Raw genomic sequence first — 65,758 nt, forward strand, 5'->3', positions numbered from 1 at the left:
CCATGTCCCACTCCACCCAGCCCTTCTACTGGGTGACACTCCTCTTGTGCCGTTTGATAATGTCATCCAATTTTTGACCATGTGTGGGTTACTAAGTTAGATGTAGATGTTAAGCATTGCTCCGCTTTTATCCAATATCACCGAACTCCTCACGTAAATATCTCATCGTGGATCACCTCTTCGCTCACACTTTTAGATAGCTTTTAACTGCCATACTCACTTGTTATCGTCATTCTCCTCTCTCTCCTATCCTGGTCCATCTCATCGCTCATACCTGTAGGTAGCTTTTAACTACCACACACACACTCTCTCTCACATCATCTCTCCCATAATCATCTCCTACACACTCACCATAGTTTTGGCGCTCTATGGCCTTTGTTACCTTTGTGCCATTAATCCCATAATCTCTCTATCTATCTCTCTTTTCAGCCTGCAGTCACAATTCACCGAAAGGACGCGCCAGGCAGTCTACTGAAATGTACCCGGCTTGCGTACTAATTCCGGTACACAATTGATACGGTATAATATTGCAACAATTCTTAATAAGTACATCAAGAACGGTATCGATCTTGCGAATACATCATTTACAACTCTACGAGCCATGTTTGAATTCTGGTAACTTGCAATTTCTCTCGCGACTAATATTTTGTTACTATGCCTCGCATCAGAGTCATCTCTGTAACCTATATTACTGATTACTTTCGTTATGTTTATCTGGTTTTTGTTATGTCTATTATTGTCAATTGACATTGAGCAGTGCTAGCGATTTATTTTGCGATTTGCTTTATTATAGTCAGTAATACAATTGTTACGATGCTGATGCACGTTATTAAAGGGGTGTGCCCTCGTCAAGCTGCAGTATTGCCGCTTTTTGGCCGCCCCCAAACAACTGATGCAACATGTTGTGTAGTGTAACATGTAACGCTTGTGTAGTGTAACGCTGGTGCAGTCTTTGCAATTATATGTTTCTCTGTTTGCTCACCAGGCGACGGTGCTAGCGCTACTCCCAACTGAGCTCACAGAAGGCCGTATAACTGATTTCGTTGCTCAGTTCACTCCACCGTGGTTGAGCCATACGACTGCAGTTGACTCAACCATGGCCGAGAAAGCTAGTGTAACTTTAATTAATATTTTAAATTCAATTTAATCAATGGAATTCAAAATAATTTAATGAATATAAATAATTAACATTAATATCTGAACTAGAAACAACCGTCTTCGGACGCCATTGTCAACTCCTCTTTGTCAATGCTGGCTAACATTATAGAATTCACGTTACGTCGCTAACGGATCTTACGAAAATTCCGGGGCAGAGTCCTAAGTTTAGCAACCTTCAACGAAACCGGGCCAGACTGCGTCACCGTCGCCGGCATCCTCATTCCTAACATAGAGAACAAAAAAAAGAAAAAAAGAAGTCACCGCGTTCCACACGCTAGGAGCACGCGCTCAGACTTGCAAACATCAGTACAGCAACTGAAAAGATTGGTCAAAGTTCGCATAACGAATTTATCGTATTTTCACTGTGCGTTGGGCAAGCGCCAAAATATCGGACCACGGTCGGATCCCTCACATCTGGTGCAAGGCAAAGGCCCACGAGCTGTTGCTGAGTTCCTCTCCAGCACTGGACTAATGGACGAACTCTAATAGGACACCTTTCCATCATCTTTCTCATCCCTCCCACAAGCGCAATAGGGCAGTGTATAGGGTTGCCACGAGGCCCGTATTATACCGGCACGGCCGGTTATTTGCTCGCTGGGCCGGTTGCCGGTAGGAAGGTGATACCGGCAGCCTTGTGCCAGCATTTGTGGCTCAAGACCTTTCATAGGGTCTTCCCGGGACTTTCCCTTCGACATTCCAATAAAGCTTCAATAAATCTGGAGCACAGACCCAACTCCGCGCAGTCACCAGTTCTTTCCTTAGTTACTCATTATTATTATTATTATTATTACACACAGGAACACGTTTCCTCGTATTGTCTTGAGCTCTCTCTCTCTCTCTCGTTTTCTGTGCATGCTCTTCCACCCCTCGCCCACTTCCCTTTCCCGCGAGACTTTTCTTCTTTCCCTCTATTCCACCACCTCTCCCCCAGACGGTATTTTTCACTACGAAAGGTGGCAACCTTAGCAGTGTACCGCCGTAACGGCGGAGAATGACCCACCACATCATCATCATCCCATTTATGTGTGTGTGTGGGGGGGGGCAGTGCGCTCGTGCAATCTCCTCAGATTTTGTTGTTGCTGCTATATATGATGTGGTATCTGGTGCGATATCTGATATACCAATTCCCTTTCTCGTCAGCCAGGGATGGGCATAAATACATTTTTGAGTATTTAAATATAAATACAAAATACTTTGTTGACAGGGGTGTTTAAATACTCTTCATAAATAGTTTTCAACGTGAGTATTTAAATACAAAATATAAATACGGTATTTAAATACCGTAACTACTACCACAAATACTGTGAGGAAGATGTCATCTAAAATTACAGAAATAACGATAATCATAAGGACAAATCAGCAAGGAAGAATAGCATTTATTTGTTAGATTATCATGGCGATTTTAATATTAGAAATTTCTTGGAGACTGCTTCTTTCAGGCATCTTCTGTTCGGCCGTACAATCAGATTCGCAAAGGAGCATCTCCACAGGTGCCGACGAACAAATGCTTGTAATAAATTTGACGAAGATGCTTCGTAGAACAATGTAATCGGGTAGTCGTGACTGTTGTCCGCAACAACAGTGAAAAACTGTCCATCTAAGATGGTTTGTCGCATGCACATCCTATAGCGCAAACCCGGCATAATTGCGCCCCAAACTCGCCCTTCCTCCTGAAAGGTCAAATGCAGGGCAACTTTAAGATATGAGTCAGTATATTCTGTATTTAAGAGTATTTATAAAGTATTTACGAGAATAAATACCCGCAAATTTGTATTTAAATATAATTATAAATAAATTTTTCTAGTATGTATTTAAATACAAAATATAAATACGTGTATTTATATTTGATATAGTATTTTAATTACAATGTATTTAAATACTGCCCATCCCAGTATTTGGCGCACTAGGATCTCAGTTGTCGCTGCGCCATTAAACTTACAATCAAATAAAAAAAAAAAAGCCCATCCCTGCCGTCAGCCCTTTCCTCTCTTTCCATCATCTTTCCTACTCAGCTCGTGCTTCTCTTTCATGTTGCCTTTCTGGCACGTTGTTCTGCTGTCAGGCAAAACCGGCATCAGAGGACGTGTCCCCGAATTCTCAATCAGCTCGCGTGGCTCAGTTGTCAGCGTGCTGGCCATGTCACGTCGAGTCTGGGAGGTACCCAGGTTCGAATCCCGATGCCAGCTGTATGCTGCCTGGGGTTTTTCCTGGATTTTCCTCAGACGCTTTTCATACGCATAGGTCCCTTAGAAGTCGGCCCAGGACGTCAGTCGTGACGTTCCCCACCTCTGTAAGACTAACAACGGCGAGACCTTTCACCCCCCCCCCGAATTCTGGTCATTAGTTTGGTTGTCCCCCAATTGGAACACTGTCACGCTATTTGGTTGGGGAGAGGTTTGACTAGTCCGTACGGCCCGCAAGTTAAAAGAAGAAGACATGATGGAAGGAAGGATGCCATGAGGAGAACAACAACGAGCACTTTATTCCAAGATTATGAATGGGGAGTTTCATCGCCAGGGGCGACACCTACCCTATCGAAGTCCTGTGGTATCCAGAAAGGTGAAAAGCAGGTCCCCCAAGGTCGCCATTTTCCCATGTATTTGCTCCTATCCCGATGCGTGCAATGCCGGAAGCCGCCCTTAGATACCCCATTGTTACCAGACGTTGGCTTGCGTTTGATTGTAGCGCGCTAAAGATCCAGTTGAAGCACAAGCCAAGCCAGGCCAAGTCACCGAAGGAGAAATAGACGACTGCGCCTGCGGCGCTTGGTACGACAGGTACGCTATGTGATGCACGCAGCCGTGCACTAGATCCTTCCGATCGCTCAACACGTTTATAAACGGCACAAAAAAGTGAAACACGACACAGAAAGTTGTTATACGCGTTTTATTTGGACATATAAAGACTAGATTCATTCGCTGAAACAACAAAAACATTTTGCCGCTAAACTTAGCGCGCTGAAGTGATCCGGAACGGCAACAGTGGGGTATCTAGTGGCGGCCTTCTTCGTTGCACGCTTTTCCGAGGTGAGTTTGGGGGACCTGGTGAAAAGAGCTTTGAGGGCAGAACGTTGGTGGGCTGGATGTGGCCAGGGACCATGCAATTTTGTGAGAGAAAGGGGGGTGAGAGCTAGCTCGTTAAGGGATCCGGAGAGTACGGTTCGAGAAGATTGGTTGTGTGGGCAATGGAGAAGAATGTGCTCTAGATGTGCCATGTGCCTAGATGTGCCATGATGAGAGAATGGAATACAGTCAAGCGATTTCTTGCCACTCAGAGAGACGTTCCGTCTGGCTTTACAGCAGCGAAGGGCTTTGTGGCGTCTGAAAAAGTTAGCTTCACTAATTTTGCACAGAAAGGCTCCACCAAGGATTCAGCCTGTGTCCTTATGGAGGTCTAGGCGTCAACAGATCTGTCGGTATAGACGTCTCTCATCTGAGACGAGGGGAGGACACTCGGTATTGTACGCGGTATTGTATTGTTGGCTCTGGATCTAACTGGTATGTAATAAAGTCTCTGGGGCGGAGCTACAGTCAACCAATCAATGATCAGTCAAGGCTTAGCAGGGGCCGCTCAGTGTGAACTGGGCGGAGCCAAGCCAACTAATTAGCATAAAGGAGCGGATCTACGGTCAGCCATTCAAAGATCAGTTGGGCGCGGTGGCCAATCAACGTGAAGTGGGCGGGGCTAATGGCGGCCAATCAGATGGCTTTGGATTTGGCTTGTGTTGGATTACAAATGGATTGTGTTGGCTTAGAACTGGATTTTGTTGGCTTAGAATTGGATTAGAATCTGCCATCTTGGATTATAAAAAAGTGGTCGTTATAGCGCATGGTTCTTACGCCGCTCGGGTTCTTATGCCGTTCCAATATTATGCAGTCTATCTCTATACTACTGACCTGTCTCATCTGAGACGAGGGGAGGACACTCTCCGTCATTCCGGCTTTATTTAGCAAACAATGTGGTGCAAGTGCAGTTACAGTGCGGTCTGCTATAGGTTATAGGTGTACGATGTTCGTGGACATCTGTAGAGTATAGAGGAAAGAAAAAAACCCTGTCATTAGAAAAAGTGTGCCAAAACAAATATTGGAGCTTGCGAGTTGAACAACGACGGCATTTGGCATTAAAGTCACACGAATCAATCCACACAGAGACATGGCTATGCATTTTATTTCCCCGTGCACTAAACCAAACCAAAATGCATCACACGTTAAAACACGATATCAACCTGAGGGTCAATTTATTGGTGTTCTTGTTAGCTCGTATAATGACGGTGGTTGAGCCACAAAATTTGTGTCAAGGTGCAGATATAATAATTGGGCTAGTTCGCGAACTACCTTATATATTATTTGTCTCTGGGCTACGAAAGTCCATCATTGATGATGGTGTATCTAAACGCCTCCTGTATCTTTATGCCTGTCAAGTCAGCGGGCACCCCGTTCTGCGCGTATGTCCGCGTTAGTATGGGGGGCCTCCGTCAGGTAGCGCCAAGACCCTAGGATATGCATCACTGTGATACGATGCAGCAGCTGTGCACAAGCAGAATTTATCCTCGCTTTGCGGCAAGAAGCACTTCAATTCGAAAAAGTTCAAAAGCATACGAAGTGATTCTAAACACAATGGACCGATAGCAGACGACAGTTCTCGTAACCCTCGGGAACTAGCGCCACCGCTGAAAAAAAATAAATAAAAATAACAGAAAGAAAGAGAGAGAGCCGCGGGAGAGGAGGAGCAGGAAAGGGTGCTGCAGTACGGAGGGACCCGTCTTGCCAGGCATTACAGAAATATATAGGAGGCATTGTGTATCTAAAGCACATGAGTTCGAAACGTGCCAGGGAGTATGATAACTTTTTGGAGAGCTCCCGTAGCTGGATGCCGTTCCGAAGCCCTATATGTGCAAACCTCGACACAAAAAGCGAGAAATGCCATGGCGAGGATGATCGCCCACAGCACAAAAACTGCCTTAGAGTCATCGAGTGTGAAACTTTGAACACGAGGCGCTTCGTTTCGCCCCATGCAACGCTGCCAGTTGCCTGTGCTGTCCGCCATCCATTTGGAAACGAGACCACCTTCGAAAAGCCAACGGGCCCTGCGGATATTCAACCAAACTTTCTGACATGAACAGCTTTTATAGAAAGCGCAATGTGGTACTGGCATATACTACGCTGCTTATAGCGAAGGAAGCTTTCATTGACATTACCTGGTATCTATGGCCTCGTACATTCTTCTGGGAAGCTTCTTGGAATAGAGGAAAGCCAGACGCTCGGTAGAGATGTCTTCCCGAGCAATGTGGAAGCTTCCTCTGTGCTTCTTTCGACAATGGTCAGCCAAGGCACACTGTATGGACACCTTGTCGACCACGATGATGGCCCGTCGTTGCTCCACCTTCTGCAAGTTGCTTTCTCGGAACAGTTCCGTAGACAGTACGCTTCCATTTGTCTTGAGTATCATAAAGTACAGCTCTCGGTGGCGTCGCTCTGGGGAGTTCTATTGAGACAATGTTAGCCGAAAGGGGGATGTAACTGAGCTTAACACCACTCGCTCATTAAAGGAACATCTAGGGCACTTTGAACAATATATACTGATTTTTACTGGGTGATGTCGACATACTACCTTCAGAACTGCCGCGCAGAATATGCCATTTTCCGTGTATTCACGCGAGCACCATTCTCACGGAATTCTAGTTGAAGAAAAAGCGAAAACACTGCTCACAGAGCGGAAGTTGCCGTCCCGTGTTATGTTGACCATTCACACTGTGTGGAATAGCGGGAGTGGCGTACTGCGCATTTAGCAGACGACACTTATAGCAGACGACAGCGTCAGCGTGTTTTCCTGTCGTCTGCTACGGAATATCTTGTTGCTGTGAAGATTGCTGTGAAGCAGGATATTCCCCACGGTTAGGAGTGTACGTGAAGATACGACGTTGAACGCTCGCGCTCACGGGACAGCAGAAAGCTATGATGCTTTTCGCATCTTCCGCTTCTGGGAGAATGTCGCTCGTGTGGATACACGGTTTGCGAGGTGTGCATGTCCCGAGCAAATTAGAAACAGAGAAACGGGCACGCAGCGCGGCTGTGATGTCTCCAAGCTTTATCTAATGTGGCCGAATGCAAGGCCAGACTCCCCTTTTTTATGCACGGTTGTGCGTGCCCCCCCCCCCCCCCTTGGAGACTTCATTAGACATTGTCTCCATCGTAACTGCGTAGACTCGACACCGCCAATAGGGGACGGTTCCGCACCGGCATGAGGATTAAAGACAACTGTGCCGCGGACAGTACACCTAAAGTCAATAGACAGGGGTACAGACAGAGCATCGTATGCCTTTTCCGCGCCAGAGCCGACGTTCAGTGTCCGCGATTGGCCCGACCGTGTCACGTGGTTTCTCCTTCCAAGAACTCTCCGCCATGTTGAGTAACCAGTCCATCCAAAACCGGTTTCCTCGTTTGGGACTCGACTGCGCCTTGTTCTAAGCTGGAGAGGGAGGAGATTAGTGTCCCACTGATAAGCGACGCAGCCGCTCATGACTCAAGATGGTGGACGCGCTCGCCGGCGTGGCTAAGTGGCGCTGCTCTGCTTGGCTATTTAGGGACTCTAAGTACACCTAGGTGTACAAGTACACCTACTCGTACGCTAGACCTCATGTGCAAGAGCGAAATGTGTCGTTGTTGAGAGTCGCCAAACAAAACAACTTTTGCTAGGAATATTTGAAGGTCCACTGTGACAGTTGAGCCTATACGGGGAATCATTTTTGAGACATCTCGTCACCTTGATAACTGTTTCGAAGCGGGACCCTCCCCATGTGAGGATTTGATCCGGTGGGTCACGGATGACGTCATCCACTGAGTCCACCTGTGCTGGAGCTTTCTTGACCGCCACACAGGACTTGAGGAGACCCGCGAACGAGTTTGCGATGACGAGCACACCTAGGAACCAGGCTGCCAGGACGAGACGGCTCGAGACGGTTTTGTGTTTCCTGGGGATTTCTGGAGATGGCGAAAAGTCTCTCACAAAGGGATCAACGTGTGATTACCGATGTCTACATGGCAACGTGATGTACGTACGTTCGTAAAGTAGGCTGCACAAAAGGTCCCAGGCGTGCTTCTGAGAGGATGCAGCCAAGTTTTTCAGACCCGTCGTACAGATTGCAAGCGTGACGGCCAGGACCGGTATTGTACACATAACCAAAGCCCACACCTGGAAATGTTGGGTAATGTGTAATTCCAGAGTTCGAGGTGACACGTCACAAGCAAAACGTTACTGTAACTAAGTTCCTTTTTTTTTTGTATCTTGTAACTTAACTTGGTACTTTTGCGCTGCGGTAACTTGCAGAGCAACTCGTTTCTTTTTTTAGGTAACTTTGGCAAAGTAACTTAGGCTAAGTTCCAAGTTACTTTTAATTTGCTTTTCACTCACGTCCACTTATTTTCTAGTTTTCTCTCCGGTTCTTTCGTGGCACTTTATGCCACAGAACGTGTTATTCAATCAATGACGGTATTCCATTCAGGAAGTAAGAACCGCAGCCATTGAAATAAGGCTGAACCATGGTGCGCCCGCAGGGCGTAAGATTCAAAGCATTCAAATTGCCGGACATAAACGAAAATGATCTAAGCGTGTCGCACTCCTCCGCAGGCAACTCATCGTCTAATTCAACTGCATCACGCGTGCTGCACCTGTGTAGTGCTATTTTGTGTCCGAAGTAACTTGGAAATAACTCGTTCCTTTTTTTTTATGTAACTCAGTAACTGCGGGTTACATTTCAGGCTGAAGAACTTCATTACCAACTTAGTTACATTTTGCACACGGTAACTTAACTCGTACCGAGTTATTTTTGACGGGTGACTTCTCGATCAATGTGTAATTCATTTTGGCAACTCTAGCTAATTTGGCAACACTACTAGAACTTAGGTATACCGTTGGAGACACGGTGAGCTCAAATCGGGAGGTATTGTAGTGGCGCTAGTGGGTTGGGTTGCGGACACTGAAGACGATGCGCGAGAGCATGGCCTGGATCATTACTAGGTAACTAGGGACGAGACAATATATGTTCGAGCTTATGCCTCCAGTCAGCCAGAAGAATGGTCCAGGCCGTGCTCTCGCGCATCGTCTTCACTGTCCGCAACCCAACCCACTAGCGCCACTACAATATGTCAATACCTCGCGCTCCAATATTACCTCTGTCGCGCTTGAAAGTGGTGTTCCAATGTTGTATTTGTAGCACGACCTACTAGATTATAACGACCATGTTATAGGCACCCCTTCCCAGCGCCGCATTTGGAAGCTAGCGGTGGCGCTGCTGACCGTCCCGGTTATTGGTTCGTCAATTTCTGCGATACTTTGTAACTTCAGCTTACCTTAGTATTTTTGTGCAAGCGGTGAATGTCCCACGGGAGATGCTTTTCTTTTTTAAGTTGATTATCATCATCATTCAAGGCGTTCTCACAGGAGCTGTTGCTGTCGTCTGCTACGGTAGTCTTATATCCGCTTCTGCGCGTTCAATATTCAAATTTCCATTGTCCAATCATGGTGTAGATCTCTCTTGCCGATGAGTAGCGCCCCTAGTGGGTCGTGACGACGGGCTTCTAAATAGAAGTCGCCGATTATGACATGGTCGTTATAATCTAGTAGGTCGTGATTTGAAGGTGGATCAGGTGCAGCACGTGTTTACATTAATCCAAAGAAATATAGTCTTGCAATCAATGAAGATTTGAAATGCGATGCACCACGCATTTTATAGCGAATTCGGGTGATCATTTCGTAGCAACACGGCCGAGCACTCGGAAATTGCTAGGTCGGCGAACGAGCTCTGATCACGTGACCCTTGCCACCCCAACATGACTGCTAGGACTGTAGCTGTTTTAGTTACTTGGATAGAGGTGTCGCAGTCGCCCGTCTTCGAGTTCTGTCGTCTGCTAAACCACGTGATTTCAACGTGCGGGCCAATGAGGGCACTCGCCACCGTTGCAGTGCAAATTCCGAGCGCCCGGAAAGCGCCACGCGAACATGCGAGATTGCTTCATTCTGACCAAAGGAACATAACTGCTCGAGATCTGGCAAAAAAACAAAAAAAAATGCTATGAAATGTCCACCCGAATTCTCCATTAGGCAGTACACTCTAAAATCTGAACTTCACCGCATAGCACGCTGTGCGCCAACCATTGCCAAGAATGATAGGGTTATCGCTTATGATTCGAATAGAGATGCTGGCGTACGCGTCCTTGTGGCAATTTTCATACATCCAAATTGCCACAAAAAGACGTACGCCCACCATATCATTCGTGGCAATGGTTGGCGCATAGCGTGCTATGCGGTGAAGTTCTGTTTTCAGAGTGTAGGTTCTTTACCCTTGTCACATTTGTTTCATTTTTTTCGTAAATTTGAATAAAAGTTTCTCTCTTTTTTGCAGCTTTGGGAAATCGATCACTATTTGTGCGCATTTGCCGACGATATACGGGGAGAAATATTATTTCCAGACAATACCTTCCAGTCAAAGGTGAGGATGTAGCCGAAAACATTGGACCCGTCTTCGATCTGGGCTGCTCCCGACAAAATGGAAACGGGGGTTTCCAGCAGGGCGGAACCGAAGTTGATAAAGTGGCTCCTGTCGTACGTGTAGCACGACGACAAAAAAATCATGTCCACCTCCTACGGCGACGGGACAGATTATAAAACATGACATGCTCGGGTAAACACAAACAAAGGCCCCGTCACAACTCCCGGTGCCACGAAGACTTCCGGTCCTTCTGGTGGTGGTGATGGTGAAAGGGCTTGCCGTTGTCGGCCTCACGTATGTGGGCAACGTCACGACTGACGCCCTGGGGAAACGTGCGTCCTGCCCGACTTCTAGGGGAACTGTGCCGACATATGTCTGAAAGCGTCTGAGGAAAACCCAGGAAAAACCCCAGACAGCACAGCCGGCACCGGGATTCGAACCCGGGTACCTCCCAGTCTCGACGTGACATGGCTAGCACGCTAACCACTGAGCCACGGGAGCTGGTCCGGTCCTTCTGAGACTATAAGTGCGCTCGGGACCAGCCACCATTCAGAATGGATATCTTTCACTTTCCTGACTTGTTGAAAATGGGAGGCGTACGCCTCTTTGTGGCAATTTGAATTGCCATAAAAAGGCGTATATGGCCCTCTCTATCCTCAAATCAGAAGCTACAACTGCATCAATCAGCACAGTGGTTTGGCGCAGGGCGTGCTTGCGGCAAAACCGGATGTCGCATTGGCAACGAACCGGAAGCGGTGCAGAAAGGGCCGGAGAGCCTCGCGGATTACAAAAAAAAAGGTGGACTTACGTCTCTTTGTAGCATGCCAACCAGCCCCGTGTGGGTGCCGTTGGGAAGTCGTTCTCCCATGACGTCATCTGGAGGGTGGCGAAGCTGATACCTGTGAAGTCAAGTCACAATCATTCCATCTTTACATTCGCTTTTTCTTTGTTGTCCGCTAAACCTAAAGTTTTCGCGGAAGGCCTTCGTTCTACTCACCTGACAAGAGTGAAAATAATAATAATAATAATAATAATAATAACTAAAAAAAACAGACGGTTGCAAGAGATCATAAAACGGATACGTATTCAAGATGTCCTCGTTAAGTCATGCGGTGCACCGCATGACTTAACGAGGACATCTTGAAGACGTGCCATCACCCCCCCCCCCCTCATTTCTAAGAGTGTGTGCCTCAATATCGCTTCTACTGGTCAGCTGGTGTACTGGTTATTACATGCGATAAGTGAACTTGCGATATGTGATGAAGGAAAAAAAAAAGGGGGATAGGCGAACTCGCCGCTGCCGTCACAGCGGCGACATTGGAAATCTGCAACACCGTAAATATGGTCTCTCCACACAGTAAAAACAGAGCTTCATCGCATAGCACGCTGTGGGCCATCCAGTGCCACGAACATAGAAATCTTAAGGAGTATGCCAGAAGGAAACCTCCGAAACTGGGACGTATGAGCGAGGGGACCGCCATATTGAATCAGCTACTGTTGCCGCGGCGCATGCAAACAAAGGAATCCAGTAAGCATACACCAAACATGACGCCAAAAATGTTTTTGGAACAGTAACACACCGCCAGGACCCATGAAACCGTAAGATATATGAAAACACATACACACACACACACACACGAAGAAACAGACATGACACGGACGCCACATGGGGACGCCGTCTCCGCCGTTGCCTCAACCAGCCTTGACTACAAGCCTGGATAGGGGCGGACACTGACAAAATATGTAGCCGACGGAAGCAGAGGAGCAACCGAGCAAGTCTTGCAACAGTTTCTGGAACTGTGGTTGCTTTCACGGGCTGGGAATACACGACGTTTCCTCGGCTGATTCAATATGGCTACCTCCGAGCGCATACATTGAGCGAGGGAGGAGCCACGTTAAAGTTCTTTGCTCTCCTCCGATCCTCCTCCCCGGCTTTCCTCGTATGCACTCTTAAAAATGAACTTCACCGCATAGCACGCTCCTAGCCAACCATCATTTCGTTATCTGATCTGATTCGCTGAAAACGTGGGCGTACGCCTTTTTTGTGACAATTATGACCAGCATAAGTGTCACAAAAAAGGCGTACGCCTCCCGTTTTCAACAAATCAGGGCAGATAACAATATCATTGGAGATGATGGTTGGCTAGGAGGCGTGCTATGCGGTGAAACTCATTTGTAAGAGTGTGCTCTCTCCGTAAGATTTCTATGGCCACGAATGATAGGGTTATCTCTTCGTATACGAGGAGAGAAGGGGGGTACGCCCTTTTGTGGCAGTTTGGTTATATGGTAATTCTAACAAAAAGGCGAACGCCTCCCTCTCTCCTAGAATGAAAAGCGATAATCATATCGTTCGCCGCAGCGATGGGCGCACTACGTGCTACACGGTGAAGCTCTGTTTTTAGAGTGCGGATGCCACGAAGAGTACTGTTAAAACAGGACTTCACCACATAGCACGGTCCCAGCAATGATATCATTCTGAAAATGGGGGAGGCGCCTATCTGGGATACATTACGCTTGTCCCAGATAGGCTCCTCCCCCTGTTTTGAACCAATTAGGACACAGGATGATATTATTCGGTACATTGGTGGTTGGCTAAATGCGTGCCATGCAGTGAAGTTCTGTTTTAACAGCGCACGAATGATGGGGTTACCGCTCCTGATTCGGTGAGTGAGGGGCGTACGCCTTTTTGTAACAATTTGGATATATAATATAATTGCTTTTACCACCCTTTTACACCCTTTATCAGACGCTATACTGACATGGGTGGTAACTACACTGTTAAGACAAAACTTCACCACATAGCACGCTCCTAGCCAACCATCATTCCGAATGATATCATTCTCTGTCATGAATTGTTAAAAACAGGGAGGAGGCGCCTATCTGGGACAGATTATCTTGTCCCAGATAGACGCCTCCTCCCTGTTTTTAACAAATCAGGACACAGAATGATATCATTCGGAATGATGGCTGGCTAGGAGCGTGCTATGTGGTGAAATTCTGTTTTAACAGTGTATACCACCTTTTTTCACGCCCTTTTTTCTTAGAGTGTTGGTTGTCCTTTCAGCATTGAGTTTGTAAACCATTGCTTTGCCCTCATCGGGCGAAACTGAAAAAATCGGACCGGAAGCTTGAAGTTCCAGCAGGCGTAGCGCCGCCATTCAACTCGAAGGCAGCCCATTGGCGGCTCAGAGAATCCAGAGCGTATCATGTAATTCTTATAAATGATGGTGATGGTGGTGGTGGTGATGGTGAAATGAACTTCACCACATAGCACGCTGAAGGCCAACCACGATCTCGAATAATATCGTTATCTGATCGTTATCTGCCCTGATTTGTTGAAAACGGGTGGAGTACGCCTCTTTCTTCTTCTTTTTTTTGGGGGGGGGGAATGACCTTTGGCGTGCTATGTGGTGAAGTTCATTTTTAAGAGTGCGTGAAGTGAAGAAATTGGAAGGGAAACGAAGAGGGCGGTGGTATACAAGAGAAGCCTGTATGGGTGTACTACAGGGTCTGTGCAGTCGCTCTTGCACTGGGATTCGGGTATAGGGCACGGGCTGGGATTCGGTCACATAGCGGTGACAAGGTTTAGCGCGGGCACAGATATAGTCGGTATCGGCGAGAGCAGAATGTGGCGAGAGAAATAAATTATCTAAGGCTATACCGGGTGTTTCAGTTAAATCCCCGGGCTAAATAATTCGCGAACGGGTGCACCAATCCACGAACTTTCTTTTTTACAAGTATCTGTCCGATACCACCTACAAGCTGCACACCGTGTGAATGAGTGGGAGGCGCTCATTATTAAAATAAAACTGCAAATGAGTTTCGTCAAAAAGCGTATCTTCTAAAGCAGGGCGCTGTCGGCATTAAAATGGGTACTACCCCTTTTGAGACCCTCAATGGACACCTTTTAAAGAAAAATCTGCCATCGAAGCGGGTCATTTGTTGCAGTAATTAATTGGTTTCGGTTTACGTATTTTTGTCGCGGCTGGTCGCGGCGCAGCGCAAAAGGACGCTCTTTCACTCCCTTATCCATCAATAAATTACGTCCTTACATTAATGAATTACACCAATGAAGTACACCAATGAAATACGCCCTTTTGCGCTTCGCCGCGACCAGCCGCGACAAAAATACGTAAACCGAAACCAATTAATTACTGCAACAAATGACCCACTTCGGTGGCAGATTTTTCTCTAAAAGGTGTCCACTGAAGGTCCCAAAAGGGGTAGTACCCATTTTAATGCCGACAGCGCCCTGCTTTAGAAGTTACGCTTTTTTACGAAACTCATTTGCATTTTTATTTTAATAATGAGCGCCTCCCACTCATTCACACGGTGTGCAGCTTGTAGGTGGTATCGGACAGATACTTGTAAAAAAGAAAGTTCGTGGATTGGTGCACCCGTTCGCGAATTATTTAGCCCGGGGTTTTAACTGAAACACCCGGTATAGGGTAAACGTACGTGAACTCAGTGATGTACACATTTACTAGAGGTTGGAAGAATCTAGAATTTTCCTAATCCAAATCCAAGGAATGTTCTGCGAATCCATGAGTCTTACGAATCTGGAATCTTTCGAAAACCTTTCTCTAAAAAGAGCTTCAAACTTCGGGGGAAAGGCTTCTACTGAAAAGTGTTTTGAAGCAGAATATGATACATTTGTTTCAATGAAAAACGCAAAAGGAATGCTTCAGTTTTCGGAGAAAATATGCGATTGTGATTGTGAGTTTAATGGCGCAGCGACAACTCCGGATAACTATACCCATATAGTTCTTCTTAAACGTAATTTATGTAATGGGAGACTTCGGAAGGATTCGAAAAAAAGATTAGGTGAGCATCATACCGAACACAGACCGCTCCCTTGATACCGAATACGACGTTCGCATTCATTTTGTGCGAGTAATTAATTCGTAAATGATGACAATACCAAACCGAAACCAACATGCAACGCGCACAGCGGTTCGCCCGGAGCACAGGGGTGGCATCCAATGTATTGCTCCGTATAGACGAAAGCGTACTGGGGGAACAAAATGCATCCTGGACAGGTCCTGGTCGCACGTCACAGCAAACGTCAAGGCACACGTGACCTTAAAGATGGCGGCGCCCGTGATCGGCGGCCAAACCGTTTGTAAACAATGCGGTTGTTGTTTCTGGACGACGTTTTGAATGTTTTTCGATCACGGTAATTATTTTTATCCGATCATCCTGCAGTAAAACGCGCAGTTTTACACATAAAGCCTCGTATAAAGCCTCGTTGACAGCTTCCAAAGATGTGATGACGACCGCGCGTTAAGACTTGCCGAGCGGGTGCGATGTGCGGAAACTGAGGTGAAATGGGCTACCATGTTGCGGAAGAAGCACCGCATAGTTTACGCTGGCAAAATATGGTCATATTTTGGTGTTATGACGGTGAAAATATGTCGGTAAGCGGCAAAGCGACACGTAAACAAAGTCACATGGCCTCAAAATGACGTTTTCTATGACGTGCGACCACGACAAGATGGCAGTTCTGCCAAAAGCACCCGCTTGAGGGTAGTTACAACAATGGCGAGTTTGTGTCACCCCTGTGGCCCGGAGGAAGATACTGGGGCGTCACCCGGCATTGTCGTCTGCTACCCCCCTACGAAGCTTGCACCCTTCCATGCGGGATGACGTCAGCAGTGTTGCTTTCGGCGCCCTCTTGCTTCACAGAGGCGAAGCGCTTACTTCGTAATAATTCGTTCGAATAAAATCTGCGCACCTTGAGAACGCCGTATTTTCGTACGTATGTTCCTGACACCGCAAGGGTTACTGCTATGTCACAATCGTTGTGGTGATTTTGTTGCGGAGGCCCACTTTAGCATATTGTTCGTCGACTACAAGCAGTACATAAATCCTCGAGTCTGAATTATTTTCATAAAACTAAGCAACAACCGAACGCAAAACCGTATTACTTTTAAGCTTGTACTGCAACGGTTCCTATACCTGAAATCTTTCAGTTCAGAGCAACGTAAACAAACAAACAGGAAAACATCCGTCGGTCAATGAGGCTTTCGCGTCCTACAGCTGGCTAACCTTTCAGAGGCGTCCATCTTTCATTATCCGGAGCCGCCAATTTGAAAAAGAAACAAGTAAACATGGATTGGTGGATTCGAAAGATTCCGGATTCGCCGTTTTTGGGCGCTGGGATTCCGATTCCTTGAACCTCGAATCCCTGCTAATTCGGTTGGCACATCTTTCTTTGCCACATACATAACCCCTTTTGGAGAGTACAATTGCGCTCTGTGGGAGCGATAGCCAGAAACGTGTCCGCGTTATCTTTGATTCTCCTGCTGCTGTTGTCGTTGTTGATAAAAAGCATTGCTCTCCGGGGTGAGGAGGATCAACTGGGAGCGTTGCTGTCGGGCTTAAAAGAAGCAGCAACGCTCACGAAAGAGACATCGGGGGACGGTCGATGGGACTCGGCTGAAAGACGCGGCTGAGAGACACGGCGCTTCTGGGCTGGTGGCGGTAGCGTGGCTGTGCGCGGTATTGTATTGTTGGCTCTGGATCTAACTGGTATGTAATAAAATCTCTGGATTTCCTATGTCTGTTTGGAGTGTCGTTCCTCGGAGGCAGAACGAGGGGTCTTCCCCTGGGTGGGTTTCGACTGCCTGGTGATGGCAGTAGGATTCCCACAGCTCAAAGGGTGTCTCCCCACTCCCTCAAGGGAGTAGCATAACACCTTTCTCCCTACTAGAGAGTAAAATTACTCCCCAGGCAGGGAGAAGGTGTTATGCTACTCCCTTGAGGGAGTGAGGAGACACCCTTTTGAACGTAATTGTACTCTCCAAAAGGGTGTTATATATGTGGCAAGGAAATGAGTTAAAGTACACCCTTTTTTTAAAAGTGTACGTCACATTGTGACGTGACAGTGACGTGGCATGCTCGGAAGCTCCTCCCACTGATGGTCACTTTTCGTGCTAGCGGCATTGCAAGATGACAAACTGCGCTATTTTTCGATGCGACAAGCATAGTTTTCATACAAGAAAATGTGAGAACGACAATGACGAAACGCCTTTGGGATAAAAGAAGGGTACGGACGCGTCCGGATTTCAAAGACACTATTCAAAGGCTTGGTTTTCGAGCAAAGGCTAGATAAGCCCGGCAGCTGCGCCGAAAAAGTGACCACCACCATGGAGGCCGAACGGGTTCGCTTGACGTCATGTGAAAACACCCCATTATTTACACATTGGTGTTAAAACTCTCCATACCGCAGTCTCATGCTGGTTGCCATGGCCTCCAGCATCGCGCCAAAGGTTCCTCCGTACTGTTCTCTGCCGTTGACGATGTTCCTCGTGGAGTATGGAGCCCACTGCGTTCCAAATGGGTTACAAGTGTGTATGTGTGCATTACAGGTGTTACACATACACTCTAAAAACAGAACTTCACCGTATAGCACGCTGTGCTCCAACCATTGGCAAGAGTGATAGGCTTATCGCTTCTGATTCGAAGAGAGACCGGTGCGTACGCCTTTTTGTGGCAATTTTCATATATCCAAATTGCCACAAACAGGCGTACGCCCATCTCTCTCCGCGAACCAGAAGCGATACCCTTACCATTCGTGGTAAGGGTTGGCTCACAGCGTGCTATGCGGTGAAGTTCTGTTTTTAGAGTGTACGAGAGAATCATCCGGGAATCGAAGCTAAAAACAGAACTTCACCGCATAGCATGCTGTGCGCCAACCATTGCCTGCGAATGATAGGGTTATCGCTTTTGATTCGAGGAGAGAGGGAGGCGTACGCCTTTTTGTGGCAATTACCATTATATCCCAATTGCCACAAAAAGGCCCACCTCTCTCCTCGAATCAGAAGCGATAACCGTATCATTCGTGGCCGTGGTGGGCGGACTACGTGCTATGCGGTGAAGTTCTGTTTTTAGAGTGAACTCTAAAAACAGAAGTTCACCGCATAGCACGCTGTGCGCCAACCGTTGCCACGAATGATACGGCTATCGCCTCTGACTCAAAGACAGAAGGGAGCGTACGCCTTTTTGCGACAATTTAGATATATGTTAATTGCCACAAAAAGGCGTACGCCTCCCTGTCTCCTCGAATCAAAAGCGATAACCCTATCATTCGCGGCAATGGTTGTCGCACAGCATGCTATGCGGTGAAGTTCTGTTTTTAGAGTCTATAGGCAACAGAACAGGTTAAAAACGAGGTAAAACACCAGCCATATGTGTAACGTTTCGAAGCTTATTCAAGCTCATAGCTGCGCGCGATCATGATCGCGGCAGCCTTGTCAGTGCTTCGTGATCGCACTCATGATCGCGATCATCAGGCTTTGATAAGGCATTGCGATCGTGATTGCGCTGAGCTATGTTCAAGCTTCATCCTCAGACTGAAAATTCGTCACGTCGTCGTCAATGGCTTAAAAAATGCAGTGGCTTCGTCGGCGTAACAAGACACGCCTGATAGCATCAGCTTTTGCCTTCATAAATCTCTTGTTTCAGCCGCCACTTCTCTTACGGTTGATTCAACCTCCTCCTCCTCCTCCAAAACACCAACGAAAGAGGCTGCCGGTTTCGGAGAACGAATAGGAAAATGATGAGGTGACCTTGTTCGGCGTGAATAATAATAATAATAATGTTTTATTGGCGCCCACACTCTTAAAAATGAACTTCACCACATAGCACGCTCCTAGCCAACCATTATCTCGAATGATATCGTTATCTGCCCTGATTTGTTGAGAACGGGAGGCGTACGCTTTTTTTTGTGACACTTATGCTGTTCATAATTGTCACAAAAAGGCGTACGCCTTCCGTTTTCAACAAATCAGGGCAGATAACGACATCATTCGAGATCATGGTTGGCTAGGAGCGTGTTATGCGGTGAAGTTCATTTTTAAGAGTGCAAGAACGGTCGTGACGACCCTAATGTTGGCGCACACTAATACAATACAATGCACTACAAATACACTCTTAGAAATGAACTTCACCACATAGCACGCTCCTAGCTAACCATCATCCCGAATGACAACGTTCTCGCCCCTGATTTGTTGAAAACGGGAGGAGGAGCCTATTTTGTGCCATTATGCACGGCACAAAATAGGCTCCTCCTCCCGTTTTCAACAAATCTAGGGCGAGAACGTTGTCATTCGGGGTGATGATTGGCTAGGTGCGTGCTATGTGGCGAAGTTCGTTTTTAAGAGTGTAGACACTATATACAAATACAATAATACAATATGCACTAACAACAAGACACGGTCTATGCACTCACAAAAAAAAAAAACTGTACATGAAAAAAAAAGTACATGACTTGAATTGAAAACAAGAAAAGAGCACACGCACATTGTAATGTAAGAAACAAGTACAATCGCAAGTTAACAAAAGGGAAATTACGGAAGGGACAGTCATGTGCCCTGAACACTGCGCATATTACAACCTCTGCTTTCAGGGTGGAAAACAAAGGTCACCATTCCGATTCTCCCAGTTCTGCTATCTCCCAGTTCAAGCACTTTTGCTGTCCAAACACTTGCGTTTCCTGTTCTGTGTCGGGTGCCGAAAATGCGTGAGTGCTTCTCTCCCGGAGACCAGAACCATAGAAATCTTACGGAGAGAGGCCAGAAAGAAAGGGGGAGGAGGATCGGAGGAGGGCAAAGAACCTGTGCGGGGTGTATTCTGCAATACACGCCCAGATCACACTCGTATTACACCACTGCGAGGCTGATCCTCTCATATGTGGGTGTGAATTGGGTGCACATCTACATTGGTGCGTTAAGGGTGTACTAGGGGTGTAATAAGAGTGTGATGGTTAAAGGGTGTTTACCTTGTTCTAAAACGTTCAACAATGCACACTAAATCTTTTTACACCCTTTTTTGTGTAAATTCGATGCGACATATCGCACACCCTTTTGAGTGTAACAGCACTGCTGGCATTGCAGTTGGCAATATAATTGGCTTTAATAAATATATTACAACTTGTACTTTTTGTGTATGACTCTTCTTTGCATGTATACTATACGCGAATGTTATACGCCTGCGGACAACCCTCCGCACACGCACCGCCCGCCGCGCACGGAAAAAAAATCGCGAGTGAAGTCGGCCCAGGGGTCAATAAACGCAAAACGGCGATAAATCCTGAGACACGGAACAGAAAATGAGAGACAACACGGCACGTTCGAGAGAGACAACAACACTATAACGTGTCGTGTTGTCTCTTTTTATCGCCGTTTTACAATGATTAAATAGGGCTGGTAAAACCATAAAAACCATGTTATACAATGTACCAACTCGCCTGCACCCTTGCACTTCTACCGTATGAACGCGCCTACCATTCTCACGGCTTCTCCCTCCCTACACCCTAACCGTGTATTCACACGAGCGACATCCTCACGGAATATTCTAGCGGAAGAAAAAGCGAAAACACTGCCTGCAGAGACGAAGTTCCGTCCCGTTTTATGTTGAGCATTCACACGGTGCCGAATATCGCATTTAGCAGACGACACTTAGCAGGCAACACGACACCGTCAGCGCGTTTTCCTGTCGTCTGCTACGGAATATCTTATGACTGTGTAGCAGGATTATTCCCCACGGTTGCCAGCGCAAGTGAAGACACGACGTTGAGCGGTCGTGCTCACGTGACAGCAGAAAGCTATGACGCTTTTCGCATCTTCCGCTTCTGGAGGAATGTCGCTCGGGTGAATACACGGTAACAGTACTACTCCAGGGAGCAAATGTCGCGGCTAGGGGATTAAAGTGGGGAGTAACAGCAGCATAGAGGACAATGTACGCTTGATGCAGTTAATTCCCATTTTACTCCCTTTTTCCCCTTATGTAGGTGCAAGTACAAGTATGTATCAACTACAATTTTACGGATTTATTGTCTTCCATCACGAAACGAAATATACGTAACTTAAGTCCACAAGTAGTTCACGAAAAAGCAATGATGGCATGCAGCGGTTTAACCTGGGCCACGGAGTAAGAAGACTAGGAGATGAAACTTCACTCTCTCCTGCGACCAGAGAATGTACGAGGAGCGCGCGCTCGGCGGCCCGGCCCGCACTGCCATCTGTTACACGAGGACGCAGAATTTCCGAAGCATGCGGTCACGTGATACTGTCGCTTGTCAGGCGGCGTGACTAAAACACGTGAAAGCACGTGAATTAAACGCTAGGAAAGAAGAAGGAGATGAAACGCTTACGCGATCACCGTGCTCCTGTCGTCTGCTCAACAGAACCGAGAGGCAAAAGAATGAAATTGTTTTCCCGTTGGTTTCGCGAAACAAGAAGCGTTATGTAGTTGACAAGCATGATATTTATTGCCAAGACAAACATCGGTCACGTTCGTTAGTTTGTCATCATCCGTAGAGGCTGCTGTACGACTCGCGAAAAGCACTGTTTTCCCCCATAGCCTTCCATGTAAAAGCGCAAATGGAAGACAGTGCCGCCGTGCCATCTGTCGCGTGAAGTCAGCAACTGCCTTTTTTCTCTTCCCCAACGTGACAGTCTCTGGTCGCGCGCTGGCGCTTGCTTCTATGGGCAGTGTCATCTCCTAGTCTTCTTACTCCGTGACCTGGGCCCTCCTGATGAAAAGTTTCACTAACGTCAACTGTTTCGTCCATCACTACAGTGCCACTCTAAGAAAAGAAAATAGTAAAATGGGGAGTAATTGCAGTTTCTAGTCTCCGGGTTTCCGTCAGTACCGCTCAGCGCTGGATTCCATCATGGACTTAGTGTCCGCAGCACAGGAAGCAATGGTCCTGTGGGAAACGTAGGTGAAGTAATCCCAAAACGGTAGCGGAGAATGCTGTTTATTGCGTGGCCGTCAGAGCCAGACTCATTAGTCTCATGGCGGCCAAAACCGTCGAAGAATTTCAAAGCTCGCGCCTTGCGATGTGCTGCTGGTGGCGCATCAACTTCGTCTTCTGCTGCGTGTCGCTACAGGGCCCCCCTGCTGGAAACGACGAAGAGCGGTCTGCCCAGGTGACGCGCTTGGTGGAGCTGGTGGAAGCAGCGTCGACAGGCGATGGGCCGGGGAGCGACGAGGCGATAAGGTTAGGATTCTCCAAAAAAGCTGGTTTCAGCCTATCGACGCTGACCGTATCCTGCCTGCCGTTGATGGCTATACGGAAGGTCTTGTCCGATCTCTGAAGTACAGGATAAGGGCCGGAGTAGGGGGGGGGGGAAGAGATTTCTTGATGGCGTCGGAACGGAGGAAAACGTGGGTGGCGGTGGATAACTCCTCCGGAATGTAGGGCTGAGCTGAAGAGTTTGCACGCGTGGGAACTGGGCGGAGGCTATCGAAGGCATGCCGCAAGCGATCGAGCAGCACGGAAGGCTGGAGTTCTCGTTCTTGTGGGGTGAGGAACTCAGCGGGAAGGCGCAAGGGGCAGCCGTAGACGAGCTGGGCGGAGCTGCAGCTGAGGTCCTGTTTGTAGGCGGCACGGATGCCCAGAAGCACCAGTGGCAAAATGGCTGTCCAGTGAGAGCGGTGATCATGGGCCATCAAGGCGGCTTTCAGATGATGGTGGAGCCTTTCGACCAGGCCATTCGATGCAGGATGATATGATGTTGTTCTGATGCGAGATGTGCCAAGCAGGTTCGTGAAAGCCGTGAATAGCCTGCTTTCGAACTGCGGGCCCCTGTCAGTAGATATACGAGATGGCACTCCAAGACGGGAAATCCAGGTGGAAAGGAAAGTGGAGGCAATGGTCTCAGCTGTGGTGTCCCTGATAGGTGTTGCCTCAGGCCATCGGGTATACCGATCGACGATGGTTAGCAGGTACCGGAAACCGTCGGATGGAGGCAGGGGGCCGACAATGTCCATATGAAGAGAGTCGAAACGGGCGTCTGGCAGGGCAAACTTGCTGAGCGGGGTGATGGTATGCCGCTGTATTTTGCATCGCTGGCATGGAAGGCAGGCTCGGACCCATAAACGGATGTCTGCGTTCATTGAAGGCCAGACATAACGTTCCGCTATGAGCTTCTGAGACGCTCTGGCGCCAGGATGAGAGAGGTCGTGAAGGGCGGCAAAAACTGCGCGGCGGAGCTCTGATGGGACGAACGGTCTGGAACGGCCGGTAGAAGTGTCGCAGCAGAGGCTTAAACCCGTGCCTGGCAGGGGAAAATCTTCAAACTGGAGAGAGGTTGAATGGTTGGTGCGGAGCAGAGGAAGTTCTTTGTCTGCATTCTGCGCGACAGCTAGAGCTTCGGGAGAAATGGATGTTGACGGAGCAGACAGGGGAGCGATGCGGCTGCTTTTGAGTTTCTCGGGCGCTAGCCGTCGTGGTCGTGCGAATACGGGTGGTCCAGTAGTGCAGATATGATGGACCACATCATGAGCGACAGGCCTTGACCAATTCGGCGGCTGAGTGAGGGAAGGGAACTCCCTCAGGATGGAGGCATAAGGCGACGTCATGGCAGGAAAGGTAGAAGTGGAGGCCACGACGGGAGACGACGGGGCGCTCTTGACAAAGACTGAAAGGTTTGTTGTCGAGTCGAGAAGTCTCTTGTGTAGAAGGTTGACCGTGAGACCGAAGTGGTGCAAGAAATCTGCACCCAGGATCGCTTGACCGACGCCGGCAACTAAGAACAGCCAAGAGAAGCTTCGGCGCAGTCCGAGATTGAGGCGGAGGATCTGCTGTCGGAAGACTGGAATGGTGGTGCTGTTGACTGCGGTGAGATGAAACAGGGCCGGGCGGCGCCTATCAGATGGGGAAGCAGGCAGCACACTGACCTCGGCACCGGTATCGACCAAGAAACGCATCTTGGTCACACGGTCAGTAACGTAGAACAGGCGACTGATGGGAGACGCCGGGAGACTGCTGGTCGCCGTCAGTGCTCCCCTGCCGGGTTTCCCGACCAGCCGCAAGGCCGAGTGCACTTCTCCGCACGAGCTCCGAAACGATGGTGGTACCAACACCAAGGAACTGAGGAATCTTCGGAGCGCGGAGAAGACGAGCGGCGGCGGGTGCGAGAGGTCCGTCCTCGGAAGCGGCGGCGGTGCGGGGAATGTTGGCGGCGGGTTGTACGATCAGCAGAAAGAGCGTCGATGCACTCGCGGAGGTGGGAAATGTCGGCTGACAAGGAATCAAGGCGCGCGTGCACGGGGTCGTGGCGAGAACGGTCAGCATCGCAGCGGGGTGCCGAAGAGTCGAATGGGGGCTGCGAGAGTGACGCGACGCCTGGGCCGACCACCTCCATGATTTTGTCGGCTTGCTGAGCAAGATCGTGAATGGGGAGACTTGACGCTGCGGCCAGAATCATCTGGGCTTGCGGGGGAAGGCGTTGCAAAAACAGCTCCCGCAGCAAATGGGCGTCGAATGTCGGGGCACGATCGCCGAGCAAAGACTCCATGGACCGTAGCAGCTGGGACGGTCGGCGGTCACCGAGCTCCTCCGCATTGAGCAATTGCTGGAGCCGCTTACGCTCAGTGAGAGAGGTACGATCTAGGATGGCAGTCTTCAGGTTGGTGAACGGATTCTCGTGCGGCGGGGCTTGGAGCACGTCGGCAACCTCAATAGCAATTTCTGGCGGTAGCGCTGCAACAATGTGCCGGTACTTGGTGAGCTCTGGGGAAATGCCGGAGAGCTGAAATTGCGTCTCAGCTTGGATGAACCATATGCTGGGGTTCTTGTGCCAGAAGGGCGGCAAACGGACAGCGACGTAGTTCATCGTGGTAGGGTGCTGGCCAGATGCGGTGCTGGCCCCTGCGTCACCAAGCATGTTGAGGCTGACGGCGGCAGTTCGTTGTCCGGGTCACCAGTGTGGGAAACGTAGGTGAAGTAATCCCAAAACGGTAGCGGAGAATGCTGTTTATTGCGTGGCCGTCAGAGCCAGACTCATTAGTCTCATGGCGGCCAAAACCGTCGAAGAATTTCAAAGCTCGCGCCTTGCGATGTGCTGCTGGTGGCGCATCAACTTCGTCTTCTGCTGCGTGTCGCTACAGTCCGCAAAAGGATAATGGTGGCTGTATTCCTCGATGTGAAACGGGCGTATGATACCGTCAGTCGCATTTTCATCCTATATATGCTTCCTTGTGCTTCTTTTCCATTAATTAAGGGCCATGCGTTGGATCACGGATTTCCTTCGCGGTAGGTCCCTGTTTATCAGCACAACCGAGGGAGATACTACGCCTGTTCCATCAGACTACGGGGTGCCACAGGGAAGTGTGCTTAGCCCGCTTCTCTTCAACGTAGTTATGGCCGGTCTTAAGGACTTCATAGGGAGGGAAGTATATTTCTCTCTTTATGCTGACGACATCTGCATCTGGACTACCGGAAAATCTCGTCCCGCCATTCAGCGGCAACTGCAGTCAACCCTTAACTCCATACACCAATACCTGTTAACGGCAGGCTTAGATATCTCGTGGGAGAAGACAGACGTCATCGCCTTCACGCGAAGGAACATGCTTTCATATCGTCTTTCTGTGGCTGGACAGCAGCTCCAGTACTCCACCTCATGTAAGTTCTTGGGTGTAACGCTGGACTCTCAACTCTCGTGGAGAAGACATATAGCGGGCCTAGAGGCGAAACTCTCCAAAGGGATCGCCCTAATGCGACACATTGCTGGCCTTATGTGGGGCTGCGGTGCGCGATCTCTTTTAGCCATTCATCGAGCCTTGGTGCGTGGTCCGCTTCTATACAGCCTTCCAGTATTACACGGGATTTCGCCATCCTCCGAGTCTAAGCTTCAGTGTCTTTTGGCACGTAGCCTGCGTGTGTGTCTGGGCGTGCCAAGAACAACGGATACTTGTTTAGTCATGGCAGAAGCGAGAGACTCCGCTTGCTATCCAGCGCTTTAATGAGACGAGCCGTCACTATCTCCGTTTGTTGGCTCATCACCGGCGGCACCCTTTACTGCTGAAGCTTTCCCGTCGCAGGAATAACAAGTTCAGGTCCTGCATTGAACAGCTAAAGCCTGACCTGCCACGTTTTCAAGTTGAACCCCAGGCGCGTTCAACTCCACTTTGGACCCTCCCTCTGGTATCTGCTTCACTATGCGTTCCCGGGCTGCAGAGAAAGGATGCTGTCGCTGCAGGTGTGTCCAAGGCGCTCACACTGGATATGATGAGCGAGCTGTATGCAGGCTTTACTCCTGTTTTTACGGATGGATCGTCCACAAAAGCCAGCTCTGCATGCGCCTATATTATTCCGTCCGAAGACATAACCGGTATCTTCCGTCACTCGCATCTGACGTCGTCAACATGTGCTGAGCTACATGCTTTGCTCTTTGCCATGCGCAAGATCATGCAGTGTTCAGCTCGGCCATGGGTCTTCTACACAGACTCGAAAGCTGCTATCCAATGTCTGCCAACACTGGGCATTCGAGGTCCTCTCATGTCCATTGTTGCTGACGTGCTTGAAACTTACAAGGAGCTGCTGGACCTGGACCACTGCATAGTATTACAGTGGGTACCTGGTCATGTCGGCGTACGCGGCAATGAAGAGGCCGACCGGGCTGACCTGCGGGGTCATCATATAGCTTCAGCCCACTCTATCATCGCCTGCCCATGACTGTCGACCGCTTCGCTAAGGGGAGGGCCATGTAGCAGTGCAGCACCTTCATCCACATCGCTACTGGTGCGAGGCACCATCTCACGAGCACGATCATTAAAGCATCAGTTGGGCTCTCGCCACTAACCAAACAAATTGTCGTTCTTTAGAGCTCCATCATCAAGCAGCTGGGCCTCTGCTCTCCACATGGTCCCAAAGAATACCGGTGACTGGCGGCAATGCGGGGACTATAGAGCGCTTAATTCGGTTACCATCCCCGATCAGTATCTCATCCCTCATGTTCATGACTTCACGGCATTCATTCACGGCGCGACGATTTTCTCGAAGCTTGATTTGGTGCGCGCTTACCATCAGATACCCGTTGCGGAAGCCGACATCCCAAAAACAGCCATTACAACACCGTTTGGCTTGTTTGAGTTCCCACGGATGCCCTTCGGGCTACGGAATGCCGCCCAATCATTCCAGCGCTTCATAGATTCCGTCACCAGAGGTTTGCCATTTGTTTTCGCGTACATCGATGACATCCTAGTGGCCAGTCAATCCGAAGAGGAGCACATCATCCATCTGCATAAGCTTTTCTCTCGTCTCTCCGAGTACGGAATTATTATTAACGCCAGCAAGAGCGAATTTGGCGTCTCCTCTTTGGACTTTCTGTGTCATAGGATTTCTGCGGATGGCTTCGCACCACTCCCATCGAAAGTCAAGGCAATCGCCGAGTTTCCCCGGCCAACATCTCTAAGCCAGCTCCGCAAATTCCTGGGATTAGCGAATTTTTATCGCCGCTTCATCCCGCATTGCGCTCAGATCCTTCGCCCATTGGAGCAGTTCCTCACCGCCAAGTCTCAAGCGTCCCAACCATTGGCCTCGACTGCCGACGCCACCGCTGCATTCGACAGAATCAAGGAGGCTTTGGCAAACGCCACCCTCCTTGTCCATCCTCGCCCAGATGCCCCAACTTGCACGATGGTAGACGCTTCGGCTACTGCCGTGGGCGCCGTGCTCCAGCAGAAGATGTCTGACGACTCGGATGATTGGACTCCCATCGGTTTCTTTTCACGCAAATTGCGCCCTGCGGAAACACGCTACAGTACGTTTGGACGCGAATTGCTCGCCATATACCTCAGCGTTAAAGACTTCCGGTACCTTGTCGAAGGCCGTGTCTTCGCCATCTTCACGGATCATAAACCCTTCATCTATGCCTTCCGTTCGTCCGGTGCCAACTACACCACACGAGAGCAACGCCACCTTGCCTTTGTGTCGGAGTTCTCGACGGATATACGCCATCTCTCCGGCCTACAAAACTCCGTTGGCGACGCTCTCAGTCGCGTAGACATCGCCGCCGCTACCAGCTCTACCTTGTCACTCGACGTCATCGCCGATCTGCAACTTCACGATCCCGAGTGGGCCTCTTACCGCTCCTCGCCAACACGTCTCGACCTCAGGAACGTCGCGCTGCCTGAAGCTTCGTCAACCGTCTGGTGTGACGTGTCTACCGGCACACCCCGCCCTTGTCTCCCGCAAACGATCCACCGTGCTATTTTCGACCAACTCCACGGCGCGGCCCATCCCGGAGTCCGGGCTACACATAAGCTGGTATCGGCTCGCTACGTCCGGCCCAACATGCAACGCGACGTCAAGCGCTGGGTTCAATCCTGTCTGCCGTGCCAGCGCTCCAAGATATCCCGGCACACGTCATTTCCATTGCAAAGTTCCCGGCACCGGACTCTCGCTTCGCTCATATTCACATAGATATCGTCGGGCCACTTCCACCCTCGCAAGACTTTCGCTATCTGCTCACCATCATAGACAGATTCACCCGCTGCCCTGAAGTCGCCCCGCTTGCTGACATCACAGCCTCATCTGTAGCTCCAGGCTTCGTCCAGACGTGGGTCGCCCGATTTGGCGTCCCGGCTACCATAACGACCGACCGCGGTAGGCAGTTCGAGTCCGGCCTCTTCGCTCGCCTTACTACCATACTCGGCTCTCACCGCGCTCGAACCACCGCTTACCATCCTGCGGCGAACGGCATGGTAAAGCGATTTCATCGTCGTCTCAAGACCGCCCTCAAGGCCAATGGCAGTTCGTGCTGGACCGAAATGCTGCCTCTCGTGCTCCTGTCGCTTCGTGCGACCGTTAAAGAAGATTTGGGCTGCACGCCGGCGGAAATGGTTTACGGCGCCACGCTCCGTATTCCTGGTGACTTTTTCCCCACTCCAGCCAGTCCTCCCCTCGCTGACCTGACCTCCTACGTCGACCGCTTGCGCAACACCATGGCCCAACTTCGCCCTCAACCAGGTCCCCCAAGGTCGCCATTTTCCCATGTATTTGTTCGTATCCCGATGCGTGCAATGCCGGAGGCCGCCCTTAGATACCCCATTGTTACCAGACGTTGGCTTGCGTTTGATTGTAGCGCGCTAATGATCCAGTTGAAGCAAATTCCAAGCCAGGCCAAGTCACCGAAGGAGAAATGGACGACTGCGCCTGCGGCGCCTGGTACGACAGGTACGCTATGTGATGCACGCAGCCGTGCACTAGATCCTTCCGATCGCTCAACACGTTTAAAAACGCGACCAAAAAGTGAAACACGACACAGAAAGTTGTTATACGCGTTCTATTTGGACATATAAAGACTAGATTCATTCGCAGAAACAACAAAAACATTTTGCCGCTAAACTTAGCGCACTGAAGTGATCCGGAACGGCAACAGTGGGGTATCTAGTGGCGGCCTTCTTCGTTGCACGCTTTTCCGAAGTGAGTTTGGGGGACCTGCCCTCAACCTTCACGACCTTGCAGGCGACCCTCCTTCCAGCACCCCTTGAGCCCGCCACCCATGTATTTGTCCGGCATGATGGCTCCCGCAAGCCTCTGCAACGTCCCTATGATGGACCAATCCGTGTCATCAAGCGCTCTCAGAAACACTTCACGCTTCAGCTCGGAAACCGTCAGGACACATTGTCCATCGACCGTTTGAAGCCGGCATTCTTGGATGAGCCCGGAGATCTCCCTTCCTCTTTCGCGTCGGTTTCTGCCCCCACCTCGGGAGTTGTTCCCCCCGTGCTCCTTCCCTGCTCACCGTCTCCCAGACCCGCCACCTCAGCAACCACCCGCTCACCTCGCCACGTCCGCTGGGCCCTCCCCCTTGCCACCGCCTGCCCATGACTGTCGACCGCTTCGCTAAGGGGAGGGCCGTGTAGCAGTGCAGCACCTTCATCCACATCGCTACTGGTGCGAGGCACCATCTCAAGAGCACGATCATTAAAGCATCAGTTGGGCTCTCGCCACTAACCGAACAGGTTGTCGTTCTTTAGAGCTCCCAACAGATCCTTCTCTTTCACTGTCGCTTCCTCACCGCCTTCCACGACACTACGCATTCCTTCTTCACCGCATGTGGCTGAATGTTGCATTTACACAAGTTATGAGGCAGCGTCTTGGCCGTGCGTCCTCGGACCTTTGTGCATCATGCAATGTGCGTGCAGACCTGCACCACCTACTTATGGACTGCCCGGACTACCAGCGGGAGCGTGAGATCTTGCAGCACGAACTGCATGCGATCGATCATCGCCCATTTACCATAAGCAAGGTGCTGGGCCCATGGTCCAGTCCCGCTCATACACGCCAAGGTCTGCGTCACCTTTGGGATTTCCTGTCATCAACAGGCCTCTCCACCCTGCTTTGATTACCGGACCCCTTATCATCTCCACCATCATCTCTCATCACGTACAAGTGGCACTGGGGCAGCGCCCAGCCTGCTGGCCGGCATCAGCCCCATCTCATCATCGTATCTCTATGTGTGTGTGTCTGTGTGTAGTCTCCTAGCTGAACTGTAATTACTCCCCATTTTGGTCCCCTAACTGCGACATTTACTCCCCTGGACTGCAAATTGTCACTGAGCTTTACAAATGGTCTTCCGAATGCAACAGCCTATGTAAATATGTGCTCTTGGTCAATTCCATGGCATAAGGCTGTATTGCTCAGCCAACTTAGCAATTTTCCACCCACACAGAGTAAGACACAGTTAGCGCTTCTTTCTTCTCAAATTGTGTCCTATGTATGAAGTAAAGGTTTTATATTACTCGACATATCTCTGTTGTTTGTTTGATACCAAGTATTTTCATTCATGCACACGAATTTTGTTCCTGGGACTCATAGAACAGAGCGTGAAATGCAGTCTCCACTCCCGAAAGAGGCTATTTTTTGTGGCAATGCATTTACTCCCCAAAAGGAGTAAAATTACTCTTTTTTTTTTCTTAGGGTGTGGTGGAGCGGGAAGAAAATGGAGCTGGGAGGTGCAAGGGCAGTGTTGCAAAACCGGTGCAAGATTGCGCACACTGTATATAACGTCGTACGTCTGAAAAGTAGAAACTAATCTTATGACAGTTCTGCGAGAAACACAGAGAGAAACGATATTTTGTCAGAAGACAATGCTGGATACGACGATTGCAATGGCATAAATGGGTGGGGGCAGTACGCTGAAGATCCGTGAGACCATACCTCCGTCTTGTTAATACAATTTATCAGGGTATTGTGCACTTCATTATGTTCTGTATTTATGCACATGCTGTGTATTGTCTGTTTTGTCTGCACTCCTGAAACGGCCTCTTAGGCCAACGGTATTCTAAAATAAATAAATAAAATTCCGCTGTGCTAGTTTAAGATATCACGCTCGTTATAGTTAGTAGCAATAGAAAACAATTAAAACCCCTTAGTGCTGCAAAATAAATAAAACTAAAATTAAATACGAATTGCTTTTCATTGAAGCATGTATACCAACCAGCCCAAAACACTCGCTCTGTTGCATGTGCTTTATAGTCAGTAGAGCAGCAGGCTGGAAATATTTCACGTATAATAACATGAATGATGAATGAATATGAGGAGAGACTCACTGACACATATCCTAGCCGTAGAGGCGGCCATGAAAAGTTGCTCCTCATGCTTACACGCGACTTTCTTGCTGAACTCTCACGACTTGACTGAATCTCGTCGTGGAAAACTAAAATTTATTGTCATTTTCGTACGGGATTCGGTCCACGTTCTCGCGTTGTTTTCCTTCTGCTTTGCAAATCGACAATCTCGGCTGTTATCAGTTCCTTGCTATCGGGTAACGCATCTTAATGGGATCCTCTAAGAGATGGCCCTGTGCGAGCCCGCGGTATAATCCCAAGAAGCACAATGTACCGAAAGTCGAGTGCATTAGGGGTGGACGGGTAGGTGGGAGGCCTTGGACAAACTCGAGAAACTAATGAACATCGTAACGCACATACCGGCCACCCCCATTGCACTCGACTGTTAGTACATTGTGCTGCGTGGGATGTTTAAGAAATGCGCAGCGATCCGCTACATGATAGCCTATGATATTTTTCTTGGTGGCGGATGCTCATATTTGGCTGCTTCGCAGTATTTGAGAAGGAGTTATTGATAGGTTTCGCTTATCAACTTAAAGCGCTTGTAATTCGATATTTAACGAGGGCCCCCCTAAACATAATGATCTTCCCATAAAAAGCATTCCTTCTTAACCTTAATGGCATACGAAGGCTACAGCGATGACCATCTGGTTTTTGCAATCATGGTTGCACCGTTGTCGTGTCCGTCGAGTTGTGGGGGGGGGGGGGGGGGAGATCGGAATCAAGTGGAGGTGATTTCCGGCGAGGACTGACCCTGGATTTTGCAGGAGGCGAGACTATGTTTTGTAAGTGTCCGTCTGTGACGTCATCATGCCACGCAACTCTTTGTACAGTGAGGGGCGGTAGGTTCCTTGGGAGAATGCAAAAGGAGATTGGTGTCATGCATCAAAAGCTTTTCTACTTTTAACCAACTGTCAAATGACCATGGCAAGACTAATGGAAAACTTTGCAACCGCTTACGTACCACAGCATGTTAGAAATATCACTTGTCATTGTCCGCTATGTCGTAGTGGCTGTAGCTGCGCTCTTCTTTATGTCATGCTTTCGGATTGTAATTCCAATATTTTTTTCTCTTTTTTATTCCTTGCCTTTCAGTTGTAAGTCTTCGCACAGGTGCATAACAGGACCCTAACCACAGATCATGAAGAGAATGGCGTAGTCCAGGGCACAGAGGGGGACAATCGCAGCAGAAGCCTTTTTCCTAAACAAGGACACTTCTAAACATGCGTATTGTTGGTAAGGCCCTCGTATGTGAATTTTGGGCTGCTACCAATGGACTTCATTCGACATACAAACCAGGGAAGGATAACGGACGTATTTTGGTTACCGTTTCCATCTTCGTTACTGCTATATTTTCGTTTCCGTTATCCGTTTCTGGTACCGGCCTTTCAATTTCGTTTCCGTTTCGTTTCCGTTACTGTTTTCGGTAATGGAACGGTTGTTACAGAGCTGCGGGAGGACAGCCCGCCCGGCTCTATCAGCACCCTGTTTTGCCGAAGTGCTGCTCCGGTGTCACGCGTACCCACTACACAAGTAATATTACGTCGTTGGGATATATATATTTTCCTTTTGTATATGTACTTGCTAGCTTGCACTGCGGCCTCCACAGGTGGCGCCGTCACTGTGGAACATTGACGTCTCGCCGAGACGCACTGTTAGTGCCGACCCAAGACCGTGTCACTTCCCTACGCCGGGCTGACGAGTCCCAAGTAGGACGAAACAGCTGTACTCGGCTGGGAGTGCACGATCAAACTGTAAACATATGCTCAACGTGCAGCTACAGAGCTTCGGCTATTATCCTTTTATACATACATATATATATATATATATATGTACGTATATACATATATGTACGTATATGTATATATATGTATGTAGGAACATGTTTTCAGTCTTCAGTCACTCGGAGCCCAGCAACTCAAGATGGGCGTAACTTGCATCCAATGTCGCATTCCTAAGCGAACGCTCTCAATAATAATACTGCCATGGCCACAATGAAAAGAACAAAAGTACAAAATAGGTAACTAAAACCATAGGATGGAATCCTCGTATTATGGTGGAGTATAGTCACGTGTCTATGTCATGGAGTTATGAGGACTGGGGTGAGGTAAGTGAAGGATACACCCTCGAGATCTATTTGGCGCTTTCTTTCCATGCTCTCGTGTAGTATTTATAGCATTACAGGGAATGGAGTCATCAAAATACAAAAACGTAAATGAAAAGTCACTCAAATGTCATCGCACAACAGGAATAGCCATTACCCGAATTCAATACCGGACGATAAATTCGTTTCCGCTTATGTTTCCGGTAATGGAGGACCATGGTATGGGTTTCCGTTATCGTTACCATCTTCAATTTCGGTAATATACCGTTACCATTACCCTTCCCTGATACAAACACACTAAGGTGGTAGCCTTTCTGTACCTTAACATCAATTATGCACTGATACACGTATGCTGCTTCTACAAGTCAAGCTCAAGGACCACACAAATTGTCAAAGCACTTCTAACGCTTTTGGACACCATAGGATTTCCGTCATCGCTCTGAGGCAGCCCATTACTCCATTTCAGCACATTACCTCAAGAAATTGGGTGAATGTAGAGTGAATCTAGGTACCTTAATGCTCTCTCGCTCGATGCAGCAGAAAAATGCACGCGAGACAATTGAAAGGGTACAATAGAAACAGAGTGTGTATTGCAGCAGCCCATATCCTTGGTCCTAATGCTTGGTTCACACTGTTGCATTTTCATGCATTACGGATGCGGCGCGACACGGTTGTCATGACAACGAAGCACGACACTCCGAAAAGCACACGCACCGCAAGAGTTGAGCTCGACCGAAGTCCATGCGGTACGGGCTACCTGCGGAGATGCAGCTGACCAATGAGCGAACGCGCTTCGCGCAAGCGCATTACTGCTGTGCTGTCGCGTGCTTTTCCGACATGGCTGCCTCCGGTGAAAGCACGTTAGCAAAACAAGAAGCTCTAATTTCAGAGGTCGAGAAATACCCGTGGCTCTACGACCCACGCCGAGCCGAGTACAGCGATTCATTCAGAGATTCAAAGTTTCGCCGACCACATCACGTTGCCCGTTCATGGCTGCCTGTGGAATAGAGACGTGATTGGTCAACCACAAGCGTTTGACGTATCAAGAACGCATATGTCTGAACAGTGTGTCGTACGACAGCCGCCTCCGCACTGGATCCGCACCGTAACCGCAACGGAGAGAAGTTGTAGTGTGAACCACGCATAACTCTGCCAAGTTACCCAATTTCGGACGCAAGTCATTTATTGCTCTCCCGATTCTACCTTCCCTGATATTACGTGGTTCTACACGTGTTGCATAGACGCTATCTTTTTTTACTCATGCTTTCCGTTTCTTGTTCTGTCGAATAATTGTGAGTTTGCAGCCATCATGTTGTCTACGTTGTCATGTATGTTGGTGTGCACTAATGACGTTGTGAGCATGCCAGATCTTTTCTAGCCACGGGTTATAACTTCCACCTCTGCACCCTGCCGGGACTGAAGAATGTCGAGTGGTCCTACTTTTGGACGGAAACTACATGAGGTAGTAACATCCAGATTTCTAAAATTTTTGTCAGCAGACATTTGCTGTTTCTGTACAACTTTCATCGTATATTTCTTTTGTCACAATTAGCACACTCTTGGAGAAAAGTTCTCAGCTTCATCTATGTGCTCCATTATCATTCCTGGTACCCTTTTCATCATCAGGAGAATACAAAACCACATATAGGGTAAAATGTAACTTTCTTGTTAAGCTCGAAAGTGAAAGGCAAAACTGTTTATACTTGTATTCTGTGTCTTTTCTATTTTTTTTTTTTCAGGTATTACAGCTCGATGAAAACATCAGAGGGCAGAAAGTCCTACTCTGTCTCCTAAATTGCTGGACATTAAAAAAGAAAAATACAGAGTAGTGACAAAATGTTGTTTCGGCTGTTTTATTATATTTCAATTAATCGTTCCGAGAAGTCTGTTGCGTACACTGAAGCCAGTTTGTATTTGCAGGGCTGTCAAAATTTCTTTACAAAGTATATCGGTCACAGTAACCGAGAACTTATGAAAAAAATAATACATGGGTATACAGTCATTCCCATTCACAGAGACTGTTCACAGTACTTTGGTTGTCGAATTGTGGCGAATCGAATACTGTGTGCAGAAAAGTGTCAATATATTTCATCAGTCAATACTCAATCAGTCAAGTGTCAATGTATTTCAGTATAGCATTGCAAAGATAGAGTGTGCCTGTTACTGCATAATAAATTATGTAGCCATTTTGGAGTACTCTTGCCCACACTGATGCTGCATGGTTAACTGTGAACTGAGATGAAGGAGTGCTATGCCATTTAAGTCAGCACTTTACAAATGTTAGTTGGTCATATGATAATGGATCAGTTTCAAGTGCTCCTTTCATTGAAATCAAGTTAAGTGTTTTCAACCGTTAATTAGCAGTTGCAAACCTGGTCAATCTCTATAGTATATAAAAAAAATTATAAACACAGTTCAGGTGAAGTACAATGATAAAAATTACGTTATTTACTCTTCATATATCCAAGACATGAGTACACTAATGTACAAATAGATATGCCCCCGCAGGCGTCCATGCACAAACATAATATTTACACAATATTGTGTGACTATCTGACAGGAAAAAGCAATGAAAAAATTCGCGGCAAGCAAGAAATGAAAATTTGCAGGCAACAATATACGTTTTTACGAGTGTGCAGGTTCAAAGCCCTTGTACACATCTGATGGAAAACATCCCTAATGGCATGCACCACGCAGGCAGGAAGAATCTTCCTATGGTGCTTTCCCAGACCACCCCATATCCACCTTGTGAATTGCCGATAGGCGATATAACGGAATTTCCTGCGGAAATAAGGTTTTTCCATTCAGTTTGCCGTTCAAGTAGCGCGTAAGTGCTCACTTGTTCACGGCGCTGTCACGTACGTTGTCATACTCTTCAGTTTCTCGGATGTATGTAAAAGACACTCTCAGAACTTCGGTGTCGAGGAAGAGTATCTCGAAATATTCGTTGTCTGGTAATGCAGTTGACCGTCTGCTTTCTACAGACGTTCTCTACCTCCCGGCAGCACAAACACTCGTCCGCGGTATCCATCGGTTTGCACTTCCCGCAAGAACACCTGCACAACGAAAAAACAGCGCTTGTTTCACCTTACACAAGTGCTACATATAGATTTCACTAACCAGTCCGCGTTCCCGGCACGATCAGATCCTGGTGAGGACGGCGGCGACTCCTATATATATCTGAGGACGATGAATCTTCTGCTGCGACGCACACACTTTCCGGCATGCTATCGTACGAACAGAAGTTCTGTGCGCGCGGTAGTTCTAGAATGCGGGGCTCTAGAGCACTCAGGTTCGGGAGGCTCGACATTTTCGACGTAGAAAGTGGTTGCAGACGCTCACAGCCACTTTCGTTTTCACCGGATTAGCGAGTGGAAGCGCGCGTATTACATGCGTCCTCGACAGATGACGCGGTGTGATGCCATTGTTGAGAGACTGCCGGTTTCCTACTAGGTACCTAGACATGCAGTCATCGAAAATTCGATTTAAAAAAAAAAACTACAGCGATTTCAGCGGAGTTCTTTGACATTTGAACTTTAGAAGGTTCAAGCTTTTCACTGAACATAAAGTTTCGATAGGTTTATATTCACTGTTCGATCCCTTTAAACTCGCGACGTCAACCATGCACAATGGGGATTATTTCGGAGACGGAGGCGAACGGCGTGATAAGGACGGCGAGCGTGACGCCATCTAGAATCGGGAAAATCGTGAATCGGAGTTGCTTCCCGATTGGTAATGACTCTTAAAGTCATTCTCTATTCTTGGGCTTATAATCGTTAGTCAAGTAAGACTCTCTAATGGTCTTCTACGCGAGTCCTGACCGGCGGTGATGGAATGTCCCAGCGGGCAGATGTGTCTTCCCTCACACTAAGGACGGTGCCGGTAGAACTGACGAGCCAGCGTGGTATCGCAGCAGAGGCACATCGTTGTCATCATCCGCGGCCATCACAACCCTTAAAATTAAAATCTATAAATCTTCATTGTAATCGTGACCGAGGAGATTGAAGATATGGGAGTCTCCCATTTATGGGCGACTTCACCTTCACTCTTAAAAATGAACTGCACCGCATAGCACGCTCCTATAGCCAATCATCATCTCGAATGATATCGTTATCTGCCCTGGTTTGTTGAAAACGGGAGGCGTACGCCATTTTTGTGACAATTATGAACAGCATAAGTGTCACAGAAAAGGCGTACGCCTCCGTTTTCAACAAATCAGGGCAGATAACGATATCATTCGAGATGATGGTTGGCTAGGAGCGTGCTATGCGGTCAAGTTCATTTTTAAGAGTGTTTGTCCCCATAAAATCATTCAGGAAAGGAATTCCACGACTCTCCAAAGTACTCTACACCACCCACCTCGTGCAAAACATTCCGTAAAAAAAGACAAGACAAGAATATGGTATACGAGCAACAGTTTAAACGTTTTTGAACGAAAAATTGCTGGCGCGACTTTTGACTGCGGTGCAAGGAAAAATAGGATCAAGCGTTTGCAGATTGGAATACACCATTTCCGGAAGGTACTTCCACAGTAGGTCGCGAATTAAGACTGCGGCATTAGTCATTTTAACAGTATACGAGGGGGGGGGGGAGGAGGAGGAGTGTCGTTGGGAGGAACCCGAGAGGTCTGCCTGCCTGATTAGGCGGCATGTTTCTCGGGAAGGGAAGGGTGGTGGAGAGAAGGAGAGGAAAGGGTGAAGTGGAAGACCGAGCGGAATCCGCTCGGGGGGAGGATAGCTGCGCCCATGGGCTGACTTCAGGGGAACTGTGCCGGCATACGCCTATTAGACATCTGAGGGAAACCCAGGAAAAACCCCAGACGGCACAGCCGACCCGCGGATTCGAACCGCGGACCTCCCAGTCTCCAAGCGCACGCGTTACCGCTGCGCCACCGGAGCTGGTCCACAATAGGTCGCGAATTAAGACTGCGGCATTAGTCATTTTAACAGTATACGCTCTGCAAGTAACCGTGCGTTCTGCGCATATCTTCTCTCCCGGTTAATCCACTCGGAAAGCCCCATTGGCTACGGCGGCCCCTCCCCCTTCCACTACCTCCGCTCATGCGCAGAGACGCCCTTGCACTTCTCCCATGAGCGGATTTAGTGAGGCAGCTCCTGTCCCCGTTCCTCCTCAATTTCAATCGTCACCTAGAGTTTCACTTGTCCTTGGTGATGTACACCATGGCGTGAAAGGCAAGACCTCCCCGCTCAGGGCCGGTGCTAGGGGAGTGCGGGGCCTGAGGCAAAGGCACATTGTTAAAGATTGAGAACGAAGAGGAGAATGGGGGCGCTTTGGTTATCTCGCTTGTACACTCTAAATCTTTTCACACCTTTAAAGGTGTAATAACGTGCATGGCGCACGCCTTTTTAGGTGTATTTTGGTAACATCATAATGGAGCACGATTTCGCACAAATTTTCTTTACTTGAGTGTTGTCTATCCTCCAAAAATTCAGCCTTGCAACATCTCAACATTGTTCAACAGTATTGTAGACACATGCGCGTGCTCGATTATCGATAGCGATGCATATATGCATTAGCTCGTACCTAGGATATCCAAGACATAATGGAAGCAAGATTTCCACTGACACTTGATCTTTAGTAATGCTTTCCGAATTTTGTAAAATATCATCCCGGAGATGCAATGTTACGCAACCAGGTTGAATGTGCATAGCGCACACCTTTAAAGGTGTGAAAAAGTTTAGAGTGTAGGCTGAGCTACGGTTCAGTCAGCTGCTGGTATCGGGTCTGGTCTCTTTTTCTCTACACATATCGCGGGGCCTGTTTCACAGGCCCCGCTAGGCCTGCGCGGGGCGGTCGCCTTATTCGCCCCTCTCACACCATGTCGCCGACCCTGTACCCACTCCCCTCGCTCAGATCGCTCCTGGATCCGTCTCTACACTGGAACTGGTTATTAGCTTGACGGGGATCACGGCGGTTCTGAACGAAGCCCAGGATTTGCGAAACAACTTGTTTTTGGTTTTTCTTTCACCTATTACTACCGCAGCGATGTCTGTGTGTCATGGGGTGGGTGTAAGCACGACATGCGCTTTGTTCCAAAAAGAAAATGCGGAACACGTTGTAAGGAAAGGCGACGTACACTTTCGAAAATCCAGGCTTCATGAATTCATTTCAGTTCAGATTTTGTGAACCAGCTTCCAATCGGTATGCGCACACTCTAAGAAAAGAAAAGGGTGTGAAAAGGTGGTAACTTCTATAGTTACCACCTATGGGTCAACATAGCGTCTCATAAAGGGTGTAAAAGGGTGGTAAAATCAATTATCATATATCCAAATTGCTACGAAAAGGCATACGCCGGCCTCGCCCACCGAATCAGAACCGGTGACATTATAATGCGTAGACAGACACTTTGCAGCCTTTTATAGGCACAACGTACGCGATATATATTACCTCCTAAAAGGTGCAAAAGAGTACAAAGCGTCCTTGAAGGTAAATGTCGTTGACCGCATATTTCATCTGTCGTTTCACGTCATCTCTGAAGCACAGTGTGTAATTGAAGCTTCCGAATGTAGAAAGAAAATCGAGAAACAAGTCTGCAGGATTTCTAGAGTATGATAGTTCCATATAGTATCTGCTTCGACAATGTGCACACATTGTTTCGCACACACTTTATTGGAGTGCTCCTGGAACACTCAGTTTATTCCAAAATGACTCCGAAAGCTACCAAAAGAGACATTTCTGTCGCGGATTCATTGGCGAATTGTCGGGGCAAGAGAACGTTTTGCTGAAATGGACCGAGTTCATGAGGGGAAGGTTGCACCTCTCATCTGACGGTGGATGTGTTTCATTCTCGTCGTCGTCCTCGTCAGTGTTGAAATCGCCGCACCAGTCGAGGCAGCTAGCGACATAAAAGAGCTGGTCACTGGTCAAGCCCTTAACGTTGCCCAGCTTTACCATGGATCTTTCAGCAGCCTTTTGGTATGCCCTCAGCAAGGCCCGAGTGCCGAGCACGTCTGCCTGATACTCCCAGGGATACTGAGCATAGCCCCTGGATTTCGGAGCCCCGTTAATATGCTCCACATAACAGCGCTCCACAATCTTGAACTCCTCCATGCTCTTCTCCGTAAACCACGGTACCTTGTCCCCTTTCCAGTCGTACTGACGACCACTGGTATCAAAGCCATGCATTGTCTCGTGCGTCATTGTGTATCCAAGTACGCCATAATTCACTTCGGGTGGACCTCCAAGGTTAAAGTAGTGTGATAAAAGATACGGGATATTAATTTGGACAAAGTTCGCTGCGGGTAAATGAAAAGCGTTAGCAGCGTACGGGGTTGAAGCAGTCAGCGTTTCATAGATATAATGGGAATAATCTTGTGTCACAGCATTCCAGTACTTCTGAGTCTGAAATGCGTCAACGCTTAGAACGTCCTGAATAAAGGGGCCGCTCAGGTCGGGGAGGTCCTGGTAGAACTTGTCTACTTTTTTCGAGGTGTTCAATCCCGGTGCCAATCCCAGGCGTATCCTAAGCATAGATATTTTCTTCAAAGCTCCTTTTCTCGTTTTGTCATCTAGCCACGGGCAGGTTCTAAAGCTTTCCTTTATTTCGCCGATGATTCCTTCGCTCATTTTCGTGATGGCTTCAATCCTTTCGTCGTAATTGGCTCGGAACGGGGCTCCTATGGACGCCGCGTTTGGGAGGGTCCGCACCGTAGTAAGAGCGCAGTTGTAAGTTCTAACAAAAAGACGCTTGTAAAAGTCAGAGGCACATCTCCATGCGAAGAATACTCGCATATCATCTTTCGAGAAGTCTCTTTGCTTTCCAAACAGGCGGTGGAAAAAGCGGAAGTCAGCTTCTGTCATCTGTACCATTTTCGTTTGTACCGCATCGGGTGCGTAGCGTCGGAGCGCCTCATTCCACTCGTCAGAGAGTTCGTCGTCTCCTTGCCCCACTTTCCGAAGCTCCATCATCTTGACAGTGTCGTTTGACATCCCATGCCCACTGCTCTGTGATTTATTGCCACCCAACTTGTTCTCTAACGCTTCAACAATCCGCACCAGGTTGCTATCGATGGATGCCGAATATATGAGAGACAAAATTTCTCTAACACGTGTAGACTTTACTCCTGGGGGGGCTATTTTTTCCTTGTGAAACGCGAAAGCACGTGCTCCAAGCTCAACTGGTTCCAATGAAAACAGTAAATGAATGTTGATCTTGAAGATAAATTTCACCATGATGTCCAGTGGCTGGAATGACATCTTTTTCGTTATATCCATCTGGTGCTCTCGAAAGAAATCTCTGACGACTTCCAGAGACTTGTTCTTGTCGCCTTCCGTGCAGTGTTTGAAGAGCGCTGCAGACTTTTGAAAAGCAGTTTGACCTACGGGAGGAACGTGCGCCTCTTTCAAGTTCTTCGCGACGGATGCCATCATGTCCCGTTCGACTAAACTGCCGCCAAATTTATCGACGTACATACCAGTGGGCAGACGTTCATTTTTACCGCAGGCGAACTTGAAAAAGTTATCGCACGGGTCTCGGTCCGTGTCCACAACCGCTTCAATAAACTGGCGGACGTAGTTGCAATCGTGGGTGTTGCAAACTCTCGTATCTTTCGGTGCTGTATCTTCTGCCTGATCAATACCGCTGTCCGTGTAATCCTCGAAGTTGTCCTGAGGAGGCTTTTGCGGGAACTTGGGCATCGACACGTGTCCAGGAGGACCAACGTCGGTCTTGTCGTTGGGTGTCGGGTGCTTCCGGTTCAATGCGACAACACAGATAGCCGTGACAATGGTGATGAGAAGGATGACAAATATAGTGAATGCCAGGGCAGAGTAAGACCTGGTGACTTCCTCCTGAAAAGTACGAAAGTCTCGTGTTACATGTCCCCTCTTTCATTTTAGGGAGAGGTACACTCTTAAAAATGAACTTCACGGCATAGCACGCTCCTAGCCAACCATTATCACGAATGATATCGTTATCTGCCCTGATTTGTTGAAAACGGGAGGCGTACGCCTTTTCTGTGACAGTCATGAACAGCATAAGTGTCACAAAAAAGGCGTACGCCTCCCGTTTTCAACAAATCAGGGCAGGTAACGATATCATTCGTGATAATGGTTGGCTAGGAGCGTGCTATGCGGTGAAGTTCATTTTTAAGAGTGTATTATGTTCCCAGAACGACTAAATGGGGTTTTCGATGTCCTCACCGAACAGGCCAGAGGCACTTTTACGCATGTCCTCCTGGTGAGAGTGCGTCAGTGCAGTGACGGCAGCTGTTTTAAAGACTGGGCAGCGGGCCATTATTTTGAACGCTCCCACTCATGGCAAAGTGAAGTGCTGATGGAATAACGCGTACCAGGAGGGTAGTGTTACAGCGGAGAAAGCCTTCTTTCTCTGTCATTCCGCTGATTTCCCGATTCTTCGCAAAGCAAAAGAGAGTCGTTACTTGCGGAGTACACCAGGGTACATAAACCGGCAAATGGGAGGACGGAAGGCGATCGAAAAATCGCTGCGTCGGCTGCGGTCAAGGGCGAAACCTAATATTTATTACAGATATCGGGCTAAGATCGCCCCCCAAAATATAAAAAAATTGAGGCATAATTTTAGTGGCGCAGTCGCGCTAGGAGGGACCAAAGTGCGCAAATTTCGCGATAGGTCTTTCGGAAAATTGATGAAAAATCACATTTCTGTGCACGTAAGCGAAACGAAATTGATACCATTGTAAAGGGCAGTGGGTCTCACGTTTCTGCGACGAACCAGTCGCGTAAGAGAAGCTATCGAATCGGAGCCACTTTCGCTGTATGTCGCGATTTTAACATCTTATGAAAAAATAACTACCGTTCCTAAAATACAACCAAGTCGCCAAGCAATTACCCACCAACTGTGCTATACAGAGAAAAAAGTGTGGTACCCTGCGATGCTCCGTTGGCGCCATAGCAGCCTGCAAAATCGCCTACAGCGACACAACGACCCTGATATTTCCACCGCCTCTATCTTGCGAACGGTTTTGCCCCCCCCCCCCCCCCCCCCCAACGTGAAACTGGGTCAGTTCTTAGTCATTTTCGAGGGTCTACCGAATTTTTTTTTTTTTTTTTCAGTCGAATCCAGGGTACAAAGGTTCCTTGCTTGTTCGAAATTCGGTGGAACTAGCCCACTGAGAAATCGACATTAGAGGTCGCTCTTAACGTAGAGCATACTATCGACACAGGACACGAGGGACCTCTTCGTCAAAGGCCGTACCGAGTTTCGTCCGCGGAAAGACAGAAGATTGAAACTGAGGTAACGCAAATGATTTCTAAGGGTATAATTCGATAGTCATCAAGCCCATGGTCCTCACCTGTTGTTCTAGTATTGAAAAAGGATGGTTCCATACGTTTCTGCATTGACTATCGCAGCCTCAACAAAATTACTCGAAAAGATGTATGCCTCGTGCCCCGAACTGATGATGCCCTGGACACCATGCGAGGCGCTAAGTCCTTCTCATCTCTTGATCTTCGTTCGGGATATTGGCAGATACCGATGGCTGAAGGTGACAAATCCAAGACTGCTTTTGTAACCCCAGACTGGCTCTTCGAATTTAATGTCATGCTGTTCGGCCTTTCCAACGCCCCCGCCACGTTCGAGCGGATGATGAATACCGTACTGAGAGGGCTTCGGTGGAAGACGTGCTTATGTTACCTGGATGATGTAGTTGTATTTTCCGCCACCTTTCAAGATCACTTGTGTCGCCTCAAATCGGTGTTCAGAGCGTTCGAAAGGGCAGGGCTACAGTTGAATAGGAAAGAATGTCACTTCGGCTTTGAACAAATTAAAAAGCTTGACCACATTGTATCTGCTACAGGAATATCTCCAGACCCGGAAAAAGGGAAGGCCGTCGCAAATTTTCCGAAGCCAGCCTGCATCAAAGAGCTTCGAAGTTTCCTCGGGCTCTTGTACTTAAAACGGTTTATTAATGCCCATATTGCCGGACCTCTCACAGCGCTCCTTTCTCGGGACGAGAACTTCGAATGGGATCCCGAATCTGAAATGTCACTTGAGTGCCTTAAAGCAGCCCTGACATCCGCTCCCATACTCCGGCATTTCTCTCCCTCAGTTCCCACCGAACTACACACAGATGCTAATGACACAGGGCTAGGTGCTGTTCTTGCACAACGACCTTCTGACGCACCAATGGAACACGTCAATGCGTATGCCAGCCGCACGTTGACTAAAGCCGAGAAGAATTATTCCGCAACCGAAAAGGAGAGCTTAGCAGTTATTTGGGCTATACGGAAATTCCGCCCGCACCTCTATGGCCGGCACGTCTCTGTCATAAATGATCATCACGCGCTATGTTGGCTCGCATCGTTGAAGGATCCTTCTGGTTGTCTCGGGCGCTGGGCTCTACGACTTCAAGAATTTGACTTCACCGTTCACTATAAGTCCGGACGGAAACTCCAGGACGCTGATGCCCTTTCCCGGTGCTCGCTTGGAATCGGGAACTCTGACACACCGCTTTCTTGCGCAGATGTTATGTGCTTATCCCAACTTGATACACGAACCTTTCCCTCCGAACAACTTAAGGACGAGGCGGCTGCAACTCTCATCGGTCATCTCGATGGCACCGTTCCGTCTAGAGACAAAAAGCTCATTCGTAAAAGCCAGCACTTTGTGCTGCATGATGGGACACTGTACATAAAGAACTATTCCCCTGAAGACTCCCGACTTCTGTTAGTCGTTCCCCGCCACCTCCGGAACGCTATACTAAAAACGCTTCACGATGATGCCACTCATTTGGCCTTCTTCAAAATCTACGAGCGTATTCGTCGAAAATTCGTCGAAATTCGTGAAAAACAGACTACAAATACGTATCGTCGTGCCAGCTCTGTCAACAACGAAAATCTCCTACTACTACTTCTTCCGGTCAGCTTCAGCCACTACCCCCTCTGGAACATCCATACCACCGGTGTGGAACTGACATCTTTGGACCTCTTCCTCTATCAGCTTCTGGCAGCCAGTGGATTGTAGCCGCTACCGACCACTCCACCAGGCACGTTGTAGCATCCGCTCTTCCAACCGATACGGCAGCCGAGGTTGCTAACTTCTTTATTCAACAAATACTCTTCCAGCACTGGGCGCCAAGAGTCCTTGTAAGCGACAGGGGCTGCCAATTCGTTGCCCAGCTCCTTAAAGAGATCCTCTCCAGCTGCTCCGTTTCCCACCGCTTGACGTCACTTTGTCACCCACAAACGGGCTCACCGAACGATTCAACCACACGCTCGCAGATCTCATTCTACATCTCACTTCGGCGAGACAATTGGGACGACTTACTTCCTTACCTTGTTTTCGCCTACAATACCGCTACGCAGTCCACGACGCGGTTCAGTCCATTCTATCTATTATATAAGGGCGTGAACCGGAGCATACAATAGACACCCTCTTCCCTAATATTCCACACATTGCCAACCCCATCCTTGCGAATGCAACTTGACGAGCGGAAGAGTGCCGACAAATCATCCGGTGGCGAACCTTCGACGTCCAAGCTTCAGCCAAAAATCGCTATGACGAACCCCACACAAACGTCGTCTACCATCCGGAACAACTTGTTTGACTGTGGGTTCCCCTACGCAGGTCTCGCCTGTCTCCTGAGTTTTTATTTCATTGTTGTTCTATCGGAGCCCTAATGAACACGTCCGCATTCCATCCTTATTCTTCATTGTCATTATGGCGTATTGTCATCTCCTTTATTCCTCGTCGTCTTTACAACACAACAGCCTTCCTCCCTTGGGGAAAAAAATCACCCAAACACAAACCAGAAAATCCGACCAACGTTAAGCTAACGTAAGGCTTGTCCAATACAACTAATTTGCAAATCAAAAACTTCAGTGGTGGTGAAAGGGCTTGCCGTTGTCGGCCTCACGTAGGTGGGCAACGTCACGACTAACCCCCTGGGGGAATGTGCGTCCTGGGCCGACTTCTAAGGGAACTGTGCCGACATATGTCTGAAAGCGTCTGAGGAAAACCCAGGAAAAACCCCAGACAGCACAGCTGGCACCGGGATTCGAACCCGGGTACCTCCCAGTCTCGACGTGACATGGCCAGAAAGCTAACCACTGAGCCACGGGAGCTGGTTGAAAACATCAGTCCAACACAAAGTCCCTCAGAGCTGCTGGTAGCCCTTTCTTACGAGTTGAGCGCCGGAGCGGTACGCCCTGAACTGGTTGCGTCGCCTTCCGGAGCATGCTCTTGGTTAGATGAGACTCCATCTTGAAGAGGTCCTATACATATGTATAGCCTCGTTCGGAGCCCCAAGCCCGGTGGTTTGACCACTTGTTGGCTCTTGTTCCATCGTAGCCGGTAAATTCGATGCTAACCCATCTTCATCCAGCTGCTCCTGTGCTGATGCTGCCTGCGGTGCAGGTCCTGTAGCTCCTGCTGAGATTGTCGAACCGGCACTCCCAAACGGCGGCCACTTTATACGGTGCGACTGTCTCTGAGACGTTCATCATCTTGATGGTGCTCGTTTGGAGTTACGAGAATCAGTTTTGACGCATTCCAAATGCGGTTGTCTTGCAACAAAAAGCAATTCTTCCCACATTGCTTCTTCACTCGTAACGGTTTGGAGTAGCATGGCATTCCTTTGCTTTTTGCTTTCATCCTGATCCTTACAAGGTGCCCTGGCTGGAATGCAGGTATATCTTAGCATTTCGACGCAAATCCGTGTACTGTTTCATCCTCTTCTGTCGTTCATGCACTGTTTTTCGAAGATGAGACTCCGCGGCGTTGGACTGGAGTCTGCTGCCTTTGATATGGCTTAAGCCTGCCACATGAGGGCATCTTCCATGGAGTAGCATAGCAGGGGAACACCCTGTCGTTGCGTGAGCCGTAGAACGATAGGTAGCCAGGTACTCCACAACCGTCTGTTGTATTGGTTTCTGCTGCAAAAGCGCCAGTTCCACGTAATCTTTGAGTACTCTATTGAAACGTTCAATGAGCCCATTTGCCTGTGGATAGTATACGGACGAGAACCTGTGCTTGATGCCTCGTTCTTCAAGATATTTAGCGAAGAGAGCCGAAGTGAACTGCGGCCCATGATCCGACACTAATTCGTCGGGTAATCCCTCTCTACTGAAAGCACGGTTCAAGAAATCGATTACCACTTCTGGAGTTATCCTTGACGAAAACCCAACCTCCGGCCAGCGACTGTAATAATCCATTAAGGTAATTGCAAATCTTGCGCTGTGCGGGGCTGACCGGAACGGCCCTACGATATCTATTCCGAGCTTTTGCCAAGGTTTCGCTGGCAAGGTCACTGGCTGTAGTGGAGCTGGCACTGGTTTGGCGGACTTGTCCGTCGCCTGACAGGTGATGCATGTGCGTACAAACTCTTCCACATGCCTGCTCCTCTTGCTACCACGTGAAATAGGACAGAGTCAGCTTTTTCTCGGAACCGTATGTTTGCACAAAAACATCCAAGGACTTGGATCCTCTTGTCACTACAGTCTACCAGTGACACCGTAGGGGTTACCAAAGTGAACTTGCCCTTGAACATCTTCTCGTAGATCTCCAATGCCATAAGCGATGCTGCAGATCCGGTATCGACCAATGCGTGGAACGGCTGCCCTTCAATTATGACATCCGCAAAAATCGGGTTATCCCGCATGTCAGTAAGGTGAACTGGTCGAACTGTAAGAACGGATACACCTTCCTCCACCAAATGTACCTGAAGCTTTCCACGACAGACCTTCCTGAAGTGGCCAAGTTTCCCACATTGCTTGCATTTCTTACCGATGGTTTTGCATCTCTTGTCACTCGCAAGATGGTCAGCTGCTCCACATCTGTAACAATACGACGAAACATTCTTCGAAGAACAGGACTGTGATTGCTGTCGGCCGTGACGTGACACTGCTGTACGTCTTGGCTTCCCGTGAATTCGCTGTACTTCTGCAGTCCTCGTGGGCTCATTCATTGTCCCGGCATCAGTGGACCGCACAAACTCCTTAGCTGCAGCAGTTGCGGCTTCCATAGTTGCCAAGTTGACTGCTTTCTCTAATGTGAATGTTTGTCATTCCACAAGTAGGCGTTCCCGAACTTGCGGAATGATGGCACCTTCTAGTAGCTGGTGCTTGATTGCTTGATCTTCGAAGTGCCCGAAGTCACACTGCGCGGACAAACAAACGTAATCTCCAACGAAACATTTGGTAGATTCTCCAGTGCTCTGCGTTCTTCCGCGAAAGCGATGCCGTTCAAGTTGAACATTTAGTGCAGTTCCAAAACGCTTGTCCAGAAGATGCAGTGCATGGTCGAAGACGTTGACGGTCACTGTTGTCGAAACCGTTGTTGTTGACGATGACGAAAGCTCGTTTGACGGCTCGAGCGCATAGAGCAATGTAATAAAATTGCCTTTTTTTCTGGCCGGTGAACACGTGTCTCCCGCTTCTAAGGAGGTCAGGAACAACCGTTTCCATTGTCCCCACGGGGCACTCGGCTCTCCTAGTACTGGTAGAAAAGACGTTGGAGGCAGGAATCCACCGAAATTCATATTAGTAAGGACTAGCTGTGCCCGATTTCCAAAGGTTCTTCGTCGTCGCCAGGGTGTTCTATCGGATCCCTAGCGAACACCCGTCCGCATTCCGTCCTTCTTCATCGCCATCTCCTTTATTCCTCGTCGTGTTTACAACACAACAATTATGTCGTCCCTTACAACGTCTCCCCCGTCACGTACCTTATTCAACCTCTCCAATTCCCTACTCACTGTCGTTGCCGCTCCACTGAGTCTGCACATATGTGTCACGCCTTCAACCCTATACATAGCGCGTTCACGGTAAACTCTCCAGGATGGCTCCTCCCTGCCGGGGCGGGGGGGGGGGAGGAAACTGTGAGACATATTTCATCATCGTCGTCGTCATCTCCATCGTCATTACAATAAAGCGTGTGTCTTCGAACCCCCGACAATATTCGTTTTTTGTTTTTCCCGACACACCATATATACAGGGTGCGGCAAGACCTTCGGACACATTTCGAAAACTCGTTAAAATTCGTTTGCACGCATAATAACAACGAAATTTGGTGCACTACCTTAGTTTCGTGAGAAATTATCAGAACGTACAAACTTTAATTTATACGACCACCACGTTCTGATAAACGAGTCGAAGAATATCGGAGCCCGTGCATTCTGAATGCCGTATACCGATGTCGCTATGATTTGTGCGGAAGCAGCTGTCCGTTCCACGCTGTATCGGGTGCTATGCGCTGTGCGCAAAAACGAAACTTATCTTGCGCCACGGACACAGCGACGAACAGGCGAGCTGGTGGTGAGGATAATCCACTAGGTATACCGATATTTGAGGGAGCGGGAAAGTTAACAGAGCACAGCACAAAATCTCATGCAGTCCACCGTATGCACGTGGGTTAGATCGCTGCATTTCAACGCTGTACGAGCGTAGTGGTTATGCTCAAGGTGATGAGCCGACTTCCACGGTGACGTCATGGTGTTTGCCTCCAGTTGGGTATTGCACAATACAAGAGCAATAATATGAGTAACGAGAAGAGCAGCAGGTCGGAAGCCCGAACTATCAGAGCAGGAAAAGCCAGCCTACAAAGCAGACGACCGTGTCATCTCGCTTCATCTGCTCTGATAGTTCGGGCTTCCGACCTGAGGAGGAGCAACGAGGAGCGAATGATATACGAAATTTACGACATTCTGCCTCATTGCGTGGCGGCCGTGATGACGTCTTTCATGTCACTTGACGACATCTGCAACTTTAGTTTCGTTTTCGGGCAGAGCGCCAAAAGACCCGGTACGACATGGAACGGAGAGAACTGCTCCCGCGCTAAGACTAGCGATTGCGGTATACAGCATTTAAAATGCATCATGGGCTCGGGCAGTCTTCGACTCGTATTTCGGAACATGTTGGCTGTATAAGTGAGAGCTTTAGTTTTTTAAAACTTCTCACAAAACTACGGTAGTATACCAAATTTCATTGTTATTAGACATGAATCCGATTATTAACGCTTCTTCGAAATGTGTCCGAAGATCTTGCCGCACCCTGTATATATATATATACAGGTTAAAGCGGTGAATATATCAGACGGCTGCGAAGTTGAATAAAAGTAAAATAATAAGACGTGAAACGACAGGTTGCAGGAACGTTAAAAACTAAATTATTTAATGGATAATTTAACACAGAGTATAATATGCTATGAAACGTTTCGACAGTGGCACTGCCTTCGTCAGGACAAAACAGGTACAAGGGTTGCGCATTGCTTAGTTGGTTCGGTAAGTGATGCCCTCCACAAATCTCGAGCATTTCTTCACTCGAAGCTCCTGAGCGCTATGCTCCCGAAGTAACTTAGTATATTAAGTAACTTAGTATAGTATGCTCTTGAAGTAACTTATTGCAATTCTGTTCATACATTTGATCAATGGCTGTACAAAAGAATTAACGAAAGAAATTCGCACAATTCAAAATGACCTCCAAATTTTCTCAGACGTTCGGCGGTTGCTCATGCATTTACTTTTCATTGAGTCAGAAGGGAGCCAGCTAGTTTTCTGCTGAAACCTTTCCAACGTACACCATGTTGATAACAAAGTACACGGAGGGAATTGCAGAACAACTTACTTCTTTGTGGTCGTCTTCAATCAAGGCAGCTCCTGTACCCTGCACCACAACGTACCCGTCGTCCGCCATGTTTTTGTTGTTGTTGTTGTTCCTCAAGCGGTTCCTTCTTCTTCTTCTTCTACCAATGAGATAATGGCCGTGAGCCACTAAGGGAGATTGGCCAGGACAAAAGGGGCGTGAGATGTTTGTTTATGTCTGTGCAGTAATGATGGGGACTAAGGCCAAGTCGGATCCAAGTAACTTATGACATATATGACATGTGATGACTAATGCAGGAACTGGATATGCACGTATGTAGGAATATGCGTATGGCGACTATACAGGGCCAAAAGGATGGCTGTATGAATGTGTGTGTACGTGAAAGTGTATGAGAGTAGGAAGAAAGTGCCTAGAAGCGGTTGGAGAGCACGATGTAGGATGCAAGACCCGCTACCACAGCCCTATGACAGAGCGCAGTGTGTGATGCTCCGAGAGACAACACTGACGCCAATGAGAGTGGGGCTCCTAACAAGCGTAAGGGTGTCCAGATATACCTGCGGCGTAATTGGCCGAGCTGAGAGCAGGTTAGCAAGAAGTGTTCAGTTGTTTCACCCTGGCCACGGTGGGAACAAGCAGGGGACAAAGACCGCCCAGCACGGTGGAGGTAAAAATTTAGCGGCAGCGCCAGGAATCGAGCCAGGCGAGCCAGCGCCAGGTTCCTCTGAGGTTCCTTTTTCTCTTCGTCCTCAAAATAGTGCGCGTAACCGCAATTACTTCACCTTCTTCTACATCCGACGCTGGCCGTTATCCACCGAGAGAGATTGCTCAAGGCTAGGATATTCATTTCTAGCTATGATTGACGAGCATGTTTTAAAATAGAATATCAGATGATACGTGTCGTTTGTGGCTTCTCCTTCGGGGTCTCCATGCTTCTCTCATCCTTCCTCGTCCTTCTCCGTCCTCTCATCTTTCTTATACATCGTCACGTTGCTGCAAGTGGTGGTATCAAATGTACCAGTGCATACGAGATGAAAAATGGGAAGGGGAACAAATTGCTGACTATGTTCAGTGGGATGATAAATAAAAAAACGACAGAGAAGCCTTCTTCGGCAGGTACATTGACGACGTAAAAGGGGGAATGTCCATTCGTGAGAAGCATTTGAGCTGACCATTTTCCCATGCGCCCGTGCACGGTCTGGCTGTACCCGGACCCGGACTGGGAGGTACCCGGGTTCGGATCCCGGTGCCGGCGGTGCTGTCTGGGTTTTTTCCTGGGTTTCCCTGGGCTTTTTCCTGGGTTTTCCTCAGACGCTTTCAGACATATGGCGGCACAGTTCCCTTAGAAGTCGGCCAGGGCGCACATTCCCCGTCAGTCGTGACGTTGCCCACCTACGTGAGGCCGACAACGGCAAGCCCTTTCACCATAACCACCACCACCACCACCACGGTGTGGCTGTGAAATGGAGGCCCGTGCAGAGCTCTACCTTGTGATACCGTGTACATAACCCATGGACACCTTGTGCTCGATACGGCAGAGTGCACGCAGTACACGGACTGCATGGTGGGAGTAATTTCGGTGGAGTGTGAAGAGAGTATAGACCCTTTTCACTGACGTCATTCCGTCGGTCATACTTTTGTGTTCGCACGTGCTCGCACCACAGTTAATGCTGGTAGCGTGCACGCGCCATGCACAAAAGTATGGCTGCCACAAGCAGGGGGAAAGGCTATGCCGTCTGCGACAGTGACGTCAGATGAAAAGAGTCTATATACGTGGTGAACGCATTTACGAGAGAGTCCGGAAGCACCAGTCAAAGGTTAAGCGGAGTAGCGCAGAAAGCTCGTAGGTATAGCTACACATATCATTAGTTGCGCTGTTTCATTTCACTGATTTAACCCTTAATGGTCCGAGGGCATTATATAAGGGGGGGAGAAACATAGGCAAAGCAAAACACAGTAATGCTAATTACAATGTGAAAGGACAGGATACAACGTAAGGTAATACAAAGAATGCAAAAAATAATGTACAAACAATATGACGATGACGATGATGATGCATCTTATTAGTGTGCAGCCTGCTTTGCAACAATCATATTTAAGTTGTCACTATATGGTATCTCACTTGCACTCTGCAAATGGTTTTCTTCCTATCTCTGCAGCCCGTACAACATTGTTCGATTCAAAGATGCATATTCTCATCCGTACCACATGACATCTGGCGTGCCCCAAGGACCTACCCTGGGGCCATTACTGTTTAACATGTTTGTTAATGACTTGCCAACCTGTGTACGTAACTGCCACGTCCTGCAATATGCTGATGAAATTAAGTTATCTCGAGTCTTTGATAAGATTCACGACTGTACCGCTCTGCAAGATGACATTTCGCGGATCCATCCTTGGTGCAAAAACAATTTGCTTAACCTGAACATTTCTAAGACAGCCGTCATCTCTCTCACTAGAAAGCAGCATTTATGTTATTATACTTACTCCCTCGACTTTGTTCATATTAGGGGTCTAGATAAAGCACTGACGAGGGGGACTCCTCCACCCCATGTAAAGCCTCATAAAACACCTCCTGAAATATTTTCCTGGCTATGCAGTTTCACCATGATGACGTAATTGTCATTGTTGTCCATAATTCTTCAACATGTTTTGAATGTATGGAAAAACAATAGTTTGCTTGACAACATATGTCTTATGGTCATCATCAAACAAGAGCATATGTCGTTTTGTTCAGCGCCTTGTGTACTTTTTTTAAATTTCAGCTGGACTTAAATTGTAGAGGGCAGCTAGTGGGGGAAAAGATCATGGTCATAGGTCATGTGGCTCCTAGAGCTCCCAGTGGGCTCCTTTGTGGAGTAACTTTTCAGAGCACACACACACACACAGTTTGCTCACAGAACCAACAAGTAGGATGTTGCTCGGATGCTGAGAGAAACACATACGAATATCATGTGACACAGTATGACAATAAAAACATTTTTCACGAGGGATGCACGAAACACAGTCGCAATATTGTGTGCATCAACCATTGTGTGTGTCACTCGCCGTGGGGGACACACACACAGTGTGTGACGTGACCAGGGTGTCGGAGCGAATCGAAAACCGGAACCGAAAACCGAAAAAAAAACCGCTATTTTGGTGCGAACCGGAACCGAATCGAAACCGTATACGTTTTTTTTCGCTCAGGAGTGAAACCGAAAAATTATTTTAACGGTTTTCGGTCCAAGCAAGAACTTCGCCGGTTTGGACTAAGAGTAGGCGAATGAAATTGTCGTCGTGTGTTCTGAAGTCATGTCATGGATACTTTACGAGGGTTACGGTTACGGCGCAATGTGTGTCGGTATACTATGACCCTTAGGCTCCCTTTGTAACGTTTTATCGTTCGCGCACATAGACTTAGATGTACATGTGACCGGTTGTGACTTTCTACCAATGTGCCGTAGTGTTCGTTTTAATTTCATCTGCCCAAACTCTCCCCAACTAAACAGCGACCCAAGGGGACTGCGAAACGGCTTCTCTATCGGTAATGTCGCGCAACGTGTCCCTTGTTTGAGAGCAGCGAAGTTGAATACATTTACGTGTCCGCGAGGCAAGCGCGTGAGAAGTGGCGCCTCTTTTGTGGACAGGGCACGAAGAAAAGAAAGCGGAGCCGTCGAGCGCGTTTGTGAGTGAAGGTGTTCCTCGATTTGCGTCCTACTCGTGCGGTGGTGCTTGCTGGCGAGGAAGCAGCAACAGGCATTCGGATGGGACGCGATCGCTCCAACCCAGCAAGAAAGTACTTTACGTATGACATCAAAACAAACAAGTCCGTCTGTATCATGCGCTTCAAGAAAGGAGAAAGCCTATTTGAAGAGACACTCACCTACAGGAAGCAGGAGCTACCAATTTCGCAGCTGCCTATAAATATTAAATACCACGTATGCGCAATAAACGGGTTTACATTTTGCAACATTGATTTTTTTTTCTGGGAATGAATATGCCCACCAGAAGCGGAACCGGTTAAAACTGGTATGAACCGTTATTTTTTTGCTCCGGAGCAGAACCGGTACCGGACCGTTTATGATAGAACTGGAACGAAAACCGGAACGAAAAACGTTTCGGTTCGACACCCTGGACGTGACACACACTTTGGGAAGCATAAAACACAGCGATTGCTAATAAGGTGGTTGCTTCTTTTTTTTTTTTTTTTTTTTTTCGCCGTGATGAAACATCTTCGGCCGAAATGAGGCTACCTTCGGCCGTAATGAGATTTGGCCGTAACGAGACACTTGGGGATTAAGAGGCCATACCAGCCGGGGAGCAACTCCGATTCACGATTTTCCAGATTCTAGATGGAGCCACACTCGGCGTCCTTATCACGCCGTTTGCCTCCGACTACCGAAATAATCCCCATTGTGCATGGTTGGCCTCGCGAGTTTAAGGCGGCTCGCGCCCTCAGCGCTGTTTGTCGAGAGGTAAAGTGTCGAACTTTGCCACGAAAGGTCCGCAGTTCGATTCGAGACATTCACGTTATTTTTCCTTGTCTCCTATCGCTATATGAGTACTTTATTTTTATTTTGATGTCATATATTTATCCTACAATTGTTTTCACAAGTCACTGGCGCCTATACTGACTGATTATGGAATTTTCAGTTGCTCTTCGTATTGTTTTACTAGTGCATACTTATTGTATGCCGACGTACAAGTGTGATCGGATAGTACAGATGCCGGTATCTTCGAGGCTCTCAACTGGATCTACCAGCGGCTGTAAATTAGGCTATAAACATTGCCTACACACAGCGCTTACAATGGCAGTCTGGAAAATCTAGTGCTCGAAACGGTATTCCTTTTTTTTCTGCACTCGCTTACATGCAATTTACATTGATAATAACTCTATTATTCATGCAAAAATGACATTTTGATGTGTATACTTCTGGTAAGTAAGCATTATCAAATATCTGAATTCATTTACAAGGCGTTGGTGCAAGACTTTTCAAAATTTCCCTCGTAGAACAGACTTTTTATTATTACCCGGAAACTTCAGTAACGTATTTGAAAGGCCCATTTCCCCCATGTTCTTCCTTCTTTTTCTTTCACATTACACCCGCTCAGAAAAATGATGTCAGTCGACAACCCCAGTGACAGGGGACTCCCTTCCTTCCGGTGTGCCAGTTTGCAAAATCGTACATAACAGGTGAAGGGCGATAAAGGCTTCGGGTCGACACATGGAAACCAACCAAAGAAGATATGGAAAGGTCGAGCGGCAAGGCCTCGCAGCGGGGGTCGCGATATCCTTCGCGTCTTTTCTTTTTCTTTTTTTTTTTTTTCCTGGACGCCAAGAGGAACGATTCGACCAAAAATAGAAGGACACAGAGGAGAAAAATAATAACAATGGTCACCTAACAGGTTCTTTTTTGAGTGTTGGAAAAAAGTGCAGTTCGGCCTCCTTATTATGTGGGACAGGACCTTCTTTTCTTTTCTTAGAAGAACTTCTGAAGTGTAAATTTTTACTTCAGATTTCGTTGTGTTGGATGCTGAGGTCTCAGTTAATTCAATCAAAACTTGAAAACGTGAAATTCGGTCGTGGAAAAGCTGAAGAACTGGACACCATGTGAGCCAAATTTATGCGTATTTTAGGAAAATCACTATTCTTGAAGGGCAACACAGATGCAATTACAAAACTGGGGTTTCCAGAGATGAATATCAGCGCTAGTTGCCAACTGAAGGAATGATCACGGAGAAGTCGTTTCATATAATCAAAGCTCGCCCGAGATGCCGGATTTTCCTCCCCGAAAAAAAAATTTCCCCAGGAAGAACCGTCCCCAGGAAAAAAAGTCCCCCGGAGAAATCGTCTCCGCAAGAATGAAAGCCGTTTGATCGAACGCGGGTCGTTATGTGTATTATGGACGGTATGTGTCCTACTGCTACGGATACTGCGCATACTTCCGCATTGTTTTATTCAATCCAATTCAATTTTATTCAATATTATTTCCTTTCGGACGGGAGAGAGTAAAAAGCCAGAAGGCTGTGCTGTTCGTGAATGGCAAAGGTCTTGCGAATAACCAGTGGTCTCCCCTCTTTAGCTGAAAAAAAAAACAAGAAACAAACAAACAAAAGCGAGAGGACACTGATTGCCTCATGCTCATAAATGTTCAAGTCAAAGTTACAGAAAGAGAGGTGCTAAGGACACGCTGCGAGCTTCGAACTCCCTTCGAAAAGACGTCTTTCGAACAAACAGCGTCGATCATCCGGCTTTCGATCGAACGGCTTGGGAGCGACCAAGCCGTCTTCGATCAAACGCCTTCTCCAAACAGCTTAGGATTTCGGAATAACTCCTTGAACTCCATCTTTATGTATAAATGCACAAGATAAAATGAAAGGAACTGGACGCGCGGCGAGGTCTCGGAGGGCGATTTCCGTCTCATAATTGCGCTGATTATTACCCGGAAACTTCAGTACTATATTTTTAAACACTCCTTGGTTTTCACAGGGTACTTCACATTACACCAGGCTTTTCGTTCAGCGTAGACGCTAGTTCGGCGGAGAATCCCCAGTGATCCGGAGCTTCTCCTTATCTTCCTCAGAAGGCCTCCCTTTGTTCGCCGTGCAAAGATAGACGGGTACAGGTTTTGGGCCAGCCAACGTGCAACTAGCAAGGATTGTCGAAAGATGGAAAATCCAGGGAACCGGTATCGAAAAATTGGCCGTATCTCAAAATAACGTGATCGAAGTCCCCGTTGAAAAATAAACTACTGTAAATAAATGTTATCTGGCTATTTCTGCGCGGAAACTGCCAAAGCCCAGACCCAAAGTCTAAGGACTAACCTGAACATGAAAATGCAAACGCCGAACTTTTACTAACATAATAATCAACTAACTAACGTGCTGTTCCGTCGCGTCCGTTTCATTTATCTCTTATTTCCTAATTTTATTTATGTATTTCCGGAATACAAAGCCGGCGTCCCGTTTGGCTGACCTTTAGCCCGTTTTTTTTATTTTCGTCTAATAAATATATCCCCCTCCCCCGTCGCTGTCGTTGGTCTTCCTTGCTTCGCGAACGCGAATTTGGGTTCCGGAAAATACTGTTACTCATTGCGTGGGCGGAAATAATTGTGCAGCGGCCGCTTGATCGATTTTTCTTATTGGTTCACGTGGAGCGCTCATGAAAAGAAATAATCAAGATAAAAATAAAAATAAATCAATCAATAAAAGAAAGAAAGAGAAACAAAAATAAAGCTGTAGTTTTAAGTGCCGTTATCCTCAGAAACATTCATCTGTGCGTAATCCGGTTGCCGGCTGTTTCAACATTACGAACATTAAAGGGCAGTCCTGTTGAACGTTACTGGAATGTTTGTGAAGTCGGCCTTTCACTAACCGTAAATACGAGAGATCCTAGTTAGCCTTATGAGACAGTTGACTGAGTAAATTGACGTTTCATGTGAAGCAAATAAACTCATCTCAGTTCTCTATAAGCGCACCGAAAAAAGAAGAGGTCTCGGTGGTCTCCTACACGGGCCACGACAATGCTGGCTGACGATACTCCCTTTACGAGCAGCTAAGTAAGCTTTTGTTCTGGTCTACAAGACCATGCCCTAAGTCAGCTGTTCATGAAAGTAAAGAGGTGAGAGGGAGCACTACGGTGCGCGTTCACGCCGCATGGTCGGCGGATGGATAGGGTCAAAATGTTCCGCGCGTTTTTTCCTGTGCTACGGCTAGAAGGCGACACAGAATGACGCGGTTCACGGGGCTTTGAGACGGTATTTATCCGTACTCACATTTCATACTTTCTTATAAAAATGGAAAGTGTAGACATATAAATTTGATGTCTATCAATTCCTGAAATATTTCCAGAGAAAGTAAATAGAAAGTTTTTTTTCGAAATTGCTATAGAAGTTTAATAAAAATCTGTTCATACAGGGAGGAGAAAAATTGTGTATTATTTTCGCATTCGTGACGTCGCCGTAAAATACATACGACAAGTATGAGAAATCTAGTAGCATAATTCTCTTCAACTCGTCTTCCTCTTTATGATGAAACCACCTTCGTCAAAATCTGCGTGGTGGTTACCGAGAAAAAGCATAAAAACTGTTCCATAGGAAATACATTGGGACGGAGAGCTGGTCTGCCCTGTTAACAGCATGGATATATTGTATTGTAGGGTACAGTAGTATTGTACTAATATGTATTCCAGATATCTTATTGGCGTTACTAAACACAACAACTCAGGGAAAACAAGTTCTGCCGGTACAGGTGGGACGGAGAGCCCATGCACAACCAACAGCGCCATTCCCTTTCTCTCCTACATCTTTCCTTCTCACTCTCTGATTCACACACGAGTCAGGGCGATTTCTGCCTTATCAATTTTTTTACTTATTCTCCCATGGAGTACATAGGCCAAATTGTCGACATTTGTTGTTGTACAGCTGACACTTGCGTATTATGAGTTCTTGTTCAGCTAAGGGCTTACCTTATGTTTGAGGGTTGTTGTATATCAATACAGAAGTGGCTGCACTAATGATGGCTGAACTTTAAAGTGTATGTCCACAACGATGCGATATGGATCAGTGATAATCCTACGTTGCCAAAACAAACATAAGAGAGCACGCGGGTTACGCGCGAGCACATGTCACACCTTGAACCTATCCATTGGTGGTGGTGGTGGTGAAAGGGTGGTCACCGTTGTCGGCCTCACAGAGGTGGGCAACGTCGTGACTCACGCCCCACGAGAATGTGCGTCCTGGGCTGACCCCTAAAGGAACTGTAGCGACGTATCTCTGAAAGCATCTAAGCAAAATCCCAGACAGCGCTGCGGGATTCGAACCCAGGTACCTCCCAGTCTGGATCTGACATGGCCAGCACGCTACGCACTGAGCCACGGGAGCTATCCATTGACGATGTAAACGCCACCCAGCGTTAGGCAAAATTTATCCCCCAATGATATTCGCTATTAGAGGGATCGCCTCCCCTGTATCCACTCTCCTACTCATATAATTTATGGTAGTATTATGTTCATATCACGATCGAGGCTAATAAAAATTCAAAATACGTCCCGCCTCTATCCAATGGTGCAACTTGTTTCGACGGGTAGCGCATTCCGTTATGGTGAATTGCAGAACTAACGTTTCACTAAAGACAAAAAGGAGCTTATAAGCGATTGCGATCCAATATACCTCTGTTTATTCTTGCAGCTTGCAGCCTTGGATTGTACACTTGGAGCTTGGTGCCGCCTCGATGCCTATGCAGCCTGGTATCCTACTTGCCTTTTTCGACAGGTACTGGTTTATATATGCCATGCCATGCCATGCCATGCCATCCAAAGTTGTCTGCTTATCCCGTTTGCAGCTTTGTGCATTTCTGTTCCAGAAATTCGCTCTGTGTGACTTGATATCCAATTTGATGTCGATATTTATGTTCTTTGCGTTTCTAACGTTCACCAGTCTTAGACTGTTGGTTTTTTACGACTGCCATGTTCCTATATTTTTATTAGATGTAAGTTGCTTGGATGAGCTGCCCTGATTTGTTGAGAACATCTGCCTTTGTCCTTTAACTTCTGTACGTTGTTAATGTAACATCTTCTTCAATGTTCTACTGTTGCAGGAGATGGAGGAGCAGAAGGTCCTAACTCATTCCATCTGCATTTCCCAGCCTTGACAGGAACACAGGCCCTAAATTTCCCACTGTTGAGAGGAGCAGGAACCCAGAGATTCCCTCCGCAGTGACAACAGTGGACTAATTTGCCCTAGATTTTCCACTGTTGAGAGGAGCAGGAACCCAGAGATTCCCTCCGCAGTGACAACAGTGGACTAATTGCCCTAAATTTCCCACTTTTGAGAGGAGCAGGAACCCAGAGATTCCCTCCGCAGTGACAATAGTGGACTAATTGCCCTAAATTTCCCACTGTTGAGAGGAGCAGGAACTCAGAGATTCCCTCCGCAGTGACAACAGTGGACTAATTTGCCCTAGATTTTCCACTGTTGAGAGGAGCAGGAACCCAGAGATTCCCTCCGCAGTGACAACAGTGGACTAATTGCCCTACATTTCCCATTGTTGAGAGGAGCAGGAGCCCAGAGATTCCCTCCGCAGTCGCAAGAGCGCAGTAGCATAGCGGTATGGCATGCAGCTGGTAAGTCATATACAGTAAGGCATGTAGCTGTGAGACGTGTGGCAGTAAGGCATGCCGCTGTGAGGCATGTAGCTGTAAGACCTTTCTTGAGGCAGTAAGTCCCCACGTCCTCATTGTAAGTCTCCATGTCCTTACTGTAATCCTCTATGTCCTTACTATGCCAGTCTGCCACTAACATCTCCATAACTAATTTGCCCTAGATTTCCCACTGTTGAGAGGAGCAGGAACCCAGAGATTCCCTCCGCAGTAACAACAGTGGACTAATTGCCCTAAATTTCCCACTGTTGAGAGGACCAGGAACCCAGAGATTCCCTCCGCAGTGACAACAGTGGACTAATTGCCCTAAATTTCCCACTGTTGAGAGGAGCAGGAACCCAGAGATTCCCTCCGCAGTGACAACAGTGGACTAATTGCCCTAAATTTCCCACTGTTGAGAGGAGCAGGAACCCAGAGATTCCCTCCGCAGTGACAACAGTGGACTAATTGCCCTAAATTTCCCATTGTTGAGAGGAGCAGGAACCCAGAGATTCCCTCCGCAGTCGCAAGAGCGCAGTAGCATAGCGGTATGGCATGCAGCTGGTAAGGCATATACAGTAAGGCATGTAGCTGTGAGACGTGTGGCAGTAAGGCATGCCGCTGTGAGGCATGTAGCTGTAAGACCTTTCTTAAGGCAGTAAGTCCCCACGTCCTCATTGTAAGTCTCCATGTCCTTACTGTAATCCTCTATGTCCTTACTATGCCAGTCTGCCACTAACATCTCCATAACTAATTTGCCCTAGATTTCCCACTGTTGAGAGGAGCAGGAACCCAGAGATTCCCTCCGCAGTAACAACAGTGGACTAATTGCCCTAAATTTCCCACTGTTGAGAGGAGCAGGAACCCAGAGATTCCCTCCGCAGTAACAACAGTGGACTAATTGCCCTAAATTTCCCACTGTTGAGAGGAGCAGGAACCCAGAGATTCCCTCCGCAGTAACAACAGTGGACTAATTGCCCTAAATTTCCCACTGTTGAGAGGAGCAGGAACCCAGAGATTCCCTCCGCAGTAACAACAGTGGACTAATTGCCCTAAATTTCCCACTGTTGAGAGGAGCAGGAACCCAGAGATTCCCTCCGCAGTAACAACAGTGGACTAATTGCCCTAAATTTCCCACTGTTGAGAGGAGCAGGAACCCAGAGATTCCCTCCGCAGTAACAACAGTGGACTAATTGCCCTAAATTTCCCACTGTTGAGAGGAGCAGGAACCCAGAGATTCCCTCCGCAGTAACAACAGTGGACTAATTGCCCTAAATTTCCCACTGTTGAGAGGAGCAGGAACCCAGAGATTCCCTCCGCAGTAACAACAGTGGACTAATTGCCCTAAATTTCCCACTGTTGAGAGGAGCAGGAACCCAGAGATTCCCTCCGCAGTGACAACAGTGGACTAATTGCCCTAAATTTCCCACTTTTGAGAGGAGCAGTAACCCAGAGATTCCCTCCGCAGTGACAATAGTGGACTAATTGCCCTAAATCTCCCACTGTTGAGAGGAGCAGGAACCCAGAGATTCCCTCCGAAGTGACAACAGTGGACTAATTTGCCCTAGATTTCCCACAGTTGAGAGGAGCAGGAACCCAGAGATTCCCTCCGCAGTGACAACAGTGGACTAATTGCCCTAAATTTCCCACTGTTGAGAGGAGCAGGAACCTAGAGATTCCCTCCGCAGTGACAACAGTGGACTAATTGCCCTAAATTTCCCACTGGTGAGAGGAGCAGGAACCCAGAGATTCCCTCCGCAGTGACAACAGTGGACTAATTGCCCTAAATTTCAGCAGCAGCCAGCAGCAGCCAGCAGCAGGAAGCAGCAGCCAGCAGCAAGCAGCAGCCAGCAGCCAGCAGCAAGCAAGCAGCAGCAAGCAGCAGCCAGCAGCAAGCAGCAGCCAGCAGCCAGCAGCAGCCAGCCAGCAGCAGCCAGCAGCAGCAAGCAGCCAGCAAGCAGCAGCAGCAGCAGCAGCCAGCAAGGAGCAAGCAGCAGCAAGCAGCAGCAAGCAGCAAGCAGCAGCAGCAGCCAGCAAGCAGCAGCAAGCAGCAGCCAGCAGCAGCAAGCAAGCAGCAAGCAGCAGCAAGCAGCAGCAGCCAGCAGCAGCCAGCAGCAGCCAGCAGCCAGCCAGAAGCAGCCAGCAGCAAGCAGCAGCCAGCAGCAGCAAGCAGCAAGCAGCAGCCAGCAGCCCCAGCAACCAGCAAGCAGCCAGCAGCAGCAAGCAGCCAGCAGCAAGCAGCAGCCCCAGCAAGCAGCCAGCAGCACCAAGCAGCAGCCAGCAAGCAAGCAGCCAGCAGCAAGCAGCAGCAAGCAGCAGCAGCCAGCAGCAGCAGCAAGCAGCAGCAAGCAGCAGCAAGCAGCAGCAGCAAGCAGCCCCAGCAGCCAGCCGCCCCAGCAGCCCCAGCAGCAAGCAGCAGCCAGCAGCAAGCTGCAGCAAGCAGCCAGCAGCAAGCAGCAGCCAGCAGCCCCAGCAGCCAGCAAGCAGCCAGCAGCCCCAGCAGCAAGCAGCAGCAAGCAGCCAGCAAGCAGCCAGCAGCACCCAGCAGCCAGCCAGCAGCAGCCAGCAAGCAGCAGCCAGCAGCAGCCAGCAGTCAGCAGCAGCAGCAGCAGCAGCAGCACCACCACCACCACCACCGATGATTAGGTTGCCGCAGCATTCGCTAACCGGGGTTCTATATGAGGGGTCCCAAAAATGTTTTTACAATATGCAAGTTACCTTGATAATAACTCTATTATTCATGCAAAAATGACATTGTGATATTGTGAGCAGGAGAACGGTTTGTGTTTCTGTGTAAGAAACTATTTATTCTGCACGGAGCGAATGGAGCAGGCGCATCATCCAGGGAGAGCGTGGGAAGAAGAAGAAGAACACGACGATGGCGATGGACGCAGGTCCGTCTCACAATATGTATATTTCTGGCAGAGAGGGGCATAAATACACTTTTCGCGTATTTAAATATAAATACAAAATACTACATGTTTTCATGTATTTAAATACTGCCTATAAATACTTTATGATGAAAGTAATTAAATACAAAATATAAATACATTAAGACAGTATTTTAATACTGTAACTACTTCCGTAAATACTTTGAGCCATCCAAGCACATTATTGTTTTAAATTAGAGTATAAATGGAGCCACCTGTGGATGCATGTCTGCTGCACACAATGCACACATATTTCTTTATTTTTCCGTGATGCAGCGTGATGATTTCAGCATCTTGCGTGGACCGACTTTCCATTGAACGGAAAGGTCTCCTTGAGTCTCGGGAGCAGCGAGAGGGGTACTAGACAGGACGGACACGGGACAAGAACCGACGATGACTCAAAACCAACTAATGAACACATTATCGCTTCTTCCATTAACTCTGTGTTGAATAAAGTGTTCATTTGTTCATTTGCTGGTTTCGATTCTTGTCCCCTGTCTGTCCTGTCCATTCCCCCCCCCCCCCCCCCCCCCGCTGCTCCTCGGACTCAAGGAGATGTTTCCGTTCAATCGTATACACCAGCTTGCTTGCCTCCTCTACTTATGTTCGTCGACTTTCCATCTTCAGCGACGACAGTGAAAAACTCCGCGTTATAAACTGTCTGGTGCGCTGCAGTCATTGTCCCGAGTTTCCAATGAATGACTAAGTAGAATTGCCGCTAAAGGTGCATTTTAAGGGTTCTCTTTAGACACCAGGCTTTGTCAAGTGACGCAAGATGGTGTCACAAATCACATTTATTTTCCAAATTTGTGTTCTCATTTCTCTCTTGGCTTCCAAGACTGAAATAACGGGGGTGGTGATGCCCTCATTCGCACACTGTGCTGTTTTCTAGAAGGACAGAAATCCCCGAACACACGGGATGAGTGACCTAAAGCCTCCCCCACGGACATTACGTACTGGGCCATGCCCTCACTCGCCATGGCGTCCTCACTCCTGAGGGCGTCCTAAATTCGTACAGCGGGCCAACTAAGGAAGATACCGTTCATTACTGGAGGCGA

General features: G+C 48.1%; 1 protein-coding gene across 3 annotated transcripts; it reads right to left on the reverse strand.

Annotated features, from left to right (window-relative positions):
* Positions 1 to 5,339: 5,339 nt before the first annotated feature.
* LOC135369269 (glutamate receptor ionotropic, kainate 5-like) lies at positions 5,340 to 52,355 on the reverse strand. 3 transcript variants are annotated; one of them, XM_064602876.1, is made up of 9 exons: positions 52,208 to 52,355; positions 51,675 to 51,820; positions 17,872 to 17,972; positions 11,454 to 11,544; positions 10,633 to 10,797; positions 8,217 to 8,349; positions 7,921 to 8,138; positions 6,356 to 6,642; positions 5,340 to 6,244 (listed from the first exon to the last, which is right to left on the reverse strand). In XM_064602876.1, the coding sequence occupies exons 2-9, from the start codon at positions 51,741 to 51,743 to the stop codon at positions 5,962 to 5,964; spliced, it is 1,347 nt and encodes a 448-aa protein (XP_064458946.1). In that variant the 5' UTR covers positions 51,744 to 51,820; positions 52,208 to 52,355; the 3' UTR covers positions 5,340 to 5,961. The 3 variants fall into 3 exon arrangements, with proteins under 3 accessions (XP_064458946.1, XP_064458945.1, XP_064458943.1); XM_064602875.1 differs by lacking the exons at positions 5,340 to 6,244; positions 6,356 to 6,642; positions 7,921 to 8,138; ... (2 more) ...; positions 11,454 to 11,544; positions 17,872 to 17,972 and adding an exon at positions 40,586 to 42,929 and having other exon boundaries at positions 51,675 to 51,792; XM_064602873.1 differs by lacking the exons at positions 5,340 to 6,244; positions 6,356 to 6,642; positions 7,921 to 8,138; ... (2 more) ...; positions 11,454 to 11,544; positions 17,872 to 17,972 and adding an exon at positions 40,586 to 42,929.
* Positions 52,356 to 65,758: the final 13,403 nt, after the last annotated feature.

This window comes from Ornithodoros turicata, chromosome 9 (assembly GCF_037126465.1).
Source record: "Ornithodoros turicata isolate Travis chromosome 9, ASM3712646v1, whole genome shotgun sequence".
Taxonomy (NCBI): Eukaryota; Metazoa; Arthropoda; class Arachnida; order Ixodida; family Argasidae; genus Ornithodoros; species Ornithodoros turicata.

Coding starts and splice junctions, on each gene's coding strand:
- LOC135369269 (XM_064602875.1), bottom strand. CDS start 51,743: ATGGCGGACGACGGGTACGTTGTGGTGCAGGGTACAGGAGCTGCCTTG. Junction 42,930..51,674: donor TTGAAGACGACCACAAAGAA/GTAAGTTGTTCT, acceptor CGTACTTTTCAG/GAGGAAGTCACCAGGTCTTA.